General features: G+C 40.3%; 1 protein-coding gene across 1 annotated transcript; it reads right to left on the bottom strand.

Annotated features, from left to right (window-relative positions):
* Window positions 1–17,779: 17,779 nt before the first annotated feature.
* Window positions 17,780–53,674, bottom strand: RAP2A (RAP2A, member of RAS oncogene family). Its single transcript, XM_027065121.2, has 2 exons — window positions 53,209–53,674; window positions 17,780–21,652 (listed from the first exon to the last, which is right to left on the bottom strand). The coding sequence occupies exons 1-2, from the start codon at window positions 53,520–53,522 to the stop codon at window positions 21,415–21,417; spliced, it is 552 nt and encodes a 183-aa protein (XP_026920922.1). The 5' UTR covers window positions 53,523–53,674; the 3' UTR covers window positions 17,780–21,414.
* Between the last annotated feature and the right edge of the window lie 18,415 nt (window positions 53,675–72,089).

Here is a 72,089-nt window from a genome sequence, read left to right as displayed (position 1 = left end):
ACAGATACAGGTATCTACATGATTTTAATTTATAAAATTGAGATTATACCCTATATACATTCTTTATTTTACTGTGATCATTGTACCGTGTCATTTATCATTCTTATTTGCATAAATATAGATAGCCTAAAAATTCTCGTATGGGTCTATTTTACTTAACAGTCTCTTTTTTGAACATTTGAGTTTTGTAAATTACACAGCAATGAATATATTTACTCCTATCTATTTTTTTTCTGGGTTAGATTCCTAGAAACAGAATTATTGAATCAAAGGTAAAAAATTTTTTTGTTTTCAATTTTAGAGAGAGAAAGAGAGCAAGGGGGGAGAGAGGCAGAAGGAAAGAGAGAGAGAGAGAGAGAGAATCCCAGCAGACCCTATGCTCAGTGAGGAGCCCCACGTGGGGCTCAATCCCACAACCCTGGGATCATGACCTGAGCCAAAATCAAGAGTCAGATGCTCTGAGCCACCCAGGTACCCCTAAAAGTAGAAATATTTTTGAGGATCCTTATAGATATTTTTAAATTAGTCTCCAGTAATTTTGCACCATTTTTCCCTCTAGGATCTACCTCACCACCCCATTACCCGCCATGGGTATTATTGTAACCTGTAAAGATTCACAGTGTGGCTTCAATGTCAATTATTACCAGGTTTGAAAAGTGATTTTCTTTTGGTTTATGAAATGGGTTTCCCTAAAGGTTCTGTTGTCTAATGTAATCACAGTGAAAATGTGGCAGTGATTGTACTAAGAGAGAAAATAATCTCTTAATTCTAACCAGCCATTACACACACACACACACACACACACACACACACACACACACACATATTCCAAAATGGAAACAAAATTGTCTCCGAAAAGCTTAGTCACTTGCCCAAAGATAACCCAGCTAGGAGTTGGTATAATTTCAACCAGGTCTGACTTCAAAATATATAAAATGTGATTTATTTATCATCAAACACTTTAAGATCAGGCACCCAAGATTTGTTCCCCCTCGACATTTCTGTACATTATTAAAAGGTTTTGATCTCTTCCTTTCCCTTTATTTTCCAGATGAACTATGGAATATTTTATCATTCCCCCAATTGGCATTTTGACCGATGTTGCATTATGGGTATACATTAAATGTAAGAAAAATGAAATCTCAACAGTGTTGGATTTTTCAGCAACATCATGTTAAGACGTCTCTCAGGAATCTCATTTCATTTTATGGTTTCCTTCTTGCGTGGCTTTGTGTCTCCTGTTTAGGTGTTTTAGTTTGCTTGCTTTTTTCCCCTGCAATGATGAGTGGGATCTTTTCTTTATTATATTTTGATTGACTATAGTTAACACTGAATTGTGTGTATTTATTTGTGTTCCTTTTTATTAGCTACAATTGCTTTCTAATTGATTTTCTAAGGTTTTCCAAATAGACGATGGTGTACCTCTGATATTGTTGTCTCCTAATTTCTTCTATTTCTTATCTATCTTTTTCTTGTTTCATTGAATTGGGTAAAACTTGTAGAACAGTGTTAAATATTGACGATATGGTAATTATAAGAAATTGCTCTCTTCTTTTTTTCCTTTACTGTACTGGGATTACTTTTAGTATTTTGCCTTTAAGTTAATGAGGGTGTGTGTGTATGTGTGTGTGTGTGTGTGTGTGTTAAACTGTGGTAAAATATAGAAATATAGGGATAATGCAGTTAGTAGAAATCCCACCTTGATTTTGGCACTTTTGTTTTGTTTTTGTTTTTGTTTTTGTTTTTGTTTTAATTTTATTTATTTATTTTGACGGCGCTTTATCAGTTTTTAGTTTTCAGTATTTTCATGGGCAATTTAATGAGGAATTAGAAAAAGCGATATGGACCCAAAACCTTGCTACTATTATAACTCTGAAATTGAGCACATAAATTTTAGAAAGATTTTCAACAAATGGTGCGATATATTATTGCCTAATTAACTTTAAAATTCAATTCACTTCCCTAAGCATCTCAGTCTTCTGAGGTAAAATTATAATTGGCTTTTCCTAATTAAATTTATACCACACTCCATTATTTTTCATTATACATGCTATTTCCACCTCCCACTAGGATGTATAGTTTTGCAGACTGGGAGTAGAGAAAGTCAAACTTGGAGTTAATCAGGAAAAAGCTCTTGAACTGAAAGTCCACCATTCACCTCATTCTAGTGCCCTAGAACCCATGGATTTCTGCTGTAGAAATGGAGGACTTGGCTCTGGCTGTTCTCAAATCCTGAGCTCTTGATGACATCATGGTCAAGTCTGGCCATAGGACTATAAGGAACTGTGATTTTCTGAAGTTAAAAATATATAGATAGCCTTGTCCATCAATGGGATGAATGGATAAAGAAAATGTGATATATATAGGGGCAGCTGGGTGGCTCAGTCAGTCGAGCGTCCAACTCTTGATTTTGGCTCAGGTCATAATCTCATGGTTGTGAGATCAAGCCTTGTGATGGGCTCTGCGCTGAGCGTGGAGACTGCGTGGGATTCTCTCGGTCTCCCTCTCTTTCTCTGCCCCTCCCCCGCTCATTCTCTCTTTCTTTCTCTCTCAAAATAAATAAGTAAACATTAAAAAAATGTGATATATGTATATGTGTGTGTGTATATATAATAAAATTTTATTCAGCCATAAAAAGAATGAAATCTTGCCTTTTGTGACAACATGGATGGACCTTGAAAGTTGCTAAGAGAGGAGATTTTAAATTCATAAGAAAGATTCATAAGAAAGATTCATAAGAAGATTCATAAGAAAAAATTTTGTAGCTATGTTTGGTGATGAATGTTAATTAGTTATTGTGATGGTCATTTTGCAATATATGCAAATATTAGATTATTATATTACACATCTGAAACTAACGTAATGTTATATGTCAATTATACTTCAATTTAAAACAAATATAGTCTTATAGTGTTGGATACACGGCATTATACATTTGTCAAAACCCACGGAATGTACAAGATCAAGGGTGAACCCTATTATAAACTATGGACCCTAGGTGATAACGACGTGTGAACACAGGTTCACTGATTGTAACAAATATACCGCTCTGCTGTGGGATGCTAATAGTGGGGGGTGTGCATGTGGGGCAGTGGGGAGTATATGGGACATCTCTATAGCTCTATTCACTTTTTCTGTGAACCTAGAACTGCTTTAAAAAATTAAGTCTCTTAAAAAATGTATGAAACATATAATGTTATATGTCAGTTATACCTAATTAATAAAAAGAGAAAAGAGAACACACACACATAGTCCATATGCGCTTACTACCCCCCAAACATTACCCCGATGCCGTGCCCAGAGAGCCCACGGACTCCAGCACTGCTTCCGTTGAATGTCTAGCATCTTCTCACAGGACATCCTCTGGGTCATGGTGGAGGACTCTGAATCCAACAGGGCTACCTTCTCAGGACAGCTCTCTGCTCCGTTTCTGTCTTGGCTGCCTCTCTCTCCCTCTGTTTCTTCTATTCCTGCACTTTCCGTGCACACCATTCTCATAATGAAGGATCTGAGGAGGGCCTTTCTGTCAAATAATCTGACCCCTAAATTCTGAGCTACCTCACGAAGATCCTTTCCTCACTCCCTTCAAAAAGTTCACTTACCATCGATTAGTTACCGCGTGGTGCCTGAAAGTAACAAAAGTCCTCATCTTCCTGGAATACTCTAACTAGGACATTTCAAAACTCACCCCTTTGCTGAAAATCCAGAAAATCATTGTATAAACATTAAGCATTGAAAAGAATAGATGAGTGGTGGGAATCACTAGACTAACAACAGAACAGGCCCCACTATGTAGTTGATGGTATCATTTGCTACATCATACAGCGTGCCCTTTATGGGGATCCACAGAAATATCTAAAACAAATCTCCAGCGTTGGTTATTTTTAACCCAAGGACATTTCAAATCCCATAGTTTTGTTTTCCTCTTGACTTTGGCTGCCAGGGAACTCAGAATCAAGTATGAAGGGCTCAGCTTTCAGAAATACAGAACCATCCAGCATGCATTGTGGATAACTGTACCCCTGGGGTTTTTTTCCCCAAGTTTTTTTCTTTATATTCCCTTCGCTCTTATTTCCTAGTCAATTTATATGGTAGGAATTCTTGCAAGTCCCCCCAAGATATTGAAAGGAAAGAATAATACTTTTTAAAATGACAGCTCAGTGTCTCTGCCTTCGCAAATTTCTGTTTGGCCAGTTATATACTGTCTTCCCTCTGTTGTTTGGTACATACCTGGATCATATATGCTCACAGAATGCAACACCATTGCAATGTTAGTTTAACTCAAACGTAATTAGGAGTCAAAGTTTTCAGAAAAGCATGTCACACAGTGAATTCCAGAAGCAAGTGAAAGTGACTTTGGTATTTACTGTGTTGTTACTTAACACTATTATTACCCGTGCTGTTTTTTCTTTTTCTGAGTGGTACATACTTTCTGGAAGAGAACTTCATAACACAGTACATGAATCAGTCATATTGTTGCTACATTCATCCTGTTTTTATTGTTTTTGTTTCAATGTGACCATGGAAACGTGGAGAGCAGCTAATAAATCCTTGATGATACTCGGGCTGCGTTTGATTTTACTGTCCTCCCATATCTGCTGTTAATGTTGGGTTAATTGCAGCACATAATTTACCAGATGGCAACAGTAGGTCCGTGTCATATCATTTTTTATTCCTATCTGCAGCAGTGTCTCGTATATACTAGATACTTCAGATTTGTTGAATGAATGATTCGGAGAATAAAGGAATGAACAACTGATGAGTGGAAGTAACGAGGCTGAAGCTTAAACACAAGCGTTGGCAAGGCTGTTGAAGGGAAGGGGATTCCACTGTGGGCAACTCAGAATCCATGTTGGAAAACACCTGTTCAAAAGAGAATCCAACTTTCTCTTAATGTTGGAGGTGTTGGGACACAGTTTGGGCTTCAAGCATTCCTATGAACAGATGTACTCAAAACTGAATCCCTGATGAGGGTCTCTGAGGAGACAGCCTAAAGGTTTGCAGGCACCTGAATTTTGCTTTGTGTGCCAACTGCTCTCCCTCACTCTCTAAGGACTATAGGAGAGGAGGCTGGAAATGAACCAATCGCAAGGGAATGGAAATAACTCAATATCCAAGCTCCATCTCCTATATGCAGGACTGGCTACATATTTGAGAAGCCTAATGCATAAGTGGGGAGTCCCTTGTTCACAAGTATTAAGAATTGCAAGATTGTGGCAACAGAGCATTAAACCCAGCCCAGGGTCCTGAGGTCCTACCTAAGTGCAAGTCCCTTTATGACTACTCAGATTGCAAGCTCACGAAACTAGCCTCGTGTATGTGTTCGTGGTCTCTTACTGTTTCTGAGCAAAGAAAACTGAATAGGGCTGATACAAATGATCGTTACTGTAATGTAGGGTCGTTGGATAGAACTTCCTGCTATGATGGAAGTGGTCTGTATCTATACTGTCTAGAACACAGCCATTAGCTACCTATGACTATTGAGCACTTAAAATGTGTCCAGTGTGGCTTGAAATTCAAGTGGTTCTACCGAAGATTTGTACTGTATTTAATTTTAATTAACATAGACTTAAATAGCTACATGAGGATGTGGTTAATGGCTGCCATATTGGACATAGAGGTTGAAGGAATCAACCCACCTATTCACCATAAAGAAACTAGCTCCATATAGGAAGAATTTGTAACCATGAAATTTGTAACAATTTGTAACAATGAAAAGCAAACAATGCCTTTTATAATTAACTGTTTTGTGCAACTAACAACAGCTAAGTTTGCATGTTATCCCAGTGGAAATTTGCAGCATAGCTTTGGAACTTCTAAATAGAACAAAAAATTTCTTTAAGATACACAACTGTGAAACTTGGAGCAGATCCCTGCCTCCAAAATTTCCCAAGGAGAGAGTTTCCATGGCAACGGAGGATCTATCCAAATGTAATTAAAAGTGAGTGACTAGGGTATCTATATTGTTCAGTTCTAGTACATTTTACCTTTAATTATATTTTTCTAAGCCACTGATGTGCTAAAATGTCAGATGGTATTTGTTCAGGACTGAGGCTTGATAAGTCATTGTAGGAAGAAAGAAAAGAGGACACAGTCATTTTGAAGGCACATTAGGAATTCTGCAGGGACAATTAAACAAAAAGAAAAGATGTATTCTTTTCCTACTCTTTGGAACTCCTTCAAGTAGTGATGAGAAGGCTGGCCATTACTTTAGGGTTTTCCATTTCTTAGTATCACATTTCTCTGTCGAGAACTCCTGCCAGGCCTTAGCCTCCAAAGACCATCCCTTGAGTCCCTAGAAGGATCTGCTTGTGCTTGGCAAGTTCCAGCATCCCAGCCAAACCTGCCTGTGGGCCGTGGGCTTCTTTCCGCCCTTCCACCCCCCCTGCCCACCCCCCCCCCCCCCCCGCAGACCATGGCAGCTTTGCAAGACTCTGACAGAGTCCCCACAGACACTAGGACAAACATTAACCATCACTGTCATCCGGTTTAAAGTTAATGCCGAGAAATCCTTTTGGTTGTCTATGATATTTGCAACAACAACCAAAAAAACTTTTGCATTTAAAAAAATTATACAAGGAAATACTTGTTGTACGAGTGAATGAAAAGAGTGTAGAAAAATTTTAGTGTGTTTTGCTATAGTTGTAAATCACATGTCCCTGAGTGGTGAATGAAAACGCCAGGAGTTGCTAAAGTGAACTAATTTATTACTAGAGAAAACAACCAGAGCGGCTACTAGACCAAAGTCATTCTCAAAAGGAAATACTGTTAATGACTTAAATAGCAATTGTCTGGATTTAGGACATGGAGCTAATCCAGCTGTGTGGGTCCATGGACAATACTGGTGGTAAATGAGATGGAAAGAAGGAAGGAAGGAAGGAAGGAAGGAAGGAAGGAAGGCAGGCAGGAAGGGAGGGAGGCAGGAAGGGAGAAAGGGAGGAAGGAAAGAAGGAAGGAAGTGAGAGAGTGGGAAGAAAGGAAGGAAGGAAAGGAGGGAGGGAGGAAAGAAGGGAGGGAGGAAGGAAGGAAGGAAGGAAGGAAGGAAGGAAGGAAGGAAGGGAGAAAGGAAGGAAGGAAGGGAGGGAGGGAGGGAGAAAGGGAGGAAGGAAGAAAGGAAGGAAGGAAGGAAGAAAGAAAGGGAGGGAGGGAGGGAGAAAGGAAGGGAGGGAGGGAGGGAGGCAGGAAGGGAGAAAGGGAGGAAGGAAAGAAGGAAGGAAAGGAGAGAGTGGGAAGAAAGGAAGGAAGGAAAGGAGGGAGGGAGGAAGGAAGGGAGGGAGGAAGGAAGGGAGGGAGAGAGGAAGGAAGGAAGGAAGGAAGGAAGGAAGGAAGGAAGGGAAGAAGGAAGGGAAGGAGGGAGAGAGGGAGAAAGGGAGGAAAGAAAGAAGGGAGGAAGGAAAGGAGGGAGAAAGGGAGGGAGGGAGAGAGGAAGGAAGGAAGGAAGGAAGGAAGGAAGGAAGGAAGGGAGGGAGGGGATAATGAAACTTTGAGTTGGTTTAAGGGAATAATTGATGTCTATGTCTATCTTAAGTCTTTCATTAGGGTTCACAGGGTAGACTCCAAAATTACTTAGTTGCTTTCTTACTTACCACAGGGCAGCAGTACCCTGGGCCATCTTTAGTTTGTATTAGCCATAAGGGTGGCAAAAGCTGGACCATTTGGATAGTGAGTTGGGGCACCTGGGTGGCTAAGTTGGTTAAGTGCCAACTTCGGCTCAGGTCATGATCTCATGGTTCGTGAGTTTGAGCCCCACTTAGGGCTCTGTGCTGACAGCTCAGCCTGGAGCCTGCTTCGGATTCTGTGTCTCCCTCTCCTTCTGTCCCTCCCCCGCTCATGCTCTGTCTCTCTCTGTCCCTCAAAAATAAATAAATGTTAAAAAAATTTTTTTTTTTTAATTTGGGTAGCGAGTGTTATGGGCATCATGTATGTTAAAGGAAAAGTCCTGACTTAATTTGGTGATTCTCAGCAAGAAAGGGGTGGAGTACAAAGTTCAGGGGAAGGAGGTTTCTGAATTTCCAGATCAGGAGAAATACTGGCTTTTTCTATGCATATCCACATGCAGATTTTGATGCATTCCCTTGGGGGTGGAGACCCATATTCCTTTTCTTTGAGACTTTGTATGTGCAGTAAATTTTTGCTAATGCAACCACATTGTACCTGCAAAGGACAGGAGGCAGGGGAAATGTTGAGGCATTGTTTCCATTTTTTTCTTCTTAAACATCGACCTTAAATATAGAGCAGCATCCCATCCCCACTCCACTATTTTTGTCTTTTGAGAGAAATGTTTTTGAAGCATCCAAACCTATTCTTGTGGAATGCCTCACAATGAGGATTTGTCTGATTGCTTTCCTATGCTTAGGGTCAGAACGTTTCTGGCAAGAACACCACATAAGTGACATGGGCCGCTTCCCATTGCATCACAGCAGGGACTATAATGGGTTTCATCCCATTGTGGGTGGTGCTAAGTTGGATCCTCTGGTTTAGTTAGTGTCAACCAGGTCTTTCCACTGAAAAGCTAACTGTTTCCCTTCACAATGAAGAAGTATTTTGTGTAATGATATATTGAGACCATGTGAAGGTCCCATTTCCTCATAACAATTTGACCCAATGTTCTTAGCATTCATTGTTGATCCTTGCCTGATTCTACTTTTATGTAAAAAATTGCAAAATGATGATTTCCTGGTTGTATCAGTCTTTCTATATTTATTAACTAGTATCCTCCTGTTTTAAAAAAAATGGCTGGGGCACCTTGGCGGCTCAGTTCATTGAGTGTCTGACTCTTGATTTTGGCTCAGGTCACAATCCCAGGATTGTGGGATCGAGCCCTGTGTCAGGCTCCATGCTGACAGTGCAGAGCCTGCCTGGGATTCTCTTTCTCCCTCTACCCCTCTCCTCCCCTGCTTGTGCATACACTCTCTCTTAAAAAAAAAAAAAAAAGACTAACCCCTTCTTATTCTTAGTGGAATTTTAATATATCACTATGGATTCTTGGATTTCATTTTTTTTTTACCTCTTTTTTTGTCAGATATCATACCCCTTGCCTTATATTTACTAAACTCGTGACCTGTGAAACACTAGTCCTATGAAATGTTCTGAGGAAAAAAAAAAAGGTTTCTATGGTCAAATAATTTAGAGACAGGATGCATCTATCATGTCTCTTGAAGTTGCATAATGTAGATTAAAATGTTGAAGATTCCAAGGAGTTCTACAGTAGAAAACATGCTTAATTTTGTTTAACCAGGTGTTTTTCAAATTTATTTGATCATGAAATTCTTTTTCCTATTTAACACAGACTTAGTACTTGGTAAAATGCATTTGGGGATCCACTGACCAAGAGCCAAACTTCCCAGTTAAATGTTTCAATAAATCATCAATAATATGAAACAAAGACTAATTAATGATGGCAGCTTCATGTTTATTTGTGCAACAAACTCTATGATTAAAGGAATTATTCTACAGTTATTCTATGCATAAGGCCAACTCAGCAACCTATTGAGGAAAAAGAGGTCAAGAACATCCCTGAAGTAAGAAAGATTTCTTTAAAAGAATAAAAATAACTATAAAAGAAAAGATCGGTACATTGACTACTTTCCTTGTGTCAAGAGACCCGAACAAGCGTGTGAAAAGGCAAGTGTCAGACTAGGCTGGTATATCTACAAATACATATCCAGAAAATATAAAGAACTTCAAATATAAAGGAAAAGACAAACAACACATTTAAACAATGGGCAAAAGACCTGAACAGGTACTTCACAAAAAAGGATCACCAATGGCCAATAAGCATGTGACTATTATCGGCCTTAGAGAAAAGCAAGGTAGAACGCACAATGACATACAACTACACACCCACCACAAGGACTCAGATGAAAAACACTGACGGCGTTAGGTATGTGTGTGGGTGCGTGGAGCTGATAGACACCGTGAGGCACTGCCTGGATCTCGTTTCAATACAGTGATTGTTGCCCCAGCTGCTGGCAGTGCTGACAACCTCCTTCTCCAATCCTTTAGAGACTGTCTGGGCTGCATCTCATCCAAGGTCACAGTGACTGATGGCTGGAGGGCGTAAAGGATTAGCCAACTTGACCCAACTGGGGACAATTCTGAGGGGCCATTCTAATTCCCCACCCCTCTCCCAGATTGCTGTCAGCCCCACACTGTAGCTCACCTTCTCCCTCTGTCCAATCTTACTTTATCCCCCAGAAGTTGGTCCCAGTGGCACTTCATTACAAAAATCCTGCACACTAAGCTCTGTCTCAGAACCTGTGTCCCAGGGAGCCCAGCCTATGACATGTGCAATCGAAGTTGTCGCACATTTCTTGTTATTGTATAAACTGGTCCAACCACTTGAGAAAATGGTGTACCGAAGGCAAACAGCAAGCACACCTGTGATTCAGAGGCTCCACTCCTGGATATCTATCTGGGAGAAATGAGCACGGTGCCCGTCCACGGAAGTTATGTATGAGAATGTTCACAGCAGCTTTATTCACAATGGACCCCAACTGGGAAAAACACAAACGTCCTTTAACCGTAGATTGTATAAACAAAGTATGTTCGTAAGCAAGAACACTATATACAATGATAAGAAAGAACAAACTACAGCCATGGGAGCAGAAAGAGTGGATCTCACAGACATAGTGCTGAGCAGAAGATTCTAGACACACAAGAGTACACACTATACGATTTAATTTATGTGGAGTTCAAGAAGGCAAAAATAATGTATGGTGAAAGAAGTCAGAACAGTAGTTACCGCTGGGGTGCAGGTAATGACTGAGAAGGAGCCCTCTGGAGTGACAGGGATGTTCTGTATCTTGATGTGGCTGGTGGTTACATCCGTAAAAGTCCATTGAGGTATGCAGACAAATTTGGGGCATTTTACTGTAGGTATGTTTATGGGTCTGTAAAAAAAAACCAAACAGACCTCAAACTACAGTAAATTCTTTATTAGCCCGTTGCAGAAACTGTTTTATAGACTATTTGTTTTGGTTAAGGTACTACAGTGACCTATGATATTGTCATCGCCTGGGAATAGTGGGGTTGGGAGTAGGGTTGGTAATTAGTACTGATTACTGCAGTGACTAGCTTCTCTGTAGCAGAGAAAAAAAAAACAGAACAGACTTTGGGGCCCGTGGTCTAGTGGGGAAAGAGAGGGACCCTCCATGTTTCATGCTCCTAATTTAATCAGAACAGCTCCTCCCACTCAGAGATCTACCCACCAGATCTCATCAGCTCCTCCTTAATTACCAAGGCCCTCTGAGAGACAATCTCTGTGGGGAGGAAGATCCTCTCATTTCATGGGCCTGCTAGAATAGTCCATAAACCAAACCAGTTAATTCGCAACCAGGTAAATGCAGTAAACTGATAGTAAATCCATTGTCACCAGAGGCTCAACCTGCTTTGTTACTGACAATTATGAAAAAACTTCACAAAGAAAAAAGAAACCAAATCAGATATTCACTATTTTTTAAATTAATTTATTAATTTGTTGTAATCAGCCTTGACTAAGAGAAGTTAAAGAGGTAGCAAGACTCAACCGTCCCATCCCCTGACTGCAGATGGCAGAATAGCTTCTAGAATCTACCCGTGGAAGAATACTCTGTCAGATTGCTGGTTTATCATTTAATGAAGGCCAATCAATTTCCTCTGAAAACTGTACTGGTATGGCACATTTGGGAAATGTATTTGGGAATTGATTTGGGAATACAATTTGGGAAATATTCCATCTGGGTATTTGGGAAATTATTTTGCTTTAATCAGAAAAACTAAATTTAACTTATGCCTATGTAATATTCAATACTGAAACATAATTAGTTCCTGCCCTTCCAGTTAGTATCATAGTAGGTAAGGACTTCTTGCCTGTCTGTGGTGCCCTGGACATTTTTTCTAGATATAGTGGTACGCATGATGGTACGGGAGGAATTAAAATCAAGATAAATGGGAAAAAATGGCAAACACTGAAATCCTTAGATTGGGATCATAATTCTCTAAGTAGGGAGATAGTATGGGATAAAATTTATAATAACATGTGGTAGGCAGCTTTCTAAGGTGGCACCCGATGATCTTTGCCTCCTGGCATTCTCACCTATATTAGCTGAATCTTTCCAAAGAAATAGACCAACAGGATGTATGTGTGTATGTTTGTATGCATGTATCATCTATTTATATATAGAGAGATTTGTTACGTGGAATTGGCTCATGAGATTACGGAGGCTGGCAAGTCCCGAGACTTGCGGGTGAGTCAGCAAGCTGAAGACCCAGAAAAGTCAATAATGCAGTGCCAGTCTGAGCCGGAGGGCTGAGAACCAGGAGAGCCAATGGTATGATCCCAGTCTGAAGGCTGGCAGACTAAAGGCCTAGGAAGAGCCAATGTTTCAGTTTGAGTTTGAGTGCAGGGAAAAGCCAATATTCTAGTTCAAAGTGCTGTTAGGCAGGAAGAATTCACTGTTATTTGGAGGAAGGTCAGCCTATTTGTATTATTTAAGTCTTCGATGGGTTAGAAGGAGACCACCCCCAACAGGGAGGGCAATCTTGCTTTACTCAGTCTGCCAATTTAATCTCCTCCAAAGATGCCCTCACAGAAACACCCAGAATGATGTTTGACCAAATATCTAGGCACCCCATGGCCCTGTCACATTGACGCATAAAATGAACCATCCAGAGACTCTGGTGTGATCTCTGGAGTGTGGGCTGAACCCAGTGTCTTGTTTTTAATGAAGCAAACAGGGAAAAATGGTGAGGTTTCACTTCTGAGATAAAAACAGAAGACTGTGACTCAATTTTGCTGGTACTCCTCTCTTGCTCTCACTTGCCAGCTAGGATGAAGCCAGCTGCCACATTGCGAGCTGCCCTGTGGTGAAGCCCATATGGTCAGGCCTCCGGCTGACAGCCAACAAGGGAGTAAGGGCCTCACTGCAACAGCCCTAGAGAAACTGAATCCTGCCAACAACCACTGAAGGAGCTTAGCGGTAGATGGACCTCGAGTGAAGCCTTCAGATGACTGAAAGCCCAGCCCACAGCTTGACTGCAGACTTGGGAGTGACCAGAGCCATGGCTAGACTCTTGCCCCACAGAAACTGTGAGGTAATAAATGTTTGTTGTTTCAAGCTTCTAAGCTTTGGGGTCATTTGTTACACAGCAATAGATAATGAATACAGACTGTGTAAATGAACCAAAACATAGTGAATAATGAAGCAAACAAAATAAATCAAGGGAAAACATTCAAACTTTGCTTCCAAGAAAGGTGTTTTCGGCTCTGGTGGAGAAAAAGCCACCCTCTAACCTGTACTGGTTTTCATTTTCGTCTCTGTTTCGCTCCCAAAAGGAGGAGGGCTGCTGGACAGCAGTCGGATTAAAGGCCCCTTCAGCCACGTGCAGGCTGCCCAGGTGGCCCTTCCAGGATGAAGGCCAGGGCCTCTCGATCCTTCCCTCTCCTCCCTTGTGAAGTGAGAGAAGTCTGGAGGCAGCTCCCCCAGGAGCGTCCTCCTCCTGCGAGCCTCCTCCTCCTCCCCGCAGTCAGGACCTGGGAGGACGGCCCAGGGGAACGCTGTGATGGGCACTAGATCAAACTCACTTCTCCTCTTTCGGTTCTTCTCGCTAGCGGAGGCAACCTTCAGGATTCGGATTCAGGCTTCAGGCTAGATGTAGACAGAGGACTTTGGTTTGCTTCTCCTTCTAGCTCCTCAAGCAGACCTGAATCTGTTGGGGTTCAGGCAGTGCACCAGAGCTCTGTACTGCCGCTTGAAAATGAAAGCTCCTGGGGGGCCTGGGTGGCTCAGTCAGCTAAGCATCTGACTTCAGCTCAGGTCATGATCTCAAGGTTGAAGTTCAAGCATTGCCTCGGGCTCTGGGCTGACAGCTCAGAGCCCGGAGCCTGCTTTGGATTTTGTCTCCCTTTCTCTACCCTCCCTCACTCGCACTCTGTCTCTCTCTCTCTCTCTCTCTCTCTCTCTCTCAAAAGTAAATAAATGTTAAAAAAATTAAAAATAAAAAAAAAAATTGGAACTCCAGGGGTGCTTGGGTGGCTCAGTCGGTTGAGGGTCTGAGCTGTCAGCACAGAGCCCAATGCAGGGCTTGAAGTCACAAACTGTGAGATCATGACCAGAGCCGATGTCAGACGCTTGACCGCTGAGCCAGCCAGGTGCCTCGAGTGTCTGACTCTTGATTTCGGCTCAGGCCATGATCCCAGGGTTGTGGGATTAAGCCCTGAGTTCGGCTCCAGGCTGAGCCTGCTTAAGATTCTCTCTCTCTCTCTCTCTCTGCCCTGCCCCACTCATGCTCTAAAATAAAAATAAATTAAAAAATAAAAATAAAATCTCCAGCAAGTAATTGCCATTCCCTTACCCCGGTGTTTCAGGGTGTGTGTGTGTGTGTGTGTGCATATGTGTGTGCATTTGTGCACATGTCATTGTGTGAGGCTGCTTTCACACGAGCTTACACCTCCCTCAAGGATAAGATCCAGGGATTCCTGGATATTTTGGACAATGTTCTCTCAGTGCCACTGCTAACTCACCATTTCCTGATATGGGCCGAGGTCAAGGATACTGGGGAGTCAGTTTATTGTTCAAGGGAGTATCTGCAATACAGCTCCCTGCCCCTCTCAGCTTTGCTGGTGTCCCCAAACTAGCACAGTGCCTCCAATGCCTACCCCCCAGGCCAGCCCCTGGCAGATCCTATTGTTAGCCTGAGTGTTTCCTGAGGAAGTAGACACACCCTGTAAATAGCACAGCCCTGGAGCCCTGCTGTACTGTCATCCACTCCCATCCATCACAGACTTCTCAAAGTCCCCAGCATGGACTCATTCGGGCTGGTCACACCTGCCTTGGGAAGAAAGGAGTCAGCGACAGCCCTATGGGCTGTGCCCAGGACTTTGGCTTGGCCCGGGTTACTGGGATTCTGGTATGTACAAGTAGGGAAAAAATTAATTATGTTATTACCAGGGGGCTAATTTGTATCTGCCTTGACTTAAAGGAAAAGGCGAGATGAAAGACTGGTACTATAGACTGAATGTGTGCATCTCTTCAAAATTCAGATGTTGAAACTAACCCCCAGGAGGCCCCTAGGAGGTGATGAGGTCATGGGTTAGCGCCCTCACGGAAGACACCTGAGCGCCGCCTTCTCCCTTCTGCCATGGGAGGGCACAGTGGGCAGTCAGCGCAGCTGGAAGCGGACCCTTGCCAGGCACCAAATCTGCCGGTCTTGATCCTGATCTCCGAGCCACCAGAACCGTAAGGAATACACATTTGTTCGTTAGCTACCCGGTTTAGGCTTGTGTTAGAGCAGCCTGAATGGGGTAAGACAGCAAAGAGGTCTTTGGGATCGGGGATTATGTGTGGATGCCTGTCTGTTGCCACACCAGGCCTGATATGACAGTAACCCTCCATGAGCGATAGCTGACCAGAGGTCACCATTCAGTGGTGGACACCATTCAGGAAGAGTTAACAGGGTGCCCGGGTGGCGCAGTCAAATGTCCCATTTCGGCTCAGGTCATGATCTCATGGTTCGGGAGTTCAAGCCCTGTGTCTGGCTCTGTGCTGACAGCTCGGAGCCTGGAACCTGGAACCTGGATTCTGTGTCTCCTCCTCTCTCTGCCCCTCTCATGCTCTGTCTCTCAATAATAAATAAATGTTTAAAAAAAATTAAAAAAAAATTTTGACAGAATGCAAGTGGAGGAGGGGCAGAGAGAGAAGGAGACACAGAATCCAAAGCAGGCTCCAGCCTCTGAGCCGTCAGTGCAGAGCCAACGTGGGGCTCGAACTCACCAACTGTGAGATCATGACCTGAGCCGAAGTGGGACGCTTGACCGACTGAGCCACCCAGGTGCCCTGATACCTGATATTTTAAAAGATAAAAATGGAAATCATACCCCAAATACTGTCAATGTAAAATTGTAATCATATGATAAAACAATGAAATCTTTGATACTTCTGAGTCTTTGAAATGGGAAGATTTTGTAAAAAATTCCCATAAACTAAACCAAGTATCATTCCTACAGTTTCTTTTTTCCTAGTTTGTGTGTACTAAATAGGTCTTTGTATTTAATCTTCCAAGTTGATAGTCTTCTTTTTCTTCACTAATAGATCTTAGAGAAATCCTAGAAGTAGAACATGAAGACTACTGTTCTAAGAAAGTATCAAAAGATATACTACATCATCTTACCTGGAAAAGCAGCAGATCTTTTAAAAAATCTAATACCTCAGGGCGCCTGGGGGGCTCAGTCGGTTAAGCATCTGACTTTGGCTCAGGTCATGATCTCGCAGTTTGTGAGCTCGTGTCCCACATCGGGTGAACCCTGCTTCTCTCCCTCTCCCTCTCTCTCTACCCCTCGTTCACTGTGCCCTCTCTCTCTCTGAACCCCCCACCCCCCCAAAAACCCCCAATACCTCAAAGAGAAAACAAAACCAGAGAAGTTAATATTAAAAAATGTGAAACCAGTTTATCCATTTGACAAATGAGTGCTACTATGGTTTATTTAGTACTTACATGTAACATATATTTTGAAAATTAAGAAACAAATAGGTGAGCAGCTTTTTTAGGGAACTTGTGACCATTCTGTCTGCTTCACAGGTTCCAGGGGTCAGATGGGTTCCAAACTGGGCGGCACTTTACTCCTCCAGCTCCCTAGATTTCCATTCACGGCCCTCCAGCAATCAGTAAATAGTACAACTTGGGAGAATTTCAAAATACTGCTCTTTGGCCATAAAGAAATTCTCCCAATTGAAATTATAATTTGATAGGTTTAATTACTTTATAAAAGCTTCAAGTGAGATCATGAGGCTAACCAGATACTGATTTATTATACTAAAATATAGGCACGTTTTCCTTTAAATATTTGAGATCCTATCTACAGTGCCTCCGTTATATTCATTCAGATTATTCTTATATTCTAAAACAATGAAGCCTCTAAACTGGTGGAATGTTGCCAGAGGATTTCAACAGAGTCTGAAGGCAACATAACCAAAAGGCATAGTTTAAATTGGCTTAGGGAATGAATGGGCTCCTTATCAGGGCAGCTGAAGGCTGTACATAATTAACAGCCTCTGTCAACATTCACAGGGCCCCATATAGAACAGGCAGGCCCTACAGCCCTACCGAGCGGCAACCTCCAGCTTCTGGCACCTTAAAATCCACAAGACCTCAACAAAAAGACAGCCCCAACCCCTCACTAGAAGGATACATTTTAGTTACACTAGCAGGACCACAGAGCAACTGCTAATTAATGTTAATTACCTGGAATGATTGTGTTCACATTAGCATTGAGACTTCCAATTAGCTAGCTGTCCTCAAAAATATAAAACACTATTTATGGAGACAAGTTTGTATTTGTAATTACTGATTTTATTTTATTTTTTAAAATTTTATTTATTTTGAGAGAGAGAGAGAGAGAGACAGAGAGTGCATGGGAGGGGCAGAGAGACAGAGAGAGAATCCCAAGCAGGCTCTGCACTGTCAGCACAGAGCCCGACTCGGGGCTCGAACCCACAAACCATGAGATCATGACCCGAGCCGAAATCAAGAGTCAGTCACTTAACCGACTGTGCCACCCAGTAAAATCAGTAATTACCCCTGTAATTACTAATTTTAAAGTCTTTCTTGTGTTATTATTTATGAAGGGTATGAGAATGACCTATTAACCTTCCTTTTTTTATGACGCATCGTCCATTTAATTCAGCTTGGATATTTCTGTATCAAGGGTATTAAATTCATTCTATGGCAATTCTTAGTTGTTTTCGTATATACTGAACCCATTTCCCTCACGAACATGTACAAAAACCGAACCAAACCAATCCAGAGGAAGTTTCATTAAATAAATTTATTTGTTAAAATAATTTAACTCCAAATACAACTGTTGAATTTGCATTGAGTTATAACTACAATCCATGTTTTAATCGAAATGTCAAGGTTTAACAACTGACATTGTTACAAAACAATAAACTGTTGTTCAATTTTAAATGGTCAGTTGTATTAGAGCTCAACAATGAACTGTGAACTATATCTCTGGGAAACCCCAAATCAATAATGATAAGTCTGTTTCCAAAACCCACTGCGGTCATTCTTGAAACCCTGATCAAGATTTAATAGATGCACAATGACACGTTAATTAAAAAAAAAAAAAAAAAAAAAAAAGACCCCCATAGTCTCAAACGTTTGATTGGCCAAGGAGACAGGTAAAGCTTACCAGCGTGAACACAAGGCTAGTGAGAAGAACAACTAAAAACCAAAACAAACCAGCGGAAAACCAACAGCAACAAACAAAATAAGCACTTTCACATTCAGACATACACGGACAACATTCCCATCGGAAAACTCCTGAAAACACACAGCAGACATCCTTAGGCAACATTTCTTCACAAAGAAAAGCATAAAATATCAGTAGTTTTTCCACAGAAGAGTGACGGCAATTCTAGCACTTAGTCAAAAATTCAGTTCTAGTTCTACGAACCAAAGGAAAAGATCACGGAGCACCTTTCGATAGTTTAAGGAAGATTTTACGTAACACTTTTGATCCGATGCTGGCGTGTATGTTGTAAATTGAACAAAATGAAAGGCATCCGTTACCATCACTATCACAGCTTGAAAAAGACCCCCCCCCCAAAAGCTGCAACATAAAAGGGGGAAGAAAAAGAACTTAAAAAACGCTGCCTGTGTTGAAAGTAAAACAACACAAAAGGAAAACAAAGGAAAAAGCTTATCACAAATAGCTAAAGAAAAAGTGGGTCTTTGGATCAAACCATAACATTTTTAAGGCATGTTAGAAAAACTTTCACTTATCTAGGTGCTAGTCTGATCAGGGCATAAAATAAATAGCGACACAAGGTCACCAACTTTTCTCTGTAGCCACGATGATTTGTGTGCCAACAAATTTAATCCTCCCGTTCTTAAGCTTGTTATTAACATCTCAACAAACACATTCATTCAAACCGAGTTATATTCATACCAGATGAAATACCAACAGTTAAGAGCACAAGAGGGTTCCCATGTTTCTGGATATCTTTGATGCTTTGTCACTAAATATGAAGGGCTGTGTGCAGACGCTGATCAGGCAGCCAAATCAGTTCTTATCAACATCTTTACAGTGAAAACCCACCTTACTGTCTGACGCAAACACGGGGGACGAAAATCCGGATTTTTAGTTAATCTTTCCACCTTACATTTTGCCATACTTTTCATATTTGACTTCTTTTTCTTGTCTGCATGGCAATCCATAGTGTAAAACTGTAGAGTCTTTACAGATGTTTTTAATATGTGCTCTTAGTTGTCTGTTAAATATGGAATTCTAAAAAAACAATCATTCTGAGAAGTTAGACGCTTCAAGTCTCAACCGATTCACTAACAAATATTTCTATTTTTCAGTAGATAAATCGTACTTCTTGAATCTCTGGTTTCTCTAAAGGTTTGAGTCAAATCAACTGTTACATACTGAAATCTGTTTCAGTAAAATGGGTTAGAACTTTCCATCCTGTAAACAAGGTGCTTCACAATTGGGGGTTATAAAAGAAACAAAAACAAAAACAAAAACCGATATTGAAGAATGCAAATATTCACAATTCAAAGATTTTTAACAATCACAGCCTGGTTGGATCCACATATCTCTGTTTTCTCACCTATGAAAAGTACTATCCACCTTTCTGCTATCCGCTAAGCTTAATGCCAGCTCACTAAACACTTGGGTGTTACCAAGGATTTCAGAAAGTGTCAAAAACACGCAAATAATTTAAAAAATGTTTTTCTACACTATATTCTGCAGTCGGGATGCTCAGTGTAGGCAATGATCTCTGACTTGTGCCAAATTCTCAGGAACAATAAACACACATGCACACGCAAACACACACTCCTCTCTCAGGTACCCACAGAAGACCAGCGGTTACTTGCCCAAGTGTGTGAAAGCAACAAAGTGTGGGGCAGGATGCAGATCGCAGGCTCAGCGCTATTGCAGTTCTGAAGGCCAAATCTATCTCCAGAGGATTCGCTCAGGATACTCTCTTCAGCATTTACAGCTCTGAAGTTTGCTCAAAACCCTTCTGCACTTGATTGTAAAACCTACGAATAGGTTTTTCCTGTGCCACTAGTCATGCAAATGATAAATACTTCACGGCTATGAAAACCCAAAATGTCAGAGCTTGAGCACCTTTTCAAAAGAAAATATTCTCTCTAGCTTTATTTGCCACTTCAGTAATCAGGGCAAAATTGTTATAAGAAAATCTTTATATAATTCCCCAGGAAAATTAAAGATAAAAGGGTTGGTGTTTTTTTGTTTTTGGTTTGGTTTTTTTTTGTCCCTTACCTTCCACTCTATAATTTATGTTCTACTTTTAAGCCCAAATTATTTCACATGGTTATTCAATTTTTAGATGCCTGCAATAAAGCTCTGCTATAGCAAACGTGATTTCGAAAGCAGGTTAGCCAAGAATCACACCACAACCAGAGCCCTTAAAGGCAAGAAGGTCTGCTGCTTTAACGAACGTAAAAAATGCAAGATGTGTGTACTGTCCTGTGAGGTTTCTGCAAACGGGAACACGTGGATGCAACATGGCTTCATTTTCCTTACACGATGGTACTAGTTAATCTACCAGAACGCTTCTTGTGAGTAAGGCGAGGCAATCTTCCCATCACATCGTTTTCTTCTTGTCAATTAAGACCATGCCCGCTTTGTTAACAGAGGGTGGGCTTGGGGGTTGAATTCGGATCAAACCCTTGTGAGAGCCTCCATTTTGGGTGGCAAAGCAGGTGATTTAACACATTCGAAAGCCAGATCGTATTCGTACACAACCTGTTCTGATTTTTTTTGCTCTAGCAAGGATCGATGCACGAGTTAGTTCTGCGTCACACGTTAGGATAACATCTACAGTTAAGCATCAATTTTGAGGAACAGAAATGTGTCAGCTGAGGAAAGAATCTCTCCCTGTAATGCCGTTGGCAGGTCAGCTGTTACTGACTTGACGGAATACATTGGTTAGAAGCACTATCTCAAGTCCTGAAATTTCAGTACTCTCCGTAGGAAAATATTTCTCCTTTACTTATTTTTTTTTTTTTTCAAAGAAGACAAAATATCTTAACCGCAAGTGGTCATAGGGATTCTTCCGGTTTCTCTCTCATGATTATTTTGAATTTATACAATAGTTGCTTCTGTCAACTCGGTGACAATGCCACCACAGCTTCCGAAGGAGATCACCCTGTAGACTGGCTATGCCTTCAGGTTGCAGGTGCGTCCAGGAGGCCGAGGACAACGGTGAAGACTGTAGCTACTGACCCCAAGTGGTACTCAGAGACCTCAACTGACAATCACTGCTCGACGCCGAACGAGGGCGGCCGTTGCACTGCAGAGTCACCCCCCACACCCTGCGGACTCCGCAGTCGTGCGGACGAGGTGCGCCCTCGCCTGCGGTAGCGGGCAAGGCCCGACCGGGGCGGCCGCATCGGACGCTATTGGATGTTACAGGCGGAACAGCACGGGTCGTCTTTGTCAGGCTGCGCGGCGTAGTTCATCTGCCTCACGATTTCGGCAAAGAGTTCGTCCACCATCGTTTTGCTCTTCGCAGAAGTCTCCATAAAGGGGCAGCCCCACTCTTCGGCGAGGGCCCTGCCTTCGTTGGATGACACCTCCCTCTCACTTTCCAGGTCCACTTTGTTCCCAACCAAGATGACTGGCACTTTCTCATACCTACAAGAGAGCAAATGAGACACAGACGTTATAAAAGTTGGCACTCAGAGGCTAAAACGTATCTTCTCTCTTTTCATTCTATTCTACCACAAACATTCTCTTTAGTTGCCCGAAACGTCATTTGCCTCACTTGGCTTGACATCTCCCTGAGGGCATTCAGGTGCTGCCCTCACAGTGGATAGTAAATGGGGTTTTGGAAACGAGGCTTTACATGAATCAATTATACAGCTTCGAAAATCAATTTACCTTTCCAGATATATTTGGAAAATTATTCTCAGAATCTCAGAATAAATCCTGTTAGGTGGCTTAATTTAAACTTTTTCCATTCTAAGAGATGCTTACTCAAAATTTCGGTTGATGAAGTAATAGCTCTACTGAGCAAGCAAACGATTTATAATTGTCAGCATTTTACTCCGCTCCATAAATATACAAAACTGGTCATGTTGGAATAGTTCCTAAGACAAAAGACAGTAGAAATCATTAAGATGGAAACTATCAAATATGACTACATTCTATCCCTTTGATAAAACTGTTCCAGATTAGCCAGTTGAAAGACATCATGGTTCTTTTCAGCCTGCAAGGAGTAAACATTTCAGTCATTAGCTTTATTTGATGCCGTCCCTTCCTTCCTAACCAGCACAAGTGTGCCATAGGCCGAATGTTTGTGCCCCTTCTTCCCAGTGTTGAAGCCTAAGCCCCACTGTGATTGTATTTAAGAGTTTGGGGCTTTGGGGCAGTGATTTCATCATGGATGGGATTGGTGCCCTTTTATATGGAAAAGAGGGGAGTGCTCCCTTGCCCCAACCCTATGTGAGGGCTCAGCAAAAAGATGAGTCCAAGAACGAGGAAAGCGGGCCCTCACCACACACAGAAGCTGGCAGAGGCTTGATCTTGGACTTCCTGCCTCCAAACTGTTGTTTAAGCCCCACATTCTGAGGTTTTTTGTTACAGCAGCCAGACAAAGATAAGGCGTCTGTGAGTTATGACATCTGGAAAAAAGCTAGACTAATAAGGATAACAAAATGGTATGAAAAGAACAAAGTAAAAAGGCCCTAAATCATTTTGATACCTAAAGCTGATCTATTCTCTTTATGATTGTTACTCACAGTGTAAAAATACATGGTGCTACTCTGCATAGTTATTTACTAATATTGTTTATGTTTGTTCTAAGAAATGTTGCTAATATATTTTCCTAAGGCTATCATTTTTACTTTAAACATCATTTATTTATTTTCTAATTTTTTTAAGTTTATGTATTTTTTAGAGAGAGAGCAAGAGAGCACGAGCAGGGAACAGGCAGAGAGCCAGGAAGAGAGAGAATCCCAAGCAGGCTCCACGCTGTTAGTGCACAGCCAGACAGGGGCTTGATCTCATGAACCATGAGATCATGACCTGAGCCAAAATCAAGAGTCAGATGCTTAATCACATGAGCTACCCAAGTGCCCCAAATATCATTTTAAAAGCTTCTCGTGATTTTAGTATAAATCAGTGTGTCTGTGTGTGTGTGTGTGTTTGTGTGTGTGTGTGTATGTGTGTGTACCTTCCTCTAAGCAGAATGCATCTCTAGTCTATAAAGGAAGTAAACCACACCATTGCACATAAGGATAACAAATATGACAGGACGCGGCCACTCCATCAGAAGAGAAAACTACCACATAGGACTTCACTGAGGCGGGGTTCGTACAGAGTTTTTATCATTCAGGAAACTGAGTGCTGGGCAGGTGGTTAATATGAGTGAGAATCCCTCCACGGTCTCCTCACTCGGTGAAATTGGTTCTCTCCCCTCACTCATGCTTGTAAAGCAAACTATATTCCCACCAGAGTCTCACTTCTGTCTCTGGCACTCGGTCAAACTGAGAACTGTTTCAACAAGAGGGCTCCCAGCAGTGCGCCACTTAGCAATCTGGAACATAAAAACAACTTAAAAATGTGTGGGGACAACTGTATCAAAGGTAAATCTAGAACTTGGGTATTCTTTTGCAGGAAATGGATTTGGACAAACTCCAATGTGTATCAGTGGCTTTATCTGAATTTACTGTGGCCCAGCTGGGCCTTGTGCTTTGTGGCCTCAGATCCTACTGCGAGCTCTGGCCGTACGACACACGGGTTTTTCACACCTTCTAGGACTCTTCCCTACAAACAATTAGGTGTGCCCGGTGGCCTCTGCAAGGACAAGTGGCAGCAAGGTGAAGCTGCATTACAAACGCTGCGGACCAGCTGCTTTGCATATGAGCTCTCTCAGCCTTCCGAACTTATTTTACTCACAAGCTTTTAACTGCATTTTGGTTTTCCTTATGAGAGTATATACACCGCAGCGTTACTTTAAATCACCTTGTTTGGCAGGGAAGGAACATAAACATGAATACAATCCCGAAAAATGTATTGGTTGAATTTAATCGGGTTAAAAATTAATTTCAATCTCTGTGGACCATCCTTAACAGGGAAAGTGATGACATCACTTTCTCTTATTAGTTAAGCAGTAAGTGTTTTAGAGACTATGTTTTTAGTTTAAATAAAGTATGAAATCATGTTTTATAGGTAAAGAAATAGTTCTTACACTTCTAACTAAACGCTACAGCTGTGTGGATTTTCAAAACTTGCAAACATATCAAATCATTAGCAGTTGTATCACGCACCGTTTGAATCAAGAATCTGAATAAATGTTGCCAACGGATTCTCAAAAGGGCAACAGGAACACTGCAAACATAAGTCCGTATGTAACAGCATTTAGTTAACTGTCCAGTGAAGGTGACAGTTTAGTAGCAGAGAGCCTGGCCATTATATCACTATCTGAATGGTCAGTGGTCTTCTCTAAGACCGAGATGCTAAAATGGCTGGAGCAATTCAGACTGATGTCCTCAGAAGACTTTCAAAGGTCTTGGGGAAAAAGAAGTATTCTCTACATCTCGGAATAGCAGACGGTGAGAAATTGTGTCTCTTGCTGTTAACATTAATACATGACACCGCAGAAAAGATTCGAAACTGGGATTTGGAGGCTCGGCTTCCAGCCTGGCCACTGAGGCTGCAAGACTGAGCAAACCTTGCACCGTATTCACCTGTAGTCACTTCCTTGTCGGTAAAAAGGGAGTCAGGGGATCTGTTCCCACTGAACGCACAGGTTGCTGTAAAGCTCACAGGATGCGCTAGAAAGCCCCGGGTGCTGGGGAAACGCGGGGCGGTGCTTCTTTCCTGTCCCGCCTGCCCGCTGCTGCGAGGACACAGCTTCTCAAAGTGTCAGAAGGGAGGTGAGGAGCTCCTGAGGACAGACAGGCAGGAGAGACTGACCCCGAGTCAAGGAACAAAGCAGCCACCTGCCGCCAGCCTTCGCCTTCTCCAGTCCCCTGGGCTGAGCAGGAGGGGAAGAGGAGCAAGCAGAGCAGGAAAGCCTTCTTTCTCCAGATACAGCTACCTGTGCGGAAGGGGAGGCGAGGCTTTGGGTTGGGTTGACGGAACGGGTCCTGTGTGGAGGGGGTAAGATTTGGGGAAACCAGGATCCTCCTCAAGGCGGGCAGGTGAGAAGGCAAAGGGAAAAAAGCAAAAAAGCCCTGTGTTGACACAACAGAGGGGGAGCGTGGGGAAACCCTGCTCCCTGCTCCAGCAAGGGTGTGCTGAAAAACCAACAAAGCCAGACCAGGACTCCGGTCCCTGAACTGCCTCTAGCTAGTTCTGTGAATTTAGCAAATTAACTTCATCTCTTGGTTCCCAGTTTCTTGAACTATAAAGTGAGCTGGACTAGGTTTCCAAGGCGCGCTTCAGCTTCGAAGCTAAAAATCAGGACCTAGTGGGCCATTCCCACAATCAGTAGGTATCATTGACCAAGTGATGGCTGACAGCTTAGCACTCTTCTTGGCACAACACCCAACAGGATGATCTTTTTTTTTTTTTTTTAGTGTTTATTTTTGAGAGAGAGAGAGAGAGAGAGAGAGAGAGAGGAGACAGAGAATGGGGGAGGTGCAGAGAGAGGGAGACACAGCATCCGAAGCAGGCTCCAGGCTCTGAGCTGTTAGCACAGAGCCCGATGTGGGACTCGAACCCACGAACCGTGAGATCGTGACCTGAGCTGAAATCAAGAGTCAGACACTTAACCGACTCAGCCACCCAGGCGCCCCTCCTTGGTATTTCTTTTAAGAACGTGAGCAGGGTTATGGTCATGCAGCTCAAATAATCTTATATTTGTTTATAGTCTGCAAACAGTTGTTTTATCGACATGATTTTTACAGTGTTTATTGTATTCATGAGCATGATTACATGACATATTGATGAATAAAACTAGCTCTGCCTAATGCACTGAATGGATCATCAGACACTCAGGCTTGAGTATCACTCGGCTGTAGAATGCCGACAGGCTTCTCAGTGAGGTAGCTTCACAGAGTTCACAACATTTGATGCTTGCCAATGGATTCCAGTGGTTTTTTAATGGCTTTCCAATAGTCTCATGTTGTTTTCTCTTTTTTGGTAACTGTCCTGATATGTGTGTATGCATATGTGTGTGTATGTATGTTTTACTTCTGGTTGTGCCTAAACTTGGCCAATTGCCAAAATAATTGGGAATTAAAAAAAGTACTGATCCCCAGGCCCTACTCCAGACCTACTGGATCTGAACTTATGGGACCAGAGACCCACAAAGAGGCTATTAAAAAATATATATATCTACATGTGTAAGCTCTGAAGACTACTCGTGCGGGTCAGCAGGGTTTTGAAGACACTGGCCTAATCTGTTGCTTCATGACCTCAAACCATACTGTGTTGACATAGTTCATAGTTTTCCACTGCGGCAAATCCAGAATCAATTCCTTCTTCCCTTCATTTATTCACCAGTGATAAGGTGTAGACAGAAACCACTACGGTCAGCGCCTTTAACTTCCTTTGGAGGGAAGCGTATGAAAAGAAGGCCGTGCTGAGGCGCCTGGGTGGCTCAGTCGGTTAAGTGGTTAGGCTCTTACCACTCTTGAATTCAGCTCAGGTCACGATCTCACGGTCTGTGTCATGCTGCATTCTTCTAAGTCACTTTTGCACAAGCAGGTTGAAGTACAATTGTCTCTGAATTCAGGAATGAAAATCAGGAAGATTTTTTTTTTTTAATTTTTTTTAACGTTTATTCATTTTTGAGACAGAGAGAGACAGAGCATGAACGGGGGAAGGTCAGACAGAAAGGGAGACACAGAATCTGAAACAGGCTCCAGGCTCTGAGCTGTCAGCACAGAGCCCGACGTGGGGCTCGAACTCACGGACCGCGAGATCATGACCTGAGCCAAAGTCGGACGCCCAACTGACTGAGCCACCCAGGCGCCCCAAAATCAGGAAGATTTTTATAGGTCCCCTTAGTCAACCTTCCCCTCATGTTAAAAATCACATCTACCAAGAGAGTCTCAAGGCAAAATGTCAAACCACTCGAGGCTCCAACCACTTCCATGACAACCTCACCAAATGGCTATATTTGAACATCATTAGTGATGCGGAACTCCTATCTCAAACAACCCATTCTGTCCTTTCTGTCAGTTCTGTTAAACATTAGTGTTAAAAAGCCAGTGTTAAAAGGTTTATCCCTGTCTCGTGAGCTGTCATTTGTAACATCTTGGCCCTTCCCATAGGTCCTAGTTCTTGTACCCTTTAGAATATAGAAATCTGTTTCTCCAGAATGCAAATAGGTTTTCTTTCTCCTCTCCCTGCTCAAATTAAATAAGTACAGTCGACCCTGAACAATGTGGGAATTGGGGCGCTGACAGCATACAGACTTCCCCAAAACTTAACTGCTAGTAGCCTACTGTTGACTTGAAGCCTTACTGATAACAAAAGCAGTCATTTAACACATACTTTGTTATATGTATTATATACTTTATTCTTATAATAAAGTAAGCTAAAAAAAGAAAATGTTAAGAAAATCCTAAGAAAGAGGGGTACCTGGGTGGCTCAGTCGGTTAAGCGTCAGATTTCGGCTCAGTGGTTTTTTAATGGCTTTCGGTTTTTTAATCGGCTCAGGTCATGATCTTGCGGTCTGTGGGTTCAAGCCCCGCGTCGGGCTCTGTGCAGACAGCTCAGAGCCTGGAGCCTGTTTCAGATTCTGTGTCTCCCTCTCTCTCTGCCCCTCCCCTGCTCATGCTCTGTCTCTCTCTGTTTCAGAAATAAATAAACGTTAAAAAAATAAAAAAAAAAATCCTAAGAAAGAGGAAACACGTTTACAGTACTGTACTCTATTTATTGAAAAAAATCTGCATATAAGTGGATCTGCACTGTTCAAACCCATGCTGTTCAAGGGTCAGCCATAATAATGATAAAAATCCCAGCGATATTTAAATAGGTAAGGAGGAAAATGAAAGACATTTTTAATCCCATTTCCATGAGAATAATCTAACTTTCTGGTATATATCCTTCCAGACTATTTTCCTATATGAATCTGCATAAACATAGATATTAGTTTTTGTAAAAGGAGACTGTACCAATTATATTTGAAATTTCCATTTCAATAAATGATGTAAGTTTTATTAATGGCTAAGTAGTATTACATTTTATAGACTCTATACTCTGTACCATAATTTAATTACTTCTTCCCCATTAATGCATTTTTTTTACTGATTCATTTTTTTTTTTACTAACATAAACAGCAGTCTGATGAGCTACACTTAGACGTGTGATTTCTGTCTCAAAGGTATATGTAATATGTGTGTAGCTGGGCCAGAAAAATCACATTTCTAAGTTCATCAGATTGTTGTGCACACACACAGAGTCTTAACTGGCATCCCAAAAGTTGTATTACAACCAGTAGTGTGTAAGTTAAGAGTGCCTGTTTCTGCAACCGTGGGACTGATATTTTTAATCTTTCAGTAAAGTATTGTGGCAGTCCTGAAGAAAAAGGATTGTTTTTGGCTAGGAGGTGACAGCTTCTACCACAGCTTGCTAGCACGAAATATCAATACTTCTTGTAAGGATGGAAACCATGAGCTAAGTAAGGCTGCTCTCTTCCTCTAGACTGACTTGTTTTGAAGTGACAAAATATTTCATCTTAAAAGGGCACTTCTGGTAATTTAGCTTGAATAATGAAACCACAGTCCTCTGCTCTGACTTTCTGCTGGTTTCAGAATGCATCCTGAAGAAGAGAGAAATCTGTAAATGTAATACAAAAATTAAGCGTGGAGAATAATGACACTAAAAAGACATTCAAAGCTATCAGGGATACTCCATACCAAGGTTAATAAACATAATCTGCCTTCCTAGAAATTAAGAGCTGGCACTGTATCAGAAGAATCGATTCCTCGTAGTTTGTGAGGGACCAATTGATCATGACAATGCAACTGAGGCATTTTAAATGTTGTATTAAAAACCAACTGAGGGAGAAAATATTTTTACATCTGATAAAGAATTTATTATCCAAAACATACAAAGGAGTCTTGAAACTCAACAATAAGAAAACCATCAACCCAATAAAAAATCAGTCAAAGACCTTAACAGACACCTCATCAAAGAAGATATACAGGTGGCAAATAAACATATGAAAAGATGCTCTACCATCATATGTCATCAGGGAAATGCAAATTAAAGCAATGAGATACTGCTACACTCCTACTAGAGTGGCCAAAATCCAGAACACTGACACCACCAAATGCTGAAGGATGTGAAGCTATAGGAACTCTCATTCACTTCTGGTGGGAATGCAAAATGTTTAGCCACTTGGGTGGTTTCCTACAAAACTACACATACTCTTACCATGCAGTCTAGCAATCCCAAGTATTTACCCAAAGGAGCTGAAAACTTGTGTCCACATAAAAACCTGCACATGGATGTTTGTAGCAACCTCACACATAATTGCCAAGATTTGGAAGCAACCACGATATCCTTCAGTAGGTGAATGGATAAATAAACTGTGGTCCGTCCAGACAATGGGATTTCATTCAGCAGTAAAAAGGAGTCAGCTATCAAGCCATGAAAAGACAGGGAGGAACCCTAAATGTACATTACTAAGTGAAAGAAACCAATCTGGAAAGACTACATACTGTACGATTTCAGCTATATGATATTCTGCAAAAGACAAAACTATGGAGACAAGTTAACAGATCAAAGGTTGCCAGGAGTTGGGGTGGGAGACGGGAAGGGATGAACAGGTGCAACACAGTATTTTTAGGGCAGTGAAAATACTCTGTAGGATACCATAATGATGGATGCATGTTATTAAACATTCGTCCAAATCCACAGAATGTACAACACCAAGAGTAAACTCTAAAGTAAACTGTGGACTTTGGGTGATTACGATGTGTCAATGCAGGTTCATCAACTGTCACAAATGTACTACTGTGGTGGGAGATGTTGATAATGGGGGAGGCTATGTATGTGTAGGCAGGGATTATATGGGAAATCTCTGTATGTTCCTCTCTTTTTCTTTTCTCCTTTCTATCTTCTGCCCACTTTGCTGGGAAGATGACCACAACTGTAGAAACTGTGTAGCAGTGCAAAAGGCTATTAAACAATTTATCTAACATTTATAAAACACTCCATGCAACAAAAGCAGAATATATTCTTCCCAAGTGCTCCTGGAACAGTCACTAGGATAGACCATATTTGGGCTATAAAAACTGTAACAAATGTCAAAGAATTGAAATGATACAAAATATGTTCTCAGACCATAATGGAATTAAATGAAAAATTATTAACAAGAAGATATGAGAAAATCTACAAATGTTTGGAAACTGAACCATATACTTCTAAATAACCCATGGCTTAAAGAAGACATCACAAGGAAAACTAGGAAAGATTTAATGGAAAGAAAATAAAAATATACCCAAATTTGTGGGACACAGTTAAAGCAGGTCACAGAGAACTATCATAGCATTAAATGTCTATATTTGAAAAGAAGAAATGTCTCAAGCCAGTGATCTATGCTTCTACATTAAGAAACTAGAAAAAGCACAAAATAAATCCAAATTAAGCAGAAAGTAAAAATAATAAATAGGAAAAATCAAATAAATCAAAGACAGAAAAACAATATAGTAAATCTAAATAGAAATAGACCTAAATAGAAAACTAAAAAAACTAGTTCCACATCAGGAGAATTGACAAACCTCTAGCCACACTAAGAAAACAAGGACACAAATTAATGAGATCAGAATGAAATAGGAAAAATCACTACAGACCCTACAGACCTTGGAAGAATATGCTCCTGAAAGAGAAACTTAGGTGAAATGCACCAATTCCTTGCAATGATTAACTTACATGATGTCATCCATGCTCCCCTACTCAGGGGCTGACAACAGCTTTCCACTGTTAACCATGTCATATATAAACTTTTCCATTTAGTTCTTCAGCTATCCAAACTCTTGCCCTTCATATCTAATTCAACCTTATTTCCTACAACTTTCCAAAGAGAATCTTCTGCTCTTAATTCTGTCTCCTTGTTCATGGTGGTCATCTAACTATAGTGGTCCTCACCAATCAAGTTATTTTCAAGGTTTTATTTAAATTCCAATTAGTTAACATACAGTGTAATATGAGTTTCAGGTGTAGAATTTAGTGATTCATTACTTCCTACCAGTCAAATTCTAACTGCCATTCAAAGCTCAGGTCAAATTTCATCTCTTTTAAAATCTTCCCTTACTTTTGTAACCAATTAGTTCGGTTGTCTGAACTCTTATTTACATTTTATATTGAGCATAGAAGTGCTGGGTGTCTCTCTTTGTTGAGCATCTGACTTTAGCTCAGGTCATGATTTCACGGTTGGTGAGTTTGAGCCCCGCAATGGGCTCACTGCTGTCAGCATGGAGTCTGCTTTGGATCCTCTGTCCCCTTCTCTCTGCCCCTCCCATGCTTAAGCTCTCTCTCTCAAAAATGAATAAAACATTAAAAAAAAGAACTTGGGGTGCATAGGTTTTCATGAATACATCTCTTGAGTACCCACTAGGCATCGTGTGAGGCACTGGAGATATACGACAAATGAAGTCCCTGAAGTTTACATTCAAAAATTGGAGGAAACACTATACACAAACAGACAATATAACGAAAGACTGTGATGGCTGTTACAAAGAAAATCGATATTACTATGTAATAACCTGCGTAGGCCAATATTAATTACACTGGGTGATCAAAGAAGGCATTTCCAGGAGATGAAATCTAAGCACAAGCTTGAGGATTGAGAGTTGAATGAGCCATGGGAAAAACCAGGAATGAAACCTTTTAGGCAGAAGAAGATTTTAAAGATAGGCAGTAGGAAAGTAGTAGGCTTATTCAAGGAACAAAAAGGAGACTAGCATGGTTACATCATAAAGAGCAAGGGGAGAGAAGAGCATGAGGGATGAAGAGGACCGATGGCTACTATTCTAAGGACAGGAGAAAGAGGAGAAAGCTACTGAAGGACTTTCGGCAGGGAAGTTACATGGCGTATGTGTTAAGAGATCAGTGTGGCTAACATACAGAAAATGGATTTTAGGGTCACAAAAGTAGCAGGAAGATAAAAGACACCTGAAGTGGTCTAGGCAGGAGACAGCAAGGACTTGAACTGGGATGATGGCAATGGCAGTAGAAAAAAAAAAAAAAAGACATAAAATATATTTGGAAATTGCACCAACAAGACATACTAAAGGCTGGTTGAAAGACACAGAGCAGGTAGTGGTTTTGACAAAAAAAGAGAAATCAGAAATGACTCATAGGTAAACTATTGTTTTTATAAGTATAGTTTTATCGTATTACTAAGAATATAAGACCACAAAGGGAACTACCATATGCCTTCTATTACCCTGTTTCTAATACACTTTTGCTGTGACCGTGTTTAAAATGATCCTGGCTATCCAAATCACTACTTCTTACAAAGAAGATTCTGGTATATCATGGAGTTCTTAATGAGCATTAAAGACCACCTCCTCTTAGCATTTACAAAATGCTTAGAGTTTACAAAATGATGATTTTCCCATAGAACTGGCTACTTCCTTTTCCTACAAAATTTTTATTTTTAAAATATCCCAGGTTATTCACTTCATGTTTCTATTAATATTACTTTAGATTTCCACCCATCCTTCACTGATTATACCTGGGAGTCTCTTTAAAGGCCTATATGTTTTTTCCATATGTGACATGTTATCTTACTGGGTAAGGTAACAATCATTTGCCACTCAAATTTTACCTTATTAAAGGTCTTCCCATATACTCTCAACTTACTATTAATAAAAAGAGAATGATATTTTAGCCTTCAACTCTTACCAGTTGGACATTTTGTTTACTTCTGAAAATCTGTGAATGATAATCATGCAACACTGTAATTGTACTATTTTTAAAGCTCCTTCTAAATTATTGCTTTAATGAAGTCTTAAAAGTCTTAAAAATATATTAAATAGGATACGAAAAAAGAACTAACCAAAAAAGGAAAGGTTAATAAACTGGGCTTCATTAAAATTAAGAATTTAAAAAAAAATTTTTTTTTTTAATGTTTATTTTTGAGGCAGAGAGAGACAGAGCATGAACAGGGGAGGGGCAGAGAGAGAGGGAGACACAGAATCGGAAGCAGGCTCCAGGCTCTGAGCCATCAACCCAGAGCCCGACGCGGGGCTCGAACCCACAGACCGCGAGATCGTGACCTGAGCTGAAGTCGGACGCTTAACCGACTGAGCCACCCAGGCGCCCCTAAAATTATTATGTTCATGTAAAGAAACTATTAAGCAAGTGAAAAGGTAAGCCAAAAATTGGGAAAAGGTATTTGCAATACATGTATCTAACACAGGACTTCTATCCAGAATGTATAAAGGACTTCTACAAAAGAGAAGAAAACAACAATACAATTTTTAAATGGACAAAGCACTGGAGTAGGTATTTCTTAGGAGAAGACACCCAAATCATCATGAAGCAAATGAAAAGGTGCTCAACACCATTACACACCAGGGAAACAAAAACTAAACTCACAACGAGGCACCACAGGAATCTTCCCAGGTTAGCTAAGATTAAGACGACTGACAATGTGAGCGCAAGATTAAGTTGGTACAAATACTTTGGAAAATCATTTGGCAGTATTTACTCATGCTGCAAATATGCATTCGTACCCAGTAATCCCATTCCGAGGTATACCCCAAGAGAAAGTGTACATGAGTGCAACCCCAGATACGTACTAGAATGTTCACAGTAGCGTTAATGGTAACGGCCCCAACCCACCCCAGAAGAGATGACGGAATCGTGGTACGTCCATTTGAGGGGAACTACTGCGGCTTAGGAAAGAATTAGCTCCTGCTACCAGCAGCATAGATGAATCTCACGAAGGGTACCTGGAACAACAGAAGCCAGGAGCCCAGGAACAGACGTGACTGATTGTGCTGGTCTTTGCGCCTGCAGTGACAGGGTGGGACACAAGGGAAACCGCTGTGCTGCTCGAAATTTGTGTCCCGGACATTCAGCCGGGATTTGACTATATGGGAGAGGCATCCAGCTGGACATCTAAGATGTATGCACTTTACTGCACAGAAGTGATACTTCAATAAAAAATAATAATAAATTAAAACAGAAAAAAAATCAATAAAGAAGATAATTATCTAAATGATTTCCTCATTAAAATTGGAACAGAAAATAACCTTCAGGACAAATTGAGCGAGCATGCATGTTGGCTACGGGGTTTTTCAGTCACAGAAAGTGCAGGATTCAGTCGATCAGTTAGTTTATTACTCAGCTGAACACTGCTAATCAATTTTACATTTCTGTCCAAGTTCTGTGCTGTTTAATTTATATTCAAAATTGCCTGAGGACTGAAAGCGTAAGGAATGCTAATACTAAAGAGCACGTCACTGGAAATAAAAATGATAATTTTGAACATTTTCTTCACTCTCAGATTTATAAATTGGATCCATCTAACCTTAGTTCTTTTTGGGCATATCAAGATACCACAGTACTTCAAATACCTATGTTAGAAAGAAAAAAAAATCTTGATGACTACATTTAACCTGGCTTTTTATATATTAGAAGTGGGCATCTTCTACCTCAGGAATGTGTGTAAGGAAGTGTTCACAACTAGAAGCCTAAAACCTTGTCACTTAAAAACCAAATGCAAAAAATTAACCAGTTGATTCTCTTATTTTTTTTTTTAAATTTTATGTTTATTTATATTTAAGAGAGACAGAGACAGAGACAGACAGACAGAGCACAAGCAGGGGAGGGGCAAAAAGAGAGGGAGACACACAATCTGAGGCAGGCTCCAGGCTCCGAGCTGCCAGCACAGAGCCCAATGCGGGGCTCAAACCCATTAACCGTGAGATCATGACCTGAGTCAAAGTCAGTCACTTAACTGACTGAGCCACCCAGGCGCCTTATTTTTTTTTTTTAAAGCGTAATATCCAAGATACCCAAAATAAGGTATTAGAAAGCAGTTGTTGCTCTGTATTTGATACTTTAATATGTAGCTAAATTTTAGTGTGTGTTTTAATGTATATTTGGTCTACCAAATCAAAATCTATCGTTTTAAAAATCTGTCAACAAAGTATGGGTCTTCCTACATAATTTAAATAGCAGGGAAAGTTCACGTTGAGACACATAAATGAAGAACACACAGCTTTCATCTATCAAAGGAACAAATGTGTCCAGAAATAAAACGTGCGTTTTACCTTTAGTGAGAGTTGAAATCCGAAACCTGTGCATCACAAAACAAGTCCCGCTCTTGTTCTTGAGAAGACTACACTGAGTCAGCTGCTCAGGCACATGCAGGTTGTCTGAACGGTTACCTAACTCTCTGTTTATTAACTTATGGAATACGTCTTCTCGACACTTCTTCATTTTAGCATTTCTGATGAAAATGTTTATGAATGAGAATTCCTCTGTAGCTGGTACACAGTTAAAGTTCAATTACAAATACTTTTCAGAAGCCATCTCTCCGAATGGAGACGATTTAAAGATGCAGCAAAGCTATGAAGAGCTAAAACTTTTTAGGAACTTTTAAATTATGAACAAAAGAATATTTGCCTTGGGAGACTGTTCCACTATTGTAGTAAGATAATAAAATATTTCTTACTTTCCAAATTACAATACAAACAGCACCAGAAACACCTGGGTGGCTCAGTCAGTTAAGCGTCCAACTCTTGATTTCTTTCAGGTCACGATCCCATGGTTCGTGGGATCGAGCCCCGCACTGTGCTCTGGGCACAGGAGCCTGAGGCCTGCTTCGCACTGTACCTCTCCCTCTCCGTCTCTCTCTGCCCTTCCCCTGCTCGCGCTCTGTCTCCTTCTCAAAAATAAATAAACATTAAAAAATTGCACAATGAAGGAGCTGGAAACTATCACCATTGGTGGAGATTATGGTGCCCGACAGCAACCATTGGAAATGAAGAGCTACAGATACTGTGGCAGAATTCAAACCAACCCTGAAGTAAAAGAAGTTATAAACCGTTCTAAGAAGTCTCTGTGGGAACCAGCAAGGGAGAATGGCTGGTAAGCAAAAAACGTCTTCAACAGTCTTTAATAGTCATCAGGTTTGGGATGAGGGGCTGTAGTAGGTCTAGTGTGGTGATTACAGAGGATGAGGAGAGCAAGGATTATTGGACGTGAGACAATCTGTCCCTTCATTTACATTCCTGCTATAGAAACCCTTCCATTTCCAAAATAACTCATTCCTGAGCTAAGTAACCGCTTCCTAACTGGTCCCACCTCCAATTCTTCACCTCTGTACTCTATCCTATATGCCACTTCCACAGCTATTATCTTAAAACATTGCAGTTTTCTCCCCATCCCCCCAAGCCACTTGACTAGACAAAGCTTATCCCTAGGCTAAGAGTCAAGGTCAACTGCAATTTGGTCAACGGCTAAAATCCTCATGGAGTGCATTATAAGGGAGAGAGAACTGGATTTGGGTTTCAGGTAACTAGAAAAAGCCGAGCTCTGCTCCCTTGGATGTCATGTGACCTTTCTGAGCTGCAGGTTCCTTATTTGTGACAGAAATTTTAACGATACTTAGGAATTATGTTGAGGAACACGATGGTGATGACTTTACTAATAATAGCTAGCATCTGTAGACGGCTTAGTAGGGGCCAGGCACTGCACTAAGCACTTTACATGAATTAGCCATTAAAGTATTATGGATACTGTAAAATACTACAGAAATGCTAATTACTCTTTTCTAAGTTCTCTCAAACCATCTGCCAGTAAGTCAGTTCTAGAATCTTAATTGTGGTGATATATCTGTAAAAATGTACAAAAAATGTCAGACACAGTATCTTACCTCCTCTGTGTCTGGCTCCCATTCGCCTGGCAAGGACGGCCAAATCTAACCGTCTACTGAAGACCATTTGGTTTTCGAAAAAAACAGAATAAATACTACTCCTTCTAATATCAAAGGCCGACAATCTTCTCCAAACCGAAGTTTCTTTTCTTACTCCGGTCACCTTCTCACCCCAAACACCGCTAAGTCGTTAGTATGAACCATGGCTCTGAAGCCCTAGTAAGTTAATGAAAGAAAATCGAAAACAAAACAAAACTCTAGGCCGAGTGAGGAGTTCTGAGATAAAGTCTTGTTTCTGCTTTACACCAGCTGTGCTACCTTTGCAGTTACATCAGGGGCCTCAGAAGGACGAGGGCTATGAACGTCCTACATATAGCTCTACCTCCAGTGCTGGAATCAATCCTCTTATAGACACACAAAATAAAGTGAGTTAGGGGCACCCGAGTGGCTCAGCTGGTTGAACATCTGGCTTTGGCTCAGGGCATGATCTCATGGTTCATGGGTTTGAGCCCCATGTCAGGCTCTGTGCTGACAGCTCGGAGCCTGGAGCCTGCTTCAGATTCTGTGTCTCCCTCTCTCTCTGCCCCTCCCCTGCTCGTGCTCTCTCTCAAAAAATAAAAAGCGAAAAAAATAAAAATAAAAAATAAATGGAATGAATTAATGAAATGATGATCTTCTAAGATGACAGCTTTTGCATGTAGACTACGGTGGAAATGTCACAGAAACAATGCAAGCATATCCAGGATCACCAGGCTGAAAAAAGCATTTTTGGATGTATACTACTGAGAATAGTTTCTTTTATGTTCTTTATCATGCCTTGCATTAGCTACTGAAATGCTTAACATGATTCATGGTGGCATGGCGGGGGGGGGGTCTCCAGATATTTGGGAGCAAGAGGGCCAAAATCCAGAAATGTAATGACCTGAAGGGACCTTTACTAATTTGGCAAACTTTCTAAGTGTCAGGTGCTGGATATCAAAATGGAAGCAGTTTAGCACCAAATAAATACATGAAAGAAACTTGTCTTGTTAACATAGATGGTAGTTTATGTCAAAGGGTATAAACCTATGCTTAGATTTTTCTGCGGAAACTAAACTTTAATATATTATGTTCTTAATACAATCAAATCTGCTCTTCAAAGTTAATTGTATGTAGGTGGGAACAGTAAAATGACACGGGGCAGGTACTCTGTGAGGACACGTATGCTGTGAGGGCAGGTGGTAGGTGCTCGCATTAACCTGCCATCTTTTAAGAGTTAAGATACAACATCAACTCATTCACTTATTGTTTATCTTTAATAATATTTTAAGACCTTCACAGACAAAGATAGTGCTCTTCTATCAAAGTAACTTCTAAAATAACATGTTTACCTAAACATGTTTTGTTGTTTCAGATAATTATTGCTGCATTTAAAAACCGAACAAAAATCCTGCTCCAAAACTTAATGGCTTGACATAACCATTTTCCTATTATTTCAGGAATTTAGGCAGAGCTGAGCTGGGCAGTTCTTCTGGCGGGGCTCACTCAGTGGTGCTCGGTTAGGGTTGGGCTGAGCGGAAGGTCAAAGATGGCCTCACCGCCAGCCTGGAATGTTGGTAGGCATGGCTAGTCTCCACTGTAGTCTCAGCCCTCTTCATGCATTCTCCAGCACGGCAGCTCAGGGCTTCCAATGACCATGGTGGAAGGTGCTTAGTCTTGTTAGTGACTAGGCCCAAGACTTGCTTAGCATCACTTTGGTCAAAGTAGTCGCAGGCCAGCCCAGATTCAAGGGGAATGGAAATGGATCCTCCTCTCAATGGGAGTTGTGTCAAAGAATGTGCAGCCATCTTTAATCCAGCATGCTTAGAGAAAATGATGTCATCTTTAAAAACCGAATAAAACGTCATCAGTATTTGTTGATCCAAATTAACAAATGCAGTACAAAAGGATGTTGGCCAGGTCAAAGGAAGAGACTCTATACATAGACTAGACATCATGGACATCTATTTAAATTGTGATGATACTAAAAACAGGGATTTGAGGTAAGAGTGTAGAATGGGCATATAATTTATTGCCCAGAGACACTTCTGAGATAGAAATGGGTACTGTAAATAATGTGCCATGGACACAGGCAGACACCTGAACTGTCCAGGTAGTCCCCTTTGGAGAAAGGGGACCAGATAACAGCAGTGATACTTAATCAAAGGAAAAGATATAAGGGATTGTGAGAAGCCAATCAGTATGGTCTACAAAGAAAAGCTTCCAGACTCATTATTTAAACAGGATGTGCTGATGAGAGCCATGGACCCAATCTCCTTTCCCCAAACAGTCCCTTCTTCCATAAACGTCCAAGCGTTTCTTTCAACGAAACCAGATGATGTGCTCAGGGTGGTCTTAGGAGTAAGCGTTTTCTGTCATTAAGGGTAGCCTTTCAAAGGTACGTACCTCTGGGACTGGGGTGCTGACTTGTTAGGCCTGGGTGTAAACGTGCCATGAGGGCTGCTTTCCTCTGGGCAACTGCTGCTGGTGGCCACGGCATGGTCCCTGCCGAGCCCAAACGCAGCCAGAGGATCCTTCCCACCCAGCGCCCCACGCAGCAGCTCAGGTCCTTCCTCACTAAAGGCCGCAGCACGCCGAACCCGGTTAATGGCCATTTGAGAGCAAGGACAGAGTTTATGCAAACGTTACTGTTCCTCGGCGTGAGACCACGGAAAAAGAAGTTGTGTGTCCTTACAATAGTGCACAAACTGAATTAACCATGAAGAAGTTCTTTCCTCATCTCCTGCTCTTCAAAAGTATGCTAATAAAGTTGTCTCAATTTCCAGTTAGCTCTGAAGCATGTGCGCATACATGTATTTAACTATCTGTCTGAGCCATGGCATCCAGCCCTCCACGGTACCAACAGTACTGATGGCCAGTGTTTGTTTGGGAGTGTTGGTTCAAAAGCAGATAAAGAACAGTCTTGAGTGTATGTGGGTCATTTGAGTGGAGGTGGGGGTGACATTCTGGATAGTATAATTTTACATATACTGTATTTGGATATTTCAGTTTTGCTAAATGCAAAGACAAAAAAGATGCAAAGGTAAAGCTTATTCATTTCTTTTTTTTTTTAATGGCTATTTATTTTTAAGAGAGAGCGAGTATGAGAGGGGGAGGGGCAGAGAGAGGGGACAGAGGATCCCAAGCAGGCTCTGCACTGACAGCAGTGAGCCCGATGTGGGGCTTGAAACCACGATCCCTGAGATTACGACCCGAGCAGAAGCTGGACGCTCCACCCACTGAGTCACTCAGGTGCCCCTACTCTTCATTTCTTAATCTATGTTCGACTATCCTTGATAATCAACTAGTATCTTTAACTAGTCCCCAGCTATCTTCCCGGAGGACTAGCTAATCTACTGTTCTTAATTTTCCACAAATTAGTTTACTTTTCTAATGCTTTCTAAAATAACAATTCTGCTCAAACCATTTTACAACCAAATATAAACAGAAAATAAGATTTCATTTCCAAGGAGGATCAAAATATACTAAACATAATGAAGTAAATATATAATCGTTGGCATTACTCTTACAAGCAAAGGTTTCATTTCTACAATGAGTTACAACACATGAAAAAAGTCCTTAGTAAAGGAGGCCCTGGTAAAAGCAATGTTTTTTGGTGGAAAAATATTTTGGAACTTAGAAATCAAATTGTTTTAAAAAGCATTTTGTCCCCCTCTCTATATATGTAATTAGCTCAACACTGTCAAATATATACTCACTTACAGTACATGCTGGCATACCAGAAGGCCAGATACTATCTTGTACTGATTTTGCTTAATGCCCAGGGCAATGTTATGCAAATGAAGTGGGTTAAAGCATAGTATTTAATGTTGACAGTGATGACTTTTTTTTTAAATTTTTTTTAATGTTTATTTATTTTTGAGAGAGAGAGAGAGAGGAAGGGCCAGAGGGAGAGGGAGACACAGAATCCGAAGCAGGCTCCAGGCTCCGAGCCGTCAGCACAGAGCCTGACGCGGGGCTCGAACTCACGAACCGCGAGATCGTGACCTGAGCCGAAGTCGGACGCTTAACCGACTGAGCCACCCAGGCGCCCCGACAGTGATGACTTTTATACAAAGACAAATAAAACTTCTGGAATCAATTTATTAAAAAGCTCGGTCAACATTTCTCGATCTCTAAACTATCTATCCCTACCTGCCTACCTACCTATCTAAACTGGCCATTGAAGAGTGTTAAAATGATCTTTAACCCCATGAATAGATTCTGGTATTCATAAAAAGGTCTATTACCATTACCAACATTTTCAAGAAGTGTTATTTAACAAATACTTACTATATGCCTCATCACTTTTTGTAATGTGTTCTTTGTACTTAAAATATATGTACTGAAAATCATCACAATTCTTTGTGAGTCACAAAAACATACTGTCACCAATTATAGCCAACACAGTCTCTACTGGAAGGCAAAGACAAAACCCCCAGAGTCTATGCTATAATTTCTATAACATACTGTACTAGGACTTCATACCCAGACGAGAAAGCAGTGGGAAAAAAATGGAAATGCAATACTAAATTAGCTATATAGCTATCTAGATACGGTAAGGCAAGTCTAACTCTGAAGAAAACGTGGGGCAGTATACTGTTTTATAAAGTCAGATGAATACTTTGACTTCATTTCTATTTGTGTGATTTTCGGCGAAACTTTACTACTGATATTTTAGGGTTACCATGTAAAGAAACACTACATTCATTACCTCATCAGTATTATACCCATATTACAGACAAAGCCGTTGAGATGCAGATAATGTTAACTTGCCTCTAATTACATGACTAAGTACTGAAACTCAGCTTTAACCAGATTAACACTTACCATCTTTATAAATAAGATCAGTTTGCATAAAAAAATAAAATGCCAAATTAGAGCAATTATCATATATACGGTAGTTGTTATATTCCCTGGAAATCTAAGGATGGATGTATTTAGAGTTTAGAACAAAACAACAAAATTCTCCATCCCGGGGCAGAGAAAAACACCTGAGATTTCATTTACAGAAAGCTGTAAAGATCCCTAATAGAGAAGAAAATACGAAAATGTAATGAATTATTAACATGATGAGGTATTTCCACATTTGAATTATTAATTTGTAAGGGTTGCTCCTTAGAAAAGCATGAGAGATAACACTCCTAAATGTTTTAAGTAAGGGTTTATGATGTTTCTCTTGGGCATTTCTCCTAAGTGATATCAAGATATATATATATAATTATGGTCATCTTCATCTATTTTTACTGTCACAGGGAGAGCTGAATCAATATCATCCTGGACAGAGGCAGCAAACCTCTTATAAAGATCACTTTCCAAAGCTTCTTCGGCAGCCTGTGGCAAAGCTGGACCATCCCGCAATCACACGTTCCAGTCTGAATGTCACTACAGCATCTCTTTCTGTCTTAAGTCTTCATGAGGCAGGAGCTATCCTGCCTTACCAGAATGAATAAAATTACACAAGAAATGAGAAAAATGTCATGTTTTTAACACGCACAAACACATGCTTCTTCAAAAGGCAGACTTTATGTATCTTTTTGTTTAGTGTCTGAACTTTATCTTTCTCTGTAACAGAGGTTAGCATGTTACTAACTCAGGTTAGGAAGTGTTTTATTTTTGTAGCATTTATGTAGGGCTGCTGGAAACTGGGAAAGCAGGAAGAAAAGATAAATGTTGCTTCAAACTATTACTGAGATCGTTGTATTTATTTTTTCTTGGAGGACAGACATTCTAGGACAGCCCTTTTCAAACTGTGTGATGAGATCAATTGAGTGGATCAAGAAGAACATTTAAAAACAATGAAATAAAAAAGAATAAAGTAGAAAAAATATTACAAGCAACATAGGAAATTTAACTATTATTTCATGAAACTCTGGTTTTAGTTAGACATATTTATGCTGTGCACGCGCATGTGTGCTGTGTCACAATGTAAAATGTATCTCTTAACTTAGGGCCACGATTAAGAAAATGGGACAGCCACTGCTGAGTGAATGCATGGAAGCAGATACAGAGATGTGTTATTTTTTCAATACTTTGGTTTTTTTGATAGATTATAACAATTAAAAAACAAAACATAAGCTACTGACGAAAGAAACTGAAGACACAAATAAACGGGGAAAACACTCCATGCTTGTGAATTGAAACAATACTGTTAAGATATCCGTACTGCTCACAGCAATCTACAGATTTGGTGCAATCCCTATCAAATCCAATGCCATTTTTCACAGAAATAGAACAAATCTAAAATTTGTGTGGAAGCACAGGAGACCCTGAACAGCCAAAGCAATCTTGAGAAAGAGCCAAACTGGAGGTGTCACACTTCCTGATTTCAAACTACATTCCAAAGCTACAGTAACCAAAACTGTATGGCACTGACATAAAAAATAGACACAGAGATCAATGGAACAGACTAGAAAACCCAGAAATAAACATATGCATACATGGTCAACTAATTCACAACAAAAAAAGCCACAACTATACAATGGGGAAAGGATAGCCTCTTCAGTAAATAGTGTTGGAAAAACTGGACAGCCACATGCAGAAGAATGACACTGGATCAGTATCTCTACCATACACAAAAATCAACTCAAATAGATTAAAGACTTGAACAGAAGACCTGAAACCATAAAATTCTTTGAAGGAAATATAGAGAGTAAACTCCCTGAGACTGGTTTTGGCAAGGATTTTTGGGATTTCACACCAAAGCAAAGGTTAACAGAAGAAAAATAAATAAATGGGACCACATAAAACTAAAAAGCTTCTGCGTAGCAAAGAAAACCATCAACAAGATGAAAAGGCAATCTATGAAATGGGAGAAAGTATTTTCATACATAAATCTGGTAAGAGGTTAATATCTAAAATATACAAAGAACTCATACAACTTGATAGAAACAAAACTCAATTAAAAAAAAATGGGTAAAGGATCTGAATGGACATTTTCCCAAAGAGGATGTACAGATGGCCAACAAACATATGAAATGGTGCTTTAATCATCAAGGAAATACAGATCAAAACCACCATGAGATATCACCTTGCACCTGTTAGAATGGCAATTATCAAAACGGCAAGAGATAACAAATGTTGGCAAGGATGTGGAGAAAAAGAATCCTTGTGCACTACTGGTAGGAATGCAAACTGGTACAGCCACCATGTAAAACAGTATGGAGGTTCCTCAAAAAGTTAGAAGTAGAACTACATGTGATCTAGCAATTCTACTTCTGGGTATTTATACAAAGAAAACGAAATCACCATCTTGAAGAGGTATCTGCACTTCCACGGTCACTGAGGCATAATAGCCAAGACGTGGAGAAACCCAAGTGTCCACCAATGAATGAATGGACAGGGAAAACGTGGTATGTATGTATGTATGTATGTATGTATACACACACACACACACACACACACACACACACACAGAATATTATTCAGCCACAAAAAAAGAAGGAAATCCTGACATTTGAAACAACATGGACAGACCTTGAGGACATTATGCTAAGTGAAGTATGTCAGAGTAAGACAAATACTGTATGATTTCACTTATATGTGGAATCTTAAAACAAAAACCTGAACTCATAGATACAGAGAACAGATTGATGGTTGGCAGAATGTGTGTGTGTGTGCGTATGTGTGTGCGTATGTGTATGAGAAAAAGAGAGAGAGAGAGGTAGTCAAAATGTACAGATTTCCAGTTATAACAGCATGGTGACTACAGTTAGAATAACTATATTTGAAAGCTGGTAAGAGAAAATTGTAAAAATTGTCATCACACACACAAAAATTACAGCTATATGTGGTGATGGATGTTAATTAAACTTACTGTAGTGATTGTTTTGCAATATATACACATATCAAATCATCATGTTTAAGGGGTAACAAACACTTCTAAATGTTTTAAATAACAGTTTACAATGTTTTTCTTGTGTAATTTCACTAAGTGAAAAAATTGTCAGTTACAACTCATTTTTTATTTATATATATTATATAAATATATTATAAAATTATATATTATAGTCATATTACAGTATATATATTATATTATATATATTATAAAAAATTTTTAAGAAACAGAAAAATTATAAATCACTGTATTTTCCCTTAAGAAATCAATTTTAGTATGTTTTCAAGCCTTAAACATATTAAGATGTTAGAGAAACTAAAAAACAGAACAAAGCAAAAACAACAAACTATCCAATTCTGACAGCGAATATCTTTCAGCATTTTGAGTAAAAAGAATGTATAATTTCAAAGTGTACTTAATTTACACACTGTAATCTATTTAAAATAGCTTATTCAGATACAGTTTTTAGCAATGTGTAATATTTTCAACATCAGGTCAAAATGCATCAGATTCCAAAGACTTCCAATGTTGCTTTGTTACCGGACTTACCAAACCAAGACTTCAATACAATGTGCTGTAGATATTTGATTCAGAAACTCAATAATCTTCTTTTGATTCACAGGCCTAAATAAATTTTATTTCACAGCTGTGACCATTAATTTAAACTGAAATATATTAAAAATCAGGCTAATGTAGGTGTTTTGTTTTTGTTTTTTTTAGGGTTTTCCTACAAGAATAAAAGGTGAAATAGTTGGAATATTAGGTCCCATATTTCCAAAGAGATTTCAATCTTTTTTTTTAATTTTAACGTTTTTATTCATTTTTGAGACAGAGACCGAGTGCAAGCAGGGGAGGGGCAGAGAGAGAGGGAGACACAGAATCTGAAGCAGGCTCCAGGCTCTGAGCTGTCAGCACAGAGCCCAATGCGGGGCTTGAACCCATGAACCGCAAGATCATGACCTGAGCTGAAGTTAGACGCTTAACTGACTGAGCCACCCCAGGCACCCCGAGATTTCAATCTTTTGGAGGTTTACAGTTAAATCTATTCAAAGAGTATTTAGTACATACCATGTTAAAATCTTCACGACTAGAGATATGTTATTTTTAGGTATTTTGATAATCTTAAAACTTTACCCATACGTTTATACCTAACTTATATACTTTATTGAAATGCAGTCATCTAAAGTCATAGCATTACCATTATTGGTATTAATCCCCCAAAAGGCACAATTTGATCTGGTGAAGCATAAAGGTATGTTTTAACTTCTCTGTCAGGCTGACAATAATTTTTTTAAGTGTATTTATTTTTGGGGGGAGAGAGCAAGCATGTGTGAGCATGCCCGAACAGGGGAGGGACAGAGAGGGAGAGAGAGAATCCCAAGCAGGCTCTGTACTGAAAGCTCAGAGCCGTATGCAGGGTCTCTATCCCATGACCATGAGATCATGACCAGAGCTGAAATCAAGAGTCGGTTCTCAACCAACTGGGCCACCCAGGTGCCCCTGAGAATAATTTTTAATATAATAAGCACAGCTGTCAAAGTAACAAAAAGGCAAATATATATGGTGTATTTCTGCACGCTATTAAAATTTCATGATGCATTTCTTACAGAAATATCTCTACATTTATACTTTTGTAACTATTCTGTCTCTATCATTTGTATCTCGTTAGAATCTACTCATATCCAAACTGAAATATTTTTCCAAAAAAAAATGTAGCATACTTAGAATTCTTTTTATTCTGTAGGCCAGAAAAATATAAGTATATATGAAAATAGTAGGTAAGAACAGATGGAGAGAAACAGATAACAAGGAAAAGTCAAAACAGAAGCAAAAAAACCCCCTTAAGAGTGGAATCACACATCCTTCCCCAGGGGCTTAGGTTTGAAGACAATGGCTAAGAAAAAAAACTGTGTAACATAAAAATTATCCTTGAAAAAAAATCTCTTGAGTTAAGTATGATATACATGCCTTTATGTCAAGTTCATTGCTTAGAAATATGTGTAAATGTATAATCTATGCATTGTAGTGTGCCACATATAATTTCCTGGAAGAGGACACAGAGAAAACACTCAAGTGTATTACTAACTGAAAAACTTTAACAAATAAAAAGATTCCAGCCTCGTTGGCTCTGCCTATTGGTTGAGTCATCTAGAACTATCTTATCAGTTCCTCACCTCCTCCTTAGTGACCCTGTTCATTACCTGATCTTTTCCTAAAGGAACACTAGAAAGTCAACATCATCCACTGGCCTGGTGACCAGAGTATTTCTCATTCAGTGGTCGGTGGTCAAATCATCCGTTTGTTCTTGTCAGAGGACTTACCAATATGCAGGGACAGTGGTATCTTTTGTCTGTGTGCAGTAGAATGGTTGGCTGGCTACTTAAATTACTTTTGACCCCTCTCCCTTAAAAAAAAATTATAATAATGATCTCTCTGATTACAGATTTCATTGACACAACTGTCACCAAATCTTAACCAGACAAGACTTGCAGGTCATGGGCTGCTGATTCTTTAAGGTTCGTATTAAACTGTGCTTCTTCCCTCACCACATCCACTAGAGAGAAGAACCAACAGAATGTTAGAGCCAAAGGGAGATCATCTGCTCCATCTGCAAAGTGAACTTAAAAAATTCCAGTCTTGGGATGGCAAGGAGAAAACTACAATATTGTAATGTTCTAATTTTACAATGCAGCAAAAACAAGTTTCGCTTCCAGGAAAACAACACTTGGGGCTATAAAAAGTGATGCATGGCTTCTAGGCTCTGTACCTTGGAGGCCAAACTTTCGATTATAATTTTGGTTACTGGAGGTATCAAACTGGGGAAGGATGTGTTTGTACAGTAAAGAATGGTAGCAGACTCTAGAAATTTCACTTACTTGGGACAAACAAGTCCCAAGTCCCTGGTTTCGGCTCTACAACACCAACCTGTCATGGGTCAAGATCTATGTGTAGAAACTGACAACCAGCTTCTGCTTTAGAGAAGGTTTTTATAGCTACTTATTGTGAAGAGGAAGAGTACAAACTATCAGCTGGGTCACTTACAAACGATCACTTAAATGATATAAAGATATTAGTAAATATTAGAAATAATAGTAAAATAATAAAAAGTAGTAAAATAGTAAAAATATAGAAAAAAAATTTTATTTTGGGTAGTACAAATCAACCACCTTTCCCCGTTCTTCTTCCCAATCATAAAACGCCTCACACCTTCTAGCCTCTAGTAATGTGCAGTCTCCTCTGTATATCTTACAAGTTTCAAGTTCTATCCTTGGCCATATTCACTTACAATTTCTATTCCTGGCCATATTTCTCTCTCTTTATGTATACTCTACCCAGGAGGTTTCATCTACTCTCCACATCTGAACCACAGGGATGACCCTGAGTCTTTATATTCATAGATAACGGGAACAGATCTTTCAGGCTTTATCCAAATATTCTAATTACTTATTAGGTGCATCTATATGGATGACTGCCATGTCCAATGTTGAAATCATCTCCCCCAGCTATCCCTCCATGAAAGAAAGACAGAATCTTTCTACTTGGCACAGAAACTAGATTATCACAATATTGCACGACTATTCCTTCTGACTCTGGTCTATTGCCACTAAGCGGTCAATCACATCACCTCCATGTTACCATTTTTTATACCAATTTTGACCATGGTCCTTCACTACAAGATCAAGTCCAAAGTCTTCAATCTTCTGTAACTTAGCTTTACATTTTTTTAGCCTTACCTCCTTTCACACTTCTATATGAATTCCTAGTTTAGCCAATTTAGTCTATTTAACAGCCAGTAAACATATTCTATGCATTTCACATGCCACTTCCGGAAGACTTTGTCCTCCTGATTCTTCAAGGTTCTTATTAAACTTCACCCTTTCCGTGTCACCCTAACTAGATACAAGTGCCGTCACAGAATATTAGAGCTGAAGGGAGATCATCTACTTCATCTGCAAAATGGGCTTCGAAGAATCGTCTCCTCCATCTATAAAAGCAAAATGTTTGGGGAGGGGCGCCTGGGTGGCTCAATTGGTTAAGCGTCCGACTCTTGATTTCAGCTCAGGTCATGATCTCACAGTTTGTGAGTTTGAGCCCCGTGTTAGGCTCTCTGCTCACAGTGTGGGAGCCCTCTCTCTCCCTTGGGATTTTCTCCCTCTCCCTGCCCCTCCCCTGTATGCCCTCTTTCTCTCTCTCTCTCAAAATAAAAATAAATAAAACTAAACAAAACAAAAAAAAACTGTCTAGAGAAACTGAAGCCAAAGGACAATAAAAACACTTTTATTTCCAAATACTGTTTTTTTCCAATACATTTTTCCTGAGTGTTTCCTCTGTGCCAGGAGCTGCACTGGCCACACAGAATGAGAGTTTAATGAGAAAGACTGATTGCATGTCTATTATCACACAAATAGCTAGACTTCGGTGAGTGCTACGAGAAGAGGGAGTACAGCATGCCACTTATGTCTGAAGTATGACGGCTCAGGGAAGGAGTGAGGCATGAGGTTAACCTTGTGTGTGAAGGAGTTAACTCAGTTTGGGAAGACGAAGAAGGCTTCCCTGAGGAGGAAGAAATCTTTTAAGTAAGGGTGAAAGTGAGTAGGAATTAACTGCACAAGGTAAATGATTGCTACATGTAGAAGGGAAGCCCAGGCAAGCACTTCCAAGGAACTAAAAGAAGGTGTGGGTGCTGAGAGCTAAGGGACAAGGAAGACTGCACAAGGTGAGGCCGGAAAGGCAGGGATGGGCAGGAGCACACTGCACCTGGGAAGATCATGTGAGGATTCCTGGGCTTTATTCTAAGAACAATAGGCCTGGGACAGCATGTTCCAAGATACCTCAAGTCAGGACGATGGCTTACCCTAGGAGGCATGGGAAAAGCAACTTGAAATCAGAAAAAATTCTACCAGTTTTATTTCAATTGAAACATCTTCTGTATCCCTATCACACTTCCTGGAGTGTGTGTTCTCATCTGAAGTCATGTCAAAAAAGGGAACTCAAGTCAAAAAAGGAAAGCACGTGAATTTATAAATACTGCCATTTTTTAGTTGGTCTCCTTGGCTTGGACAGGAGGTAGTGTATGGATATGAATGTCTCTGCACCTGTCAACACTTAAGGCAGTACAGGCTTGTTTGACATTTTCTAAAAGCCCAATACTCCATACAAGGACAGTCCAATAAAAAGCTCTATTTCACTATCTGGCCATGAATTGGTGCTACACTTGAAGTTAAATCTTCATTCTCTTCCCCTTTCCCATAAAACCATTAATAAGGGAAAATATTTTGAGAATATACCAACAAAATTTTTTCAAGGTGTTGTTTTAATCCCCATTGCTTTTTGTTCTCATCTTGTCTACACCAGGTAATGAATTTCAAAATGCACTCACAATTTATTTCCTCTAAAATTACATTTATATCAAGGATAAAATTTAAAGAAGGTTGGGTGACAACGTTATTAATAAAAGAACAGGTGGAATTTTGGAGTGATTTCTCTGTTCAAGGTATTGTGCTAGACACCTGAAAATGGGTTATCTCATTTAATCCTAATAAAGACTTTGAAAGGCGCATCTATCTCACAGATAAGAAAACCGAGGCTTATTGTTTCCCTACAATATATACACCTTACACCTGTGTTGTCAGTATGGTAGCCTGCAGCCACATGTGGCTACTAAGCACCTGAAATATGGCTAGTCTGAATGAAGATGTGCTGTGAGTGTAAATTACACACCAGATTTCAAAAATGTAGCATAGAAAGTAAGATTTCTCAATTTTTGACTATTGATTACATGTTAAAATGGCAATATTTTACATAGTGTGTTAAATAAAACGCATTATTAAGATTAATTTTATCTGCTGTACTTTAAAAAAAATAAGCTACTAGAAATTTTTAAATTACATGTGTGGCTCACATTATACTTGTATTGAACGGTGCCAGCCCAGACCAAAAGCTGGATACTGAATTCGTCAGTAAACAACAAGTTCAAAGGCAGCCCGGTATAGAAGAAAAGAGTATATGGATTCTAACAGAACTCGGTTTAAATCCCTCCATCAATGACTAGTCTTGGGTAAAAGACCCAACATCTCTGCACTTCACCTTTGTCACTGGCATTATGGTGGTATTAAATATCCCCAAACAACTGTTGTATGTAATTATGTAAAGCAGCTAGTGGGCAGAAGGGAGAGAACACTTACTGAATACTTCCTATAACAACTAGTTAATTTAAAAATGGATTTCCCAAATGAGTAGAAAGTTCACGTATTTGAAAATCATATTTTATTCTCTTTAAGTGGGAAGAGTTAAATAACTAGCACATTTAATGCCTGCTTTAGCGTAATATATGCATTATACACTGTACTGAAATATATATAATATACACAGATTCTTTCTTTCTATGTAAGTTATTGAGAATATGTTCTAGGCTGGGGGGCCAGATGATAAAGTTAGGATGAGGTATAAAATGTGAGGACACAGAAGGGTCCACGGGGCCCTCACAGATACAATGGACGAATTCCAGTGAAAAGAGTTTATGAACTCTACTTCAGCTGATCCCTGGTCTTTTTACATCAAGAACTGAGACTAGTGAGTAAAAAGACATCTGGGCAAGTAGAATTTTCCTCTTTTCATAGGCAAACAAATAAATTGTTCAGTATACCAAATTTAGACTAGCCTGCTATTAGTAATCTCCACTAAATCATAAGAAACTACAAAATTATGTGGACTAAACTAAGGGTATTTTACCATATTCTGTCTCCTAGGCTTTTGTCAAGAAGTTTGTCCTTTGTATGTGACTTTATCAATGTCTGAGTTATATGTATACGTTTAAATGTATACAGTAGTATACATTTAAATATGAATATGGAGCAGTTGGGGCATTTACTTTACTATTTGACATATGTTTATGGCTTAAGATCGCCATGTGACAATGTATCAGACTGCCCTGTTCTGTATTGTTGTTGTTGTTTTTAGTAGTATGGGGGAAGTATTAATTCAGGATTTGAGTCACTTCAACGTAGCCCCTTAAGAGTCAGACACCTATTAAATTTAGCACCAAAACTGTTCATTTGTTTCCTATAGCAATTAACTCTAAGAAAATGAGACTGGAGAAGTAAAAAGCTATCAGATTCGAAGATCTTAGAATAGCAAGAGGAGCCATGAAAATTCAAAAGTTTGAAATTTAACAGAAGAAACTAATATACAAAATTTTAGTTTAGCTATTAAAGTGCATGTGCAATGAGTTAACAGGGGGATGGGGACATATGTTGCATTAAAAATCCCCTGTGATTTCATATGTTGTATTAAAAATCCACGTCTTGTAATGAATTTTTGAGTACCCACTGAACACACGTGACTTGGGCTTTGCTCTTTCAGACTGACTTGAAATGTGATTATATCTACAGTATACTTACAACTACCTTTCAGTAAGTGTCTTCAAATGTGGAGCTACAGCTAGAATTAGGTAGGGAAAAAAATTACACTAAATCAAAATTATTAGCAATTATTAATAAGAATCAGACAAAATAATAATGTGTAACTAGTAATTAGAAAAATTTGCTAAAACCTTGAACTAAGATATTATTATCTTTCTGATGCTGGAAATTCTAGGAAAATATATAGTCAGTTAACATAAGAGAAAACAAATACTCGAAACCATTTAAGCTACCAACCGTATTTTCAAAATGCATGCTTAAAAAAAGAGTTCATATCAGGAAAAAGCTTACTTGCATTAACTTTAAATTAGCTAATACTTGAGTTACACCTTTGAAGAAACTTCTGTTTTGTTTCTAGGAATGCTTTTTTCACTTCCTTTTCTTTCTTTCTTCCTTTCTTTTCCTTTCTTAGGGGGGGTAAGGCAGTTGGATTAAAAAAAAAGTTAAGCCACATTCTTTAATGTGAATGGCATATTTGTGCTCCTATATGCTAATAACTCTCAATCTCACTGAGCTGTTACGATGTCTTCAAATAATTTAATAACGTCTTCAAAGTTTCATCTTAATTGCAGAGTTCATTTTTGTAAAACGCCTTGGCACCACTCGATCTTTTAAGAGATGAGAAAGGTCTCTGTCCTCTGGACTTGACATTTTTTGCCGTATATGCGTGAGCAATTTTTGCTGTCAAATATTGCAAAGGTAGATTTTTTGTTGTTGCTCAATCTGAAAATGTCTCCACTATGCTTGCACAGCTCCCCTCTTCCCAGTACAGACCTGCCCAACCCTTTTCTCCCCCTGCAAGTTTTAAACTTTGTTTCCTTTGGGTTTCTGTACAAGTGCTACTAACAATATCCAAGAGACAAAGAGCTGGGCTGTGGGTTCACGGGATGCCAAATTTGAGTTGTGAAACAAAGCACTCAAATTTAAGATTCAAGATGATGGTGGTGGTGATGCTGGCAAAACCCCCACATATTATTACAGAGCATGAGACCCCAGAGCCATCTCCCTAGACAGCTCCCCCTGCCCACAGCCACCCAGAGCACTGGGGAGTGCTGGCCCCGGGACGTCGGCTGCCGGCCGCATCGCGAAGCCCCCTGCCCGCCCCCGGCCCTCTCACCGCTTCACTCGGATGATCTGGTCCCGCATGGGCTTGATATCCTGGAAGCTCTGCTGGTTGACGAGGCTGTAGACCAGGATGAAGCCCTGGCCGTTCTTGATGTACAGGTCCCGCATGGACGCGAACTGCTCGGTGCCCGCCGTGTCCAGGATCTCCAGCACCGACGGCGACGAGTCCACCTCGATCTCCTTGCGGTAGAAGTCCTCGATGGTGGGGTCGTATTTCTCGATGAAGGTGCCGGTCACGAACTGCACGGTCAGGGCGGATTTGCCGACCCCGCCCGAGCCCAGCACCACCACTTTGTACTCGCGCATCGTCCCTCCGCGGCCGCCGCCGCCGCCGCCGCCCGCGACATAGACCTACGCCCGCCGCGCTGCGCCCCCGGACCCTGCGCCGGCGGCCGGCCCCGCCGCCTCTCGCGGCCGCCCCCACCTCACGGCCGCCGCGGCCCCCCGGGCGCCGGCGGAGGGAGCAGTAGCCCTGGGCATGGGCCGAGCAGGGCGGCAATCCGGCCCGCGAGCGCCGGCAGGCACTGAGCACGAGCTGCGAGCGGGAGCCGCCGGAGCCACCGGAGCCGCCCGAGCCGCGGGCCCGCAGTGCCACCCGCCCGCCCCGCCCCTCGCGCCTCCACGCCCAACTCCCCGCCCGCCGCCGCCGCCGCTTCCTCGGGCGCCGGAGCGCGCGCCCGAGCGGGAGCCGCAGCGCTGCCAGGGGCGGGGCCCGGCGGCAGGAGGCGGGGCTCCGCGGCGCAGCCCCGCCCCTGCTCCCCGTCGCCTAGGCGACCGGCCGCGCGCGCTCCCGGGAGACTGCGCGGTGCGGAAGCCTCGGCTCGCGCTTAGATAAACAACCTCCTCTGCCACCCAACACCTTACCCCGCACGCCCCGTCGAACCCCAGGGCCTGCGTACTGGGCATGCGCAGTTGGTCTGCCTGAGCCGGGAACCTGGTCAACTTGAGAATCCCACGCTCGGCATTGGGGCGGAGGCAAGATGTTAGCGGGGCCAGAGCAGTCTGCAGGCTTTAACGTGAGGCTGAGAGTGAAAAGAAGAAACGGGCAAGGACCAAAAGGAGGTATTACGGATTTTGCCTGACACCACCCAGTCTCTCTGTACCCCTGAGGGCTTCGGTGTTTTCTTGTATAAACATAAAGAGAAGCTTTTTTAAGAGGGCGCAGATAAATACAACGGAGTGAGCCTTTTTTTAAGCATCAGAACACTGAAGGAGAGGACATAAGGCCCCCAAAGCCACTGCCCGAGGCGGCAAAGGCGAGTCCGCGCAAGTCAGGCCCACGCCCGGTTACGTCGCCGGGGTCCCGCCCACCGCCCCCAGCCCCGCCCTTCTCCAGCGCCAAACTGGTGTCGAGCTCTTCCCACGCCCTCTCAGCTACGGGCGCCTGGAAAACCGGGAGAACAGAGCTCCAAGCCGCAAAAGAAGGCCCAGGGCCACCTCATAGCAACAGCTAGCTGGGGCACCTAGTAGGAAGCTGGGATTCATTCCAACCAACCAGATAACGTTTCTGTACCCCATGGTACCATTCTCGGCCAATAGAGAGCCGCTTCATACCACGTGATGCCCACCCGTCAGCCAATGAGGAAAACTCTAGTCGCAGGATCAACCAACTCACCTCCCCTCGCCTGGCCAAGCTGGGCGTTTGTTCCTGAGCACTCTCTGCCAACCAATCGTAGGTGAGCTGACGAATGACGGAGGCTCGATCTGAGCCAACCAGGATTCGCGATTCCCTTGCCACCTAGAGCCGGTCGTATGGAGACGGGGCCACTGGTGGGATCCGGGAGGGGTCGGAGGATGAGGGACCGGTCGCTGTGCCCTGTGCTGGCAAGGAGCAAGGTGTGTTGCAGGCGAGAGTGATGAATTCAGACGTTTAACGTCGTCTGCTTGGCATTCTGCCTAAGTGATGGGCTTGGAAATGGTGCTGAGCGATGTGGGCTGAATCGTGGGATGAATAGAGAAAACAGGGACTTTTGTCTTTAGGGTGAGAAATTTTCTGGTACTTAAGGAGACGTACTGCAGCAGTTGGCACGGATCTTCCATGCGTGCCTCCTGAAACATTTTTTTTTTTTTTTTAACTACTTAGTTTTAAAACTTACCGTTAGGTCTTTGTAGCCTTGTATGTTACAGTGTCTCACGCCCATAATGTTAAATTTAGGAGAAGTTATATTCCCAAGTACTCCTGGATTGTATTTTGTAATAATGGGTTATTGGATTTACTTGATTTAAACTATGTCCTTCTCAGACTAGTCTACGTCCATAAGTTGCTAAATCACATTTCTCGGGAATAATAAATTTCTGCAGTTCTTACGTTTAGTCGTGGCATACCTCTTTGCCCTTTCCCTTCCCTACAAGGTCATCATGTAGAAAGGATTCTGGTCTGAGTTTCTCGAAAAACCAGGTGTTTCTTTACCGTCTTTTCTGCCAATTATCAAACTACAAAAGTGTACTCAGATTTAACAGTGTTCTATTGCCCTGTCCGTCCATTATATTAGAATGAAGAACTTAAGTTTGCATTATCTTGCTATAGTATAACATATACCAAGTTTTGGCTTAAAATAATTGAGGGCAAGTGTCCTGTCAAAAAGTGTAATAAATATAACTCAGCCTTTATTTCTTGATTAAATATCGTCAAAGTATGAGAGGTAATATCCGAGCCTATGGAATCTGCAGATAAAGCAAACTGCAAAAGAACTAAGAATCAGAGGAACGTTTTAAGAGCATCGAAACTAAAGAGAATTCTAAACTAGTAGTGTGGAAAGGTGAATTAAAATGAAAGGAGCTCACATGGATGCATTATATCTGAGCTTTTTGGCAGGGATATTTCAAGAAGATGTTTATAAATGCGGTGTGCACCTAGCTTTTTACAAGTCTCATGTTTTGTGTGAAACTTGTATGCTTATTTGAGATTACTTTAGCTTAGTAACAGCCACACTTCTTTTAAGAGCAAAGACAGACTGTCTCTTTAAGATCCAAATTGTGCATGATGGTGGTAAGTTCCTAGGCTTTTTGAGGGTTAAATGGAGCCAAGAAGCATCAAACTTTCTTTGTATAGAGCATTACAACCCGTGTAGTACCTTAATTACAGTGGAACTGAAAAATCATTTACTTTGCAAGCAAAAAAAGATCCAGTGGCAGTTCGTTCGTTCTTTCTTTCTTTTTCTTTCTTTCTTTCTTTCTTTCTTTCTTTCTTTCTTTCTTTCTTTCTTTCTTCCTTCCTTCCTTCCTTCCTTCCTTCCTTCCTTCCTTCCTTCCTTCCTTCCTTCCTTCCTTTCTCTCTCTCTCTCTCTCTCTTTCCTTCCTTCCTTCCTTCCTTCCTTCCTTCCTTCCTTCCTTTGTATTATTTTTTTAGAAATTTCCATTGGGATTGTGGATCAAGAATGTAATCTTAAGCAGTTTTTTCACTTCCCAGGTCGCAAGAAGTTGAGAAGCTCTAGACTGTTGTGCATCTGATAGAAGTTGTCACACACAAAAAATAGTGAGTGGGCTCTCTAGCCACTCCACTTAGCATAATAAAGAATAGGAGAGCTTTTTGACATTTTTCAGGCTGTTTTCCCTGACCTTTCATTACTGCTGACTTTTCTTGATAAGGAGAGGTATACAGAATGCAGCCTCATTTATATTTCTCACGTTGATGTTCGATATTCATTCTTGATGAATTCATATTCATTTGATATTCATTCTCAATATTTATTCTCAATGTTGCCTTAAAGGCGGGTTTTTGATCACTAAGAGGCAAAAGAAACATGATAAGTAGGGCATATTTCCTTTTCTATTCTGCCTTATATGTGGTGGTACTTACCTAATTTGAGGCCGTATGTGAAATACTGGCTGAAGGATTAGCTGCCATAGGAAAGGATGTCAGAACGTGTAGAGAATTTTGAAGATCTGGTTTGGAGATGGGTATTTGTCTCCTGATTCCTTAATCGTGTTCATTTTTATGCCAGCATGAACTATCTATTCTGACAGTGATTTTGGAAATAAAAACTTATGTCTCCATTCATTTGTTTGTGCGAAAGACAAAATAGAAATGAGATACAATGAAATTGAATTTTCTCCAAGAGCTATAAATCTGTATGATAGTGAAAACACTGTATACTGACACTTTAGGGTCTCTTTAGCTTCAGAAGGACATTGCTGGGAGAGAAAAAAAAAGGAAAACTTCATTTCTCCCCACTAAATCTGAGAGTTATCTCACCTATGCCCAGATAGCCTCAACTGTCACACTTGTGTTACCATGGAAACCTAGCTCCTTCCTTGGCTTCTGTGAAAGATGTTGGAAAAGGTGGGATGAGGTGGGAAATACACCGTGTTCTGGGACTTTCTAACTAGAGCAGGAAGCAAGTATGCAAAGAATTTAATGTAAACAAGTTGGAAGAGGACGTTTGCAATAATAGCAGTGCTTCTTGTCTGTAAAACCCCAATGCTTATTGCTTCCTATTAAAGCCTGCATATATGTGATTAACCATAAAGGGGAAGGACAAGTGAAGTCTATTTTGCACCTATGAAATGCAGGCTGGCAGTTATAAAGAGAGCAGAAGACATTTTCATGGCCTCTGAGGCTCCTAATACAGTTGAGAAACAGAAATATATATATAAACAGTGGAAAGGAAGGAGCAAAAAAAAATGTTTCTTTTTTAAAAATGTGATGTGTTTTAGTGGTTTTGAAAAGAAAGAACTGAAGGCAGAAATTAAATGAGGATGTAAACAAGTCAATGAAAAAACCTTCTGGTCGAGATAGTGTTGCTGAAGGAAATGGCTTAATGATTAAGATATAGGAAATAAAAAGAAAAAGCTCGGAGAATCCTAAAAGCTTGAATGTTTGGAGGAAAATAGAGCTTCAGTGTGGTTTACTTAACACGGCCAAAGAGGAAACATGGTGTTGCTTGCATCCCCAGCAGTTTCCCTTTCTTTTGGCTGAAAAACATGGGATGAAACAGGATTGATCGTTAATGGCAGTCCTTTCCTCTCTGCCCCATAGTTAGTCCACAAGTAGGCACATGACTTGGTTCTCATTAGAACGGGAAGAAGTCCTTAGAACAGGAAGAGCTGGGGGATTCCTGGGATTCTGACAAGAATGAGTAGACATCGCCATTGTTTTGATGTCACTCCCCCTTCCTGCCTTGTACATTGAAATAAGAGACTGGCTGCCGTCTTTGGGCAATGATGCCTTATGGCTGAGGTTGAAACCCAGCAAGCTTTGGATGGTGAGGAAGGTGGGGAAGAATCCAGGCCCTGGAAGACAACACTGAACTGTCATACCAATGCTGGAAATGCCCACCTTTGAACTTGTTAACTAAGTACACAGCCAGCATCCTTTGGTTTAAGTCTGTGTTAAAGTCTGTTTTGTTTTCTCCATCTTGGAGTCAAATATGTCCCAACTCTTATAGAAAGTGTGAGAGTTTTGAGACAAAATATATTTAAAAAAATCAGCAAGCGCTTGTGAGCCCTTTCATTCTATGTATATCCTGAATGGTATTTCAAAGACATTAGGGCATTAATTGAGCACTTAGTATGTATATTTTGTAGGTTCTGGGGATACAAAAATAGATAATTATCCAAAAGAGCTCGTAGTTATAGACGTCATAAACAGAAGAGACTGATGTTGAACAACTGATCGCACACTTACATTACATAATAAGAGCTTACAATTCATGCTAATAAGAAAAAATTAGAGATTGCAAGGATGCAATAATAATATAAATAATAAAATATCACAAAATATATAACCACATAACTGAATAAAATTATAAAAACATACACTTTCAAGGACATGATATTATGTGTAGTTTATACATATGAATTCTTAGAGGCCAAGAGAAAGAGGAATAAACTGAAGTGGGTTTTAATTATGGAAATCTGTCTGAAGGAAATGAATTTGGAGCCAGGCTTTGATGGAACTAGCCACAGAATAGACAAGATTGGGCAGAAGGGAGCACTCTAGGTGCAAGGAGCCGTGAGCAAAGGAAGAAAGCAGAATGATGTAGGAGCAAAATAAGGTAAATACAGAATCACCAGATTCTTTAATTCTCTATAGCAATGCCATTCTAGGGACAACTAACTATCAGGGGGGAAGAATCAGAAGCTAGAAGTCTCAAGGCAAGATTACAAAAGGTATAAAAATAATGCAGGAAAAAATAATACAGAAGAAAAAGAAAGTACAGGGGTAGGTTTCAAGAAGTTAAGGCATTATTCAAAATGATGAATAATTTATACTGTAGGCATCATGAAATAAATGTCATAAGAGTAATTACGGACTTGAGGGCATCAAGAAGGTGGAATTCAAACTTTCACAAATAGAAGCAGAAGGAAAAATGAGGAGTAGCAAAAAATGAAGACAGCAACACAGTTTTTGCTTATGGGTATTTTTTCATGTAGCTGTCACTGGCGTGCTTTATGTAAAAATGAATGGAGTTTGATTGAAAAGAAAAATTTCAATGGGCCAGTAATATATAAAGATAGTCTTTTAGGTAAATAATGTAATTTAAAATGTTTTTCCTAGAGTGCCTTTTTGTACCTTACCATAGAAAAGTCTTTTCACTAAAGAAGCTGTAAGAAATAGGGGCGCCTGGGTGGCTCAGTCGGTTAACTGAGCCAACTTCAGCTCAGGTCATGATCTTGCCGTCCGTGAGTTCGAGCCCCGTGTCGGGCTCTGTGCTGACAGCTCGGAGCCTGGAGCCTGCTCCAGATTCCGTGTCTTGCTCTCTCTACCCTTCCCCTTCTCGTTCTCTCTCTCTCTCTCTCTCTCTCTCTCTCTCTCTCAAAAATAAACATCAAAAAAAGAAAGAAGCTGTAAGGAATAATAAGTTACAGATTAGTGACGCATTTTGGAAATTAAAAAAAAAAACACATTGATGTGCCAAATATAATAGTATAGCAACAATAATAAATACTTGTAACAAAAATCAGAAGCTTGCCAGATTTTCTGTGGTGTCTGGTCAATATGGTTGTCACAATTTTTCTAATGCTATTTTCTGTACAAATATAAGAATATTTCTTAAAAATTAGTCTACAATAGGCATATGAACATTTCTCGATATTGTTTATAATAATGCAGTGAATAATTATTGTGCTTTGCCATTGCCAGAGCATGTCCTACATGTCCAAGAAGCTTTTCATTTTTTAATAAAGAGTATAAAAATGATTAGGAGCCATCATACAAATTATGTGACTCCAAGATGCTGAACTAACATTATAACATTATTACTGCTCCTTCCTGCAAAGTCATGGAAGCTCTTCCTCAAGTGAAGAAAATGAAGAGGTGATGAGAGGATTTGAGGGAGCTGTTTGGTCCGGGGACTGGGAGAAGAGGGTGGTGGTTCAGGTGCCAGTAATGAGCAGCCAGCCACCCCACGGGAGAATCAAATAGGAAAAGAACATTACACATGTGCTTGTGCTTCTCACTCACTGGGAAAATCAGTGCCTGCCCCAACACGTGTGGTGACCCAGAGCTCTGGCCCAAACAGACTCAAGGGGAAAATCAGGGCCACACAGAAGCCCTCTGCTTGTCAGGAGCCAAGAAACTCTTAGGTCCTAACCAACTTGGAGCATTTGCCGGCCCACACGTTGTGCTCTTCCTTCCCGGGACTTGTGAACTGCACCCTCAGGACTGTTCCCTCTCTCCTCTCAGGGGAAGCAGAAGATGATCTCTAGACCTAAAGAGCGATCGGCTGTGATTTGCTTGGACTTGGGGTTCTCTGCTCTAGAGTTCATTTATTAAGTGACTCAGAATGGGTTCTGGAAAGGTGATCAACCATTTGGTTTACCTGGGATGGTCCTAGTTTTAGTCCAGCAGCCTGCAAAGCCTCCCTGAACCCTAGTGGGTCACCCTATGTCCTCATATGCTTTTGCAGAGGGAAGTGAATGCCCATGACAAGGTATTTTGAGAAGTACAACTATTTCAAAGGAGAAAAAGATTATAGATGCCATCAGAAGCACAAACATTAAAATGGACCGAGCATTTAAAATTAATCCAATAAACATGCTAAAAAAGATAAGGGATAATGGGAGACTTATGGAAACAAAGACACGTAAAAGGAACCAAGTGGACATACTACAAATGGAATGTATAATCGTTGAAATAAAGAGCAAGAGAGAGAGGATAAGATGGCAGAAGGGACACCGTTAAGGAACACAGGAATGAACTGGAAAACCAGATTGAGGTCATCTCACAGAAGGAGAAACAGAAGTTCAAAGAAATAGAAAAAAGAATAACCGAGAGATGGAAAACAGAAGTGGCAGCATACAGATAATAGGAATTCTCCCAAAAAATGACTTCTTAGAGAAATGATAATGGGAAATTTCCCATGAATGAATGGATGGATAAACAGATAAAACACCTCAGGTTGAAGTTTCAACCTGGAGTTTCAAAGGAAAGTGATCTGGAAAACCTACACCTACACATATTATAGTGAAATTTGGGATATCCAAGACAGAAAATGTTTAGATTTTAACAGTATGAAAGATTAACATCAGATTAAACATCAGACTTCTGAATAGCAGCATTAGAAGCAAGAAGAACAGTGGAGTAAGGTTTTTAAAATATTGAACAGAGAAGAGATTTAGAAACCGAAGTGTAATATTCAGCCAAAGTGACATTCAGGTGTGAGAATAAGGTACAAATATTCATAGGCATAGAAGGCCTCAGAATCTCAGAATATTGCCACACAGAGGCCCATGTTGAAAACAGTGGATAAACCCCTCTTACAGTGCATCTTTCTCAATTACTGATAACTCAAGCAGACAAAAACTACAGGGATACCAAAGGTTTGAATTAATAAAATTGAACTAGCAGACATATACAGAAAAATGTAACCTATGATTAGAGCATACATATTTGTTTCAGAGCACCTACAGAACATTTGCAAAAATTGATCATATGCTGGATCATAAGAAAACCTTAATACATTTATAAGAATAGATATCATTCAGGGGCGCCTGAGTGGCACAGTCGGTTAAGCATCCGACTTTGGTGCAGGTCATGATCTCTCAGTTCATGAGTTTGAGCCCTGCGTTGGGCTCTGTGCTGACAGCTCAGAGCCTGAAGCCTGCCTCAAATTCTCTCTGTCCCTCCCCCTGCTCTCACTCTCTCTCTCTTTCTCTCAAAAATAAATAAACATTAAAAAGATATATTTAAAAAAAGGTATCATTCAGTCTCTGAATTCATAATTACATTAGAACTTTAAAAATAAGACAGACGAAGAACCATATATTCAGAAATTTAAAAACTCATAATCCTAAGTAACTCATGGGTTAAAAAGAAATTTAAAAACACTTGGAACCTAGTGATAATGAAAATACCATCTATCAGAACTTGTGAGATACAACAAAGTGGTTCTTTGATGGAAATTTAGAGCTTTAATGTGTATACTAGAAAAGAAGATATAGGAAATTCCTGAACTTAACCTTCTCTCATGGACATGCTGAGTCTATAGCGACATGCAGAAAAATCCTCTCTTAAAAAAACCTAAAGGCTGGCTGAGTGATGACTACAAATTGGGCAAATGAGAAGAAAACCACACTGAAATGAGTAGGAGAGGCTGAAACACAACCTCTCTAATAAGCCCCGTACCTGGCACAGTGTCCCACAAGTAGGAGGGAACTCAAAATCCAGAGCTTTTTCCTAAGTAGTGAAGGGTTCAAACCCCACAGCAGAAAATTAAAACACTAACTCAAAAAGATATCTGAATTCCCATGTTCATTGTAGCATTATTTATAGTAGCCAAGACATGGATACAAGTGTCTATCAATGGATGAATGGATTAAAAAAAATGTAGCATATATCTGCAGTGGAATATTATCCACCCATTAAAAAGGACAAAATCTGGCCTTTGTGACAACATGGATGGACTTTGAGGGTATTATGCTAAGTGAAATAAGTCCGAGAAAGACAAATACCATAGGATCTCTCCTATATGTGGAATTAAAACAAAACTTAAAAAAAAAAACAAGCTCACAGATGCAAAGAACAGATTGGTGGGTGCCAGAAGTGGTGAGTTGGGAGGTAGAAGAACTGGGTGAACTGTTTTTGTTTTAGTTTAAATAAATTGAATTTTTTATTTCATTTATTTTATTATTTAAGTTTACTTATTTTGGGAGAGAGAGAGAGAGATTGAGAGAGAGAGAGAGAGAGAGAGAGCAAGTGAGCATGTGCAAGTGGGAGGGAGAAGAAAGAGAGCATCCCAAGCAGGTTCCACACCACCAGCACAAGCCAGATGCAGGGCTCAAACTAACAAACCATGACCTGATCTGAAATCAAGAGTTGAATGCCCAACTCACTGAGCCACCCAGATGCCCTGAAATAAACGGAATTTTTTTAAAAAGAGAGGCATCCTACAATTTAACTGACCAGTGCTTCTTAAAAATAAGAAAAGCCTGAAAAACTCTCACAGCCAAGATGAACCTAAAGAGACATGAAAACTAAATGTAACGTAACATCCTGGATTGGGATTCTGGAACAAAACAAGGACTTTAGGTAAAAACTAAGGTAATCTAAATAAATTATGGACTTTAATTATTGACATTGTGTGACAAAAAAGAAAACCCTTGGGTTTTTAAAAATTAAATTCCAAAATAAAATACAACGGATAGCAAAAAAGTCAAACATAAAATTAATATTTAAAGTGTATTTTGCTTAATCCGACATATTATTATTTCAATGTATAATCAGGACAAAATTATTAAGATACTTTACCTTTTTTTCATACAAAACCTTTAAAATCTGGTGTGTGTTTTAGGCCTACAGCATCCTTACTGGACACATTTCAGATGATCAATAGTCCTATGTTGCTACTACATTGGTGATAGGTGGTGAATTGTTCAGGGCAGCAATGGAGATAAGATTTGAGAATCTGTTTTCTAAATATTGACAGGACTAGATGATGGTTTGGATGAAGAGGTAATGGGAAAGAAGAGAACTCAAGGAAAACTTTCAGATCTTTGGCCTGAACATACTAGTCTGTGTGTGGTCTCTGTGGTTGGGTCAGATTTTTAGAGTGGCTTTGCTTGGGATTCTCTAGACTTTTATTTCACTGGTTCCTTCCTATTTCCCAGGTTTCTCTTCAGATATCATCTCTTTGGAAAGACCTTTCTGAACTGCACAATCTGGAGTAATCCCTATTTCAGGACACTGTGTTATATTACTGCTTTTTATACATCCATCATCACTCTCTGAAATTACCATTTAGATTATTTCTTCATTGTCTGTATACCCCACTAGAATGTAAGGTGTTGGTCTCTCTTGTTCCTTTTAATCCTCAGTACCTAGGTCAGTGCCTTGTACAAAGCAAATGCTTAATACATATCTCTTGAATGACTGAAAGGAATTTAGGTAAACAAATTACAATTCTTGCCAAAAACTTAGAAGATCAAATATTTGAATATCAATACTTCAAAAGTCAAAAGAGAATTAAAAAGACACCTGTGTTGGGGCACCTGGGTGGCTCAGTCAGTTAAGCATTGAACTCTTGATTTCAGCTCAGGTCATGATCTCATGGTCATGATCTCACAGTCGTGATATTGCACCCTGAGTCTGGCTCCATGCTGGGTGTGAAACCTGCTTAATATTCCCTTTACCCCTCACCTTGTGCATCCGCGTTCTCTCTCTCTCTCTCTCTCTCAAAAAAAAAAAAATATACTTGTTACAAAAATGTAAATTCTTACAACTCACATTATGCTATTTAGTTTCTAACATTAGCATTCAAGGGATAATTCTAGACGACTAACTATGTGTAAGGTACTATGCTAGGAATAAAAGGTGATTTTCTCCTATCAGATAGATAGATGGATGGATGGATGGATGGATGGATGGATGGATAGATAGGTAGGTAGATAGATAAATAACCAAGCATAATGTTAAAGACTAGATTTCACTTTGAAAAAGTGGCTTACAGAAGTGTAGGTGCAACATTATTTAGGATACATCTCCACGTATGTATGGCCTATTCTCTATTTTTTTTTCTGGTTTATGTTTAGGTTGTAAGTTTCACAATCCTTAGCATACTTTTGTGGTTAACCTAACAACTTTGATTGAGAACATAATTTTCCAAAATTACTTTTCCCATTTGAAGTAAGGGCAAGTGCTAGTTTCTTGCGGGGTTTATACTCTTCTTTTTTACACAGTGGGAGTAATGTCTTCTTTTTAGCTCGTATAGTTGTGTACACTGGAGATAGAATTTACTGCTTATTTCTTGTGACCCCTGCTGTAACCCTGAGCCGACTTCTGTCTTAACATCAATGGCACATTGCCATGCTGTCTTCTCTACTCACTGAAGATAGGAACAGTGTTCTGTTCATTTGGGTTTTAGCAGCACCTGGCACATTGTGTAAAACATTGTGGGAACTCATAAAATGTCTGTAAATAAATGAACGATTGAATGGACTTATAACTTTGCTTCTAAAGATCCTGTAACATCGAGGAGATGAAAACAAGGGAAGAGAATGGGGAGTTTCTCAATATCAAGGAGAAAGAGATATAAATATTTCTCTAAAACTGGCTTTGTATCCCCCAAAGAAACTTCTAGCTCAGAAATAGGTCTGCAGTAGGCAAGGTAGGTGGCCGTCTTTGGGCTTTAGAAGTGCCAGGAATGATTTGGAAACTCAGCTTTTCTATTAACTGCCGCCTGAAATTTTATACCTATGGTTTTAGTTTTTCGATGTGAAAGCTTTTTTTTTTTTTTCCAGTTAAAATGTAAGTGGGAGCTAGGCAGTTAAATTGTACTATCTTTCTATAAACTCTGGGGGCATTCAGCTGTGCTGACCGGTCAGGAAGAGAAAACAAGGAAAATAAAATAGAAGAAAAGTAGTTAAATGGCACAAGTGTGTGTCGAAAGTGACCATGAGCAGGTCGTGGGGACCCATTATATTTTGTGCCATATAGTAATTTTTTTTAATAAGATTAATCTCCTCGCACGGTGTAACATGACTAGTAACAACCTTCTCAGTTACTGGATTCTTAGATGTGATTCAAATAGTATCTTTTTTCTAGTGATTACAAGAATTTTCCAGGCCTTGGAACTGTATCCCTCGTCTGTTTCCATCCATTTCTTCTGCTTCTCACACTATTACATTCAACAGTGATTTGGGGAGCCCTGGGGAAGACAGAACAGTCACAGCTGAAGGCCTGATTGTTCTTCTCAGCAGCCAGCCAGCTATTTTGTCAAGGAGAGTTATCCATCCTTCTTTCCAGGGTGATCTCCTCAAAACTCAGCTTCTGGCTCTTAACAGAACAGTACCTCCTCTTTTATTATTGTCTAGTTAATGCTTCTCACCCAGCTTCACAAAATATTAGCACTTAATGAGTAATTAACCACATGGAAATGGCTGCACTAGCGGAGAAGGAGAAATCTTGTTTACTTAATCAAAGCACTACCTCTGTGCAAATGGAACTGATGGCAAAATTGATTCCAGTTTACATCTGAATGAGAGAAGCTGAGGGAGACATTTCAGGGATACTTAGCCTTTTTATTTTCCTTGGCATGCCAGGTAGTTGAACAGGGTTAAACTATCCCATCATGCAAGTTGCCTTGACTTCATTCTGTGGGGGACTGGTCTCTGGGATTTTTTTTTTTTTAAATGAAGACTTTGGTTAAACTACTGTTGTTTCCAGTGAGAAGATGCCACAACATATGTAAATTATCTAGAAAAATATTAATCTGTCAACATAAGTTATACGAACAGCAGTCAGCTCCAAGACTAAAACCGAACGTGTGCGTTTTGCACCAGATACTGACAAAGTCAAAGGAGCGAAAATAGGCAGCTTGCGGTGTGCTAAGGTTATGATCATGGCACTCAAAAGAAAGCAATCCAAATAGAATTATTGAGAAAGGAGATCAATCAACAGCATATGTTACTGAGGTTTTACACGGAAAATGCAAAGCTCGAGGGGCTCAATGCTGCCTGTATTAGGGCTGTACATTGTCTGAAGCTGGAGCTGTTCTACCTGGATCTGTGACTAACGGAGTCAGGGAAGGGCTGAGACTCAGTAAGATGTTTAACTATGGCTGGGTGAATTACCTGTGCATAGGATTGGGCCTGTTTTCAGTATTCCTCAAATCCTGGCTCTCCAAAAGCAGAAATAAAGAGCACTAATTCATTCAGGTCACTAGCTATCCATCCAGATATCTATCATCAACTTATTTTTATTTATTTATGTATTATTACTCTACAAGTTTCCAGAAAGGACTAAAGTACGTTTCATAAATACATCTAAGATAACCTTGAATAAAAATTAACTATAATGATACATTTTATAATTTTAAGAGTTAAATCAGATCTTTCCAAGAAACTTGAACAGCTATCTGTCCAAAAAACAGTATTTATAGAAACAATTTCACATTGAAGTTCATGTTAAAGCTTTCACCATGGCATTCACACTTTGTCTCACTTTGTGTGTGTGTGTGTGTGTGTGTGTGTGTGTGAGTCCCACTAGTTAAGAATATGGGGGACACAGGAGTGGGCTTATGTTTTTTGAGAATTGCATATTTGACAAAATATTCTAGATGATTCTGACACACCTCTGTGTTGAATATCAATGTGCCCTACTAATTTTGTATTTTCTGAGGTAAAAATCATGCTTAGAGTAAGTGATGATCTTGAAAATTACTACTGAGGATATTGAATAACCAGATTACATACCTCAAGTCCAGAACCTAGTTAAAATTCCCTTTCCTCGTGTGTCCCTCAAATTAGAATTAATCTCTCTCTCTCTCTTCGCATTCCCCAAATACTTCATACTTCTCATATTTACTGCATTTTCTCTTGTATTTTGTTTATTTTACCTCCATCTGTTATGGGACTCATGGATTTTTGGGCCAGTGGGGGAGAAGGATGGAGAAGGTACATCCCCCCCCCACCCCATCTCTTAATCTCTGTAATGCTTTGGCTAGTCAATAGTATGTATTCAATATATGGTGACTGGATTAAACATGAAATGATATTAAAATTATGATCAAGTCCCAAATTACTGAATTATTGTATTGCCCTCTCTATTAAAAGGTGTTATTTCTACTTTCATAGTACTTAAAATCAGTGATGTTTTAAAAATGAGTGAAGCCAACTAAAATTATAACAGAATATGTCTTCAAAAAGAGTAACTTTGGCTTAATTCACAAGAACGACAACTAAGTCACATCCTTTAGGTAATTATTTGTTAATTTTCAAGCCAAATCTTACATTAAAACACAAACTCTGGATTTGACAAAATAGTGGAAAATACAGAAAAGCGCCCATTTGCTATCTCCCTGTATATACATTCATTCTTAAAAGGAATCAATCACATCATGCTCTACTTCAGTAAAAATCACCAATAAGACAATTATAATCAGGTAAAAACACAATTATAAAACAAGTCACAAAGGCAAATGAGCTTTAAATGATATGAGTCTTCAAGTTTAAAAAATTAGGTAAATTTATAAAAACTCAAGCCTTTGGTATACTTTTGTCTGTGTCCCCTTAAAATTTCAGGAGCTTTTCATGTTGGTTGGAAATCGAGGATTTCTGAATGGCAAGACTAGAAAAGCTGCCTAACAATATATCTATTATGTCTTAAACCCTTTGTCAAAAAGACCCTATCTTCCCTTCCAGCCTAAGGTCTGAGGTAAACAGGATAGGAAAACTTGGAGATGGTGGGAGGCCCAGGAGTTCCATGGGGGCTCAGGCAAGAATAGCCAGATGACGACAGAGTAAGGAGTAATGAACACCACTGGCTTCCTCACTGTGAGTCCACAATGGGTGCCTTGGATGGCGCTCCTTGTATTGACTCTCACGAATTACATGATCTGATCTTCTGTACGGACGTTTCAGAGCGTAGTTGAGTGTGCTAAAATGGCATTACTTTCTACTCAGAACCTGATGTTTTTCTGTGCCTGTTTTTGGCCAACTTATTTCCAAATGCATTTTGGAAAAATAAAAAATAGGCTTCCTTGGGGCTAGAGAAGTACAGTTAAAATGCACACAACCATTCTATACCCATTTGTAGGTTCCTTTGGGAATGTTTGCTCAAATCAGGCTCCTGAGGACCCATATTTGTATTTATTTATTTAAGTTCTCTTTGGTCGTAGCTCACTGGTACATCATGCCCAGCTCATGGGCCAGTCAGATTTGCTTCCTCCTGGGAATTTAGAATTGTAATCTAAAGGCTGGGTGTTTGAACAAGGAAATGACAGAAAGCTACAATGAGGATGCCTTTTGGGGGGCTCCGTATACAAAGAAATCAGCAGAGAATGCTAATATACAGAGGAAAGCCATAGAATGAAGCAGATTTATGTAGAAAGGTAGAGAAAAGCAGTGGTGACCCACTTTATTCCAGAGGTCATAGCTCACTTAGTTACTGAGAGCTTTCTGCCTCATGAGGAGATCTGATCACATTTTCCACCATTGATGTGTCTGATGCCTCTCCCACTCCAACCTTATACTAAATTTTTCTTTAAGCTAACATCAGTGGATTTTTATTACAACCAGAATATTCCTGACAAAGACAAGCTTATTCCATTAGGATGTGTTCCGCTAAACCTCTGGTAGGCTTACGCTGGAAATGAACAGCATTCTGCTGTCAGTGTGTCAGCATGAATTATATGTAATAGCCCAAGCGTTGTTCAGAACCTAACTATGTTCATGACAGTGACTTTAAGAGCTGCCTCCTGATGGTTAGTTAGAGGGTCCTGCTATATTCTCTGGAGGATATCCTGTGTCCTTTCTGTAATGATGGAAATATTGTCCCTCATGTGTGTTACTATTTGCATTAATAACAGAATGCACCACAGAAGCTCCAGGCAAAAGCCAAGTCGTGCATTGTGAGGCCTGGGATGCGGCTTATCTCACAGACCCAGGCAGATGGGCCTCCAAGAGTGGACAGTCCAGGAGGGTTTGAATGTTTCCTGCAGCTATTCACGTAAAAGGAGGTGTTTTGCTTCAACTTAGCATGTCTGTTGTTATGTAAGTAGTGTCGTTGTGTTCTGGAAAGACTAAAAGTTCATCTGAAATCTCCTAGTTCCTCTGTAAGACAGCACATGGCTTACCCGGAACACAATTGGAGTTTTCTCCTGTGAACACAGGGAGCGCCTGCTGTCCTATCTGCAGGGCATGGAGGCTTCTAGATTGTAGCCTATATCGCATGTGTAAATTTGCCATCATCTCTAAAATAGCTTTATATTTAAATTTTTAATCAATTTGAAAATGAACTGCTTAGACCATACGTTCATCCATCCAAATTGGGACACTTTCAAGAGTAAAATGGATGGTATTGATAATAAAGCTACGTCACCAAGCACAAATTGGGGCCGCCCCAGGCAAACTGGATAGTATTGTCACCCTACCCTAGGCTTTTTTATTCACTTTCTGAGTACTCATGTATTGCGAAGCCCATGAAACATTTCAATTATATGTTCATTCGAAACCAGACAAGAACTTACACAGTAGGTGAATACATGTGATTGTGACTAGATAAATCATGTAGCGAGTCAAGAATGCTGTTGTTGTGCAGTGAACACAAAGACCATGTGTGTATGGATATAAGGTTGACCAATGTGGTGGGGCCATTAGATTCAGTCCCCTAATTTTAATATAGTCATGTTGTTAACAATGATAATAATAACCTAGCTAACATTATGCTACACATAGTGCTATTTGTTTTGTTTATTTTATCTTCACAATTGGTATGGCTTTTCACCAAATCACATTTTAGCTGTCATTTGGAAAACTGTTCACGATCTCACCACTAGTCAGTGGCCATATAAATTGGAACTTCTCTGGGGTATCAGTTTCCTCATCATTAAGATTAAGTGGGTTGTGGGGCACCTGGGTGGCTCAGTTGGTTAAGCGTCCGACTTGGGCTCAGGTCATCATCTCACGGTTTGTGAGTTCCAGCCCCATTTTGGGCTCTGTGCTGACAGGTCAGAGCCTGGAACCTGCTTTGGGTTCTGTGTCTCCCTCTCTATCTGCCCCTATTCTGCTTGTGCTCTCTTTCTCTCTCTCAAAAATAAACATTAAAAAAAATTTTTAAAAAGATTAAGTGGGTTGTACTCCATAAGCCCTAACGTCTCTTTCAGCTTTTAACTGTCTATATTCAGTGATAGATACTTTCAAGATTTTATTTTTTTGCGGGGGTAGGGGGGGAGTTTTGATTATTTTGATTCTTGTCCTTAATACAAAATAGAGAATATACATGTTGATGAAAGAATATATTATAAATATGTTTTGTACACAAATACTTAGTATGAAAGCAACCTTAATGATGCATTTATAAAGTCACACTGGCGGTATGGTGTAGCATCAAGCACCTGGACTAGAATTCAACTACTTACTTTCTCTGTGATTTTGCTAAAGTTACCCAGCCATCCTAAGCCTGAATGACTTCAACTGTAAAATGAGAATAAGAATAGAATCTTCTCAGTGATATTATGTGGATTAAGTAGTATGTAGTATGTGAAGTGTCTGCTATATACCAGGTAAATAGATGTATCCAATCAAGAAATACTTTTTTCCTATCGGAATGATAGCATCATTACTGAATATTTATATCATAAATGTATACCACATCTTCTTATAATTAAACTAAATATTGCCAATGGGCATCTCTATTGTCGATATTGACTTTTACTGTTAGAGGCAGTAATTACACTGGATAAAAGCACATCCATGATAATATACATTATCAGGGTCCAACATACCTGGACCCAAATGCTTTTCTCACCTTCCCAAAATGACCTTGGGAAGGTTGCATAGTCTGTTTCCTCATTTGAAAGCAATGAATGAGTACTGTATATAAATTACATGTCGCAAGTCCTTGTTTACAGTCAATAATATGCACTATCATTACAGTTAAGATAAAATTGGGGGTGCCTGGGTGGCGCAGTTGGTTAAGCATCTGATTCTTGATTT

The sequence above is a fragment of the Acinonyx jubatus genome, chromosome A1 (genome assembly GCF_027475565.1).
Source record: "Acinonyx jubatus isolate Ajub_Pintada_27869175 chromosome A1, VMU_Ajub_asm_v1.0, whole genome shotgun sequence".
Lineage (NCBI taxonomy): Eukaryota > Metazoa > Chordata > Mammalia > Carnivora > Felidae > Acinonyx > Acinonyx jubatus.
Note: the sequence above shows the minus strand (reverse complement) of the source record. Positions and strands in the feature narration are given on the sequence as shown.

What these genes read in the sequence shown, in the direction of transcription:
- RAP2A (XM_027065121.2), bottom strand. Translation starts at nt 53,522, where the DNA reads ATGCGCGAGTACAAAGTGGTGGTGCTGGGCTCGGGCGGGGTCGGCAAA. An exon ending in CAGATCATCCGAGTGAAGCG is followed by an intron (nt 21,653 to 53,208) that starts GTGAGAGGGCCG and finishes GCTCTCTTGTAG; the next exon opens with GTATGAGAAAGTGCCAGTCA.